Raw genomic sequence first — 72,089 nt, forward strand, 5'->3', positions numbered from 1 at the left:
CACCAAAGCACCATATACTACCCCCCACTGCGACCTATATGCTCTCGTTGGCTGGCCCTCACTACATATTCGTCGCCAAACCCACTGGCTCTAGGTCATCTATAAGTCTTTGCTAGATAAAGCCCTGCCTTATCTCAGTTCACTGGTCACCATGGCAACAGCCACACGTAGCACGTGCTCCAGCACTGGTCATCCCCAAAGCCAACACTTCCTTTGGCTGCCTTTCCTTCCAGGTCTTTGCTGCCAATGACTGGAACGAATTTCTAAAATCACTGAAGCTGGAGTCTTATACAGTGGGGGAAAAAAGTATTTGATCCCCTGCTGATTTTGTACGTTTGCCCACTGATAAAGAAAGGATCAGTCTATAATTTTAATGGTAGGATTATTTGAACAGTGAGAGACAGAATAACAACAAAAATATCCAGAAAAACGCATGTCAAAAATGTTAGAAATTGATTTGCATTTTAATGAGGGAAATAAGTATTTGACCCCCTCTCAATCAGAAAGATTTCTGGCTCCCAGGTGTCTTTTATACAGGTAACGAGCTGAGATTAGGAGCACACTCTTACCTATATAAAAGACACCTGTCCACAGAAGCAATCAATCAATCAGATTCCAAACTCTCCACCATGGCCAAGACCAAAGAGCTCTCCAAGGATGTCAGGGACAAGATTGTAGACCTACACAAGGCTGGAATGGGCTACAAGACCATCACCAAGCAGCTTGGTGAGAAGGTGACAACATTTGGTGCGATTATTCGCAAATGGAAGAAACACAAAAGAACTGTCAATATCTCTCGGCCTGGGGCTCCATGCAAGATCTGACCTCGTGGGGTTGCAATGATCATGAGAACGGTGAGGAATCAGCCCAGAACTACACGGGAGGATCTTGTCAATGATCTCAAGGCAGCTGGGACCATTGTCACCAAGAAAACAATTGGTAACACACTACGCCGTGAAGGACTGAAATCCTGCAGCGCCCGCAAGGTCCCCCTGCTCAAGAATACATATACATGCCCGTCTGAAGTTTGCCAATGAACATCTGGATGATTCAGAGGACAACTGGTGAAAGTGTTGTGGTAAGATGAGACCAAAATGGAGCTCTTTGGCATCAACTCAACTCACCGTGTTTGGAGGAGGAGGAATGCTGCCTATGACCCCAAGAACACCATCTCCACCATTAAACATGGAGGTGGAAACATTATGCTTTGGGGGTGTTTTTCTGCAAAGGGGACAGGACAACTTCACCGCATCAAAGGGACGATGGACGGGGCCATGTACCGTCAAATCTCGGGTGAGAACATCCTTCCCTCAGCCAGGGCATTGAAAATGGGTTGTGGATGGGTATCCCAGCCTGACAATGACCCAAAACACACGGCCAAGGCAACAAAGGAGTGGCTCAAGAAGAAGCACATTAAGGTCCTGGAGTGGCCTAGCCAGTCTCCAGACCTTAATCCCATAGAAAATCTGTAGAGGGAGCTGAAGGTTCGAGTTGCCAAACGTCAGCCTCGAAAACGTAATGACTTAGAGAAGATCTGCAAAGAGAAGTGGGGCAAAATCCCTCCTGAGATGTGTGCAAACCTGGAGGCCAACTACAAGAAACATCTGACCTCTGATTGCCAACAAGGGTTTTGCCACCAAGTACTAAGTCATGTTTTGTAGAGGGGTCAAATACTTATTTCCCTCATTAAAATGCAAATCATTTTAGAACATTTTTGACATATTTTTCTGGATTTTTTGTTGTTGTTATTCTGTCTCTCACTGTTCAAATAAATCTACCATTAAAATTATAGACTGATCATTTCTTTGTAAGTGGGCAAACGTACAAAATCAGCAGGGGATCAAATACTTTTCCCCCCCACTGTATCTCCCTCTCTAACTTTAAGCATCAGCTGTCAGAGCAACTTACCTATCACTGTACACAGCCAATCTGTAAATAGCACACCCAACTACCTCATCCCCATATTATTACTTACCCTCTTGCACCCAGTATCTCTACTTGCACATCATCATCTGCACATCTATCGCTCCATTGTTAATGCTAAATTGTAATTATTTTGCCTCTATGGCCTATTTATTGCCTACCTCTCTACTCTTCTACATTTGCACACACTGGTCATAGATTCTTCTGTTTTGTTTTTTCTATTGTGTTATTGACTGTACGCTTGTTTATGTGTAACTCTGTTGTTTTTGTCGCACTGCTTTGCTTTATCTTGGCCAGGTCGCAGTTGTAAATGAGAACTTGTTCTCAACTGGCCTATCTGGTTAAATAAAGGTGAAATAAATAAAATAAATATTACAGTGAATGTGAGCACTGCGCCTGACATTTATTGCAGTGATTGGGTACACTGAGAAATATTCAATCAAAGAGTTGCCATTGAGTCCTGTTATGATACCTCCACACTGCAAATTGCTTCAGAAATACCGGTTAAGTCTTTAAGAGAACAGATGATGGCAATGTATGAAATGTTTGGTGTACTCAGCATACACAAGCAGGAGTTAAGGATGTTTGCTTGAGGTTGCGTAATGCTGTGGGGAGCTATGTTAAGTGAGACGGCGCTGCAGCAGAAGTCAAGGTAGTCTGTGAGAGGAGATGAATTCTCCCCATGGAGAGAGACAGACTTAGGGCCAGCAGATGCCAGGAAACTGCCTAAATAAACACAGATAATGATAGCCATTTATAACAGTGGAAAGGAAGGAAAACAACTACTACCATTTACCGCTCAGTGTCGATTGAAGAGGCACATTGAATTCCAGAGCTCAGACAGCATCAGTGTGGCTGAAAAGCTTTAGTTTCAGTAACAAATCTCACAATGGTTTAGTTGTACTTCCCTACACTGACACTTAACCTCTGAAAGTCTAACACTGCGTGCACACAGGTTATTGCCGTACAGTACATTTTACGTAGTCTTCACAATCCATGTGCCGCATCACAACAAAAACTGTCACACTACACATTAGAAACTTCTTCGGGGGTTTTCTACTGGTACCGCACGGTGCAGCAAGTTGAAAATATCCAATGCATGCGACACACTGCACGCAGTGCCACTCTCCACAAACTAGTCCTACAGATGAGTCGCAGCAGCACGATTTGCCTCCCAATTAAATTAATGGACTTCTGCCGGAACGCATACAGCTTGACGCAACCGGTGTGCACGAGGGAGGGGAGGGGTGTTCTACTAAGCTAACATATGGAAATGTTTAAAGATGGTTACATGGATCATACACAATTATTTGATAAAATATAGAATTTGGCCTTTACTACTATAACCAATAGAAACACTGAAAAACACATTAATTAACGGCAAAAAAGACAGTCAACAAATATATCATAAGGAATAAGGTTTTGAAGTGTCTGTCCTATATCTAGGAGATATAAGAAAGCTCGGGAAATTATTTTATATATTTTAGTTTCTTTGGACACATATTTAACCCCTTATTTTTGTTGCCAAAAAACTAAGCCAAACCTTTAGGACACAGAGGTTGTTGTCTCCCACATGCCTTTTGGCTAACACCAAACATGTTAGCTTATTTTTTTCTTTAGGTAAAGGCTTTTTTTCTGGCCACTCTTCCATAAAGCCCAGCTCTGTGGAGTGTACAGCTATGGACAGACACGCCAATCTCCACTTCAGGGTTATTTATTTTAATTAGGCGTCAATTAAGAACAAATTCTTATTTACAACGATGGCCTAGGAACAGTGGGTTAACTCCCTTGTTCAGGGGCAGAACAACAGATTTTTACCTTCTCAGCTGGGGGATTTGATCTTGCAACCTTTCGGTTACTGGCCCAATGCTCTAACCACTAGGCTCCCCGCCACCCCAATATCTTTGGTCTCTTTGTTGCCTATCTGATTAATGCCCTCCTTGCCTAGTCCGTCAGTTTTGGTGGGCAGCCCTCTCTTGGCAGGTTTGTTGTGCTGCCATATTCTTTCCATTTTTAATAAGGGATTTAATGGTGCTCCGTGGGATGTTCAAAGTGTTGGATATTTTTTTATAACCCAACCCTGATCTGTACTTCTCCACAACTTTGTCCCTGGCCTGTTTGGAATGCTCCTTGGTCTTCATGCCGCTTGCTTGGTGGTACACCTTGCTTAGTGGGGGTGCAGACTCTGGGGCCTTTCAGAAGACGTGTATATATACTGAGATCATGTAACAGATCATCTGACACTTAGATTGCACACAGGTGGACTTTATTTAACTAATTATGTGACTTCTGAAGGTAATTGGTTGCACCAGATCTTATTTAGGGGCTAGTTAGCAAAGGGGGTGAATACATACACACCCACCACTTTTTTTTTTAATGAAATATATTTTTTTAATATAATTTTTTGAAACAAGTTATTTTTTTACATTTCACTTCACCAATTCAGACTATTTTGTGTATGTCCGTTACATGAAATCCAAATAAAAATCCATTTAAATGACAGGTTGTAATGCAACAAAATAGGAAAAAGACCAAGGGGGAATGAATACTTTTGCAAGGCACTGTAGCTCAGCCACCTTCCACCACAGATGCGGGAGGCCAACATAGGCGGATGCAGTGGAATGAGACACATCTCATGCTGAAAAGTATCTCTACTTTAAACTGATAGATTAAGGGGGATTTTTTTTATTATGTTCATTAGATTGACACACGGGTGTGTTAAGCGGAGCGACACCGGGGAACCCAAGAGCAGACTCAGATGAGGAAACAGGGATAAATTAACCAAAATGTTTATTGTTACACAGAGCGATATGGAGTGCAGATCCGGGGAAGCTCGGATGAGTTGCAGAAAAACCAGATGTGGAGACAGAGGTTGGAGTTGGCTGAGTAGAACAGGGTAAACAGATCCTGAGGGGAATCCAAAGTAGTGATGGTGAGTAAAATCCAGAGCAAGGTAGTTGGGCGGTGAGATGTGGAACAGGAGACAGGAGCAAGAGACAGGGCAGTAACTGCAATGAGAGGATAAACGGTGTCAGGCAGGGAAACAGGCACAACAGAGTAACAGGATCTTGCGTAATCATAAATGGCTAGAATAATAACTGACTGAGCAGAGATTACAATCTGGCAGAGTGGAAGTGGCAGGACTGAGTATTTGTAGAGGTCTTGATTATGGAACGAGTTGCAGCTGGAAGGAATTTGCTCTGACTCCAGCACACCTGTCTCCAACCACACAATCACACAGAGAGGGAGAGAGTGTACTGGAGTAACTGCAGGTAAAGAAGACACCGGATGAACACCAGAGGGCGTAGCAGGAGCAAACGTGACAGTGGGTCCATTAGGCTCTTATGGATTGGTCCCTAATAGAAGTCGACGTATCTCATAAAAGAAAACAAGTTTCAAGTTGAGCCTTATGTAATACATAGAACATGACAGGCAGAGAAACAGTCCGGTACCTTGTTTTTATCTTGTACGACGACAACCTTAACATTTGACTAATCAATGACTGCACCTTGATGGATAGAAAAAAGTTACTAGCCAACTACAGTAAATACCAACCATCATCATAACAACATGCTAATCAATGTGTTATAAAGATAATTATGCAATCATTCCAGAAGGCTAGTGTCTACGTGCTGGTCCATACTCCAAAGAACCTTGACGACAGCTTCCAGACAACTGACTTCAGACCAGGTAATTATTATTGGGTTTGAGAGAACATGAAAAGGTTTCATTAAACTGACCCACGTGGAGTGAGCACTAAGTGCCCTGGGGCCGGGCTTTATTCAGCCTGCCAGAGAGAGGGGCCATCACAACAACTCGGAAAACATCAGGAACTTGACTGATATTCAGACGCTATTCTCTTCCAGTGAGGTATACTTAGTTGCGTCAACAAATGTTGGACTATATATACCACCATGGCCAGGCCAGACTAGAAAACAAGGTAATACTGTAACTTATTATCAATAACTCATCCTAAGTGAGTAATGGTAGTGACAAATTTCAAGGTCCTTCCTACATTGTACAGTCTGTGTTGACATAGTCTGAAGTGAAACAGAGAGGGTGACTCTGTAACAGTTGTGAAACGTTTGCCATCCCTTTAGGTCTAGTGGGAGCAGTCTTTTTTTGATAACTAAACCCCTTTTTCAACAGGTTCCCATTGGGCAAAAACTGGGTAAATCAACATTGTTTCCACGTCATTTCAACCCAAAAATGCAAATGTGATGATGTTGAATCAATGTGGAAAACTGATAAGATTTGAAAATCAATGTAAGGGAATTTCATCTTTTTTCACCAAACTTAACCTTTTTGTTGATTTCACGTTAAATTCACGTTTAGTTGACAACTCAACCAATGTAAATCAAAACTAGATGTTGAACTAACATTTGTGCCCAGTGGGTTGTGACTAAGAGGGCCAGCTATGTGCCTCTGTTGACAGCTCCAGGGAGAAGGAAATGGGCCCTTGTTTTTCCGTCCGGTGTCTCACCAGGACACACTCTAGTCCTTGAATGAATCCCCCAGATGTGTGACGAGGGATGGGTCGTCTAATCCCCGACTTGGCCTTCCGTGTGGAAATTGATGTCATTCCCAGCCGGCACCGGGCACATCACAGGAGATTGCCCGGGTACCGGACTGAGAAGCTATCATTAGGTTAGCTGTGGAGGGGGAGAAAAGTTTCCTCCAAAGGCAGTGACTGGGCCTGTAAACTCGGGAATGACGCAGCAAACCAAGTAATCAACGAAGGGGAAGTGTGGGTCATGTAAAACTATTGGCTGCTGTGGCTGACAGCTTGGGTCCTGAATCAAGGAAACATTCTCCCAAAACCACTCATTCCTTTAAATTCATAGTGTTAAATAACACTGAGAATAATATTTTTGGTGAACAAATGTTTCATTTTGGTATTATAATAAGGTTGGTAGCAATGGGGGGGGGGGGGGGAATGTGGAAATCTGTTGCAGCTCAAGTCAACTACAGATGCAATTCTCTCTTTATTGGCTGGCTGGCTAGCTAGCAAACGTAGCTGGTTACAATAATACCAAAGACAATATTAGCATGTAAAGTAGCTAGTTAGCTGTAAAATCACCTAAACAAACTGCACTATCAATTTAGGAGTCTTTAATCTCACCATGTTCAACCTGCAGATCGATGTGCCTGTCATTCGCAACGGTTAAATGACCACAAAATCAAGTCTGTACTTAAACCCCATTGAAAACATGTGGTTTGAATTGAAGAGGTCAGTCCATAAGCGCAGACGAAGGATATCAAGGATCTGGAAAGATGCTGTATGGAGGAATGGTCTAAGAAACCTCCCAGTGTGTTCTCCATTCTCATAAAACATTTTAGAAAAAGGCTCAGTGACATTACCCTCACAAGGTGAGGTTTTGAAAGGTATTGAAAACAGACGTGGAAATCATTTTGACCCCTATCTTTAAAAAAAAAAAGTATATTACTCTTTCTCTGGGCAAATGTATTTGAATAACATAATACATTCGTCACATTTTTTTCACATACAATATAGCTCATTATTTGTCATATTTATTTTAGTATTTTTTGTTCATCTTTATCAGGAGTGCCAATAATTTTGGACCTAACTGTAAGTGGCAAGGTTATTGGTACACTCACCAATTCATTTTTGACCCCAAAATATCTTCAGGAAAAGGATCTGGTTGCTCGGTTTGACACTAAAACTCCTTGGATGATGATATGACGTAAATTAAATGATTTAATAACACAAATTACCCAGTGTGTTGTGTTGGTGTGTACTCCAACACATATCAGTCCCAAAAACACTGCAAGTCACTGTTGGCAACATGCCATCAGACCATGTGGACCAGGTTTTGGCCATCCTCCTTCCACAGACATGTTCTGACATGCTTGCATCCACTTTGGGGGAGGGATAAAGGAAACAGCATGCCATCTGGTGGATGATTGTGTTGGTGTTTATAAAAATGTTTAAAAAACTGCCATCCAACGTGCTGTTCCCTTCCCTGAACATTGTTTTCCACCCCCACACAGCCCAAGTCTATTTGTTTGCATGTCAAACACAAACTAAATGTGAAATAACTGATATTTTACCCCATGAATATTTCTGCACAAGTGTGTGTGCAAAGGCTTTAAGATACCTGAAGCAGACCTGATCCTGAGCAGTATAAACCTGTGATATAGGTCAGGTTATACAAGGACTATACTACCTGCCACTCCAATCTGATAAGTAGCAAACCCGGGCAGCCTGTTCTGCCCATCTCCCAGCCACAGGGACAGAATTGAGTGGTCCTGTTTGGCGTGGTGGTAGGTGAAGCCATGAGCAGAGGCAGCTGCGGCACAACGGCTGAAAGAGATAGGCACATGAAGCCATACTGCCACCTGGCCCTCTGTCCTCCACTGAGCCAAAGAGTTTGAAAAACAAACAAAACATCACACAGTCAAAGGAACATGTCTGAGTAGATTCATCATTCAGTATCTGAGTAGATGTATACTCAACAAAAATATAAACGCAACATGCAACAATTTCAAAGATTTTAATGAGTTACAGATCATAAGGAAATTATATATGTATAGTCAATTTAAATAAATTCATTAGACCCTAATCTGTAGATTTCACATGACTGGGAATACATATATTCTTAAGGTATCTGTTGGTCACAGACATAATAGGCCTCACAATGGGCCTCAGTATCTTGTCAATATATCGCTGTTCATTCCAATTGCCATCAATAAAATAAAATAATGTTAATTGTCCGTCGCTTATGCCTGCCCATACCATAACCCCACCAGCACCATTGGGCACTCTGTTCACAACGTTGACATCAGCAACAGTTGTGAGGCCAGTTGGACGCACTGCCAAATTCTCTAAAACGACGTTGGATGCTTATGGTGGAGAAATGAGCATTCAATTATCTAGCAACAGATTTAGTCATTTGCTGATTATTTTGGCAAAGGAGAAAGGCTCACTAATAGGGATGTCAACAAATTTGTGCACAAAATTTATGAGAAATACGATTTGTGTGCGTATGTAAAAAACGCCACTCATGCTCAGTCATGTGGAATCCGTAGATTAGGGCCTAATACATTTATTTCAATTGACTGATTTCATTATATGAACTGTAACTCAGTAAAATCGTTGCATTTATATTTTTGTTCAGCATATATTCGTTTTCCACCACTGGTGAGCGTGGCCAAAGATCTATATTTTCATGTCACCCAATATATAGCGGATGGTTTGAGTAAAAACAAATATATACACTGAGCATATAGAAACATTAGGAACACGTCTTTCCATGACAGACTGACCAGGTGTTCTTAATGTTTTGTACACTCAGTGTGTGTATGTTTGACACCCAGGTCTACATACCTCGTAGTAAATGACTAAATACTCATTCGCTGATATCTGCCGAATCTGTGCACTTTCCCAGACAAAACATTTACATTCCTCCCCTGCTCGTTCTGTAGTTGTAAACGGCTTGCTGAGCATGTGAATTCTCGACCAATTCTCGACCCTCGACGACCCTATAGTATCCGTAAGGCGAAGCGTTTTATTTGAAGCGCATTTCTTACTATATGTAGTAGTTTGCAAGTAAGAGTTAACATGTTATAAAAGCCTTGAAATATATTTTCATGAAAAAGCGTCCCTGAAATATGACTTACTCGCGGGTTACATAAATACATCAAGTTAACGCTGAAGTTGCATACATACCGTTATATACTACTTCACATTTATGTGGACATCTTTGCTACATTATGTTGTGTTTTTGTAAGCTGCTAGCAAGTAAAATAATATCATACAAAGCTATATTATGTATTTTTTTGTAAATATATATATATATATAAATATATATATATTTATATATATATATATTTACAAAAAAAATACATAATATAGCTTTGTATGATATTATTTTACTGATGCATCATCCGTTTTCGCACCAAAATAGAAAAACAGAGTAGCAAAGCAGAATTACTACGGCATTTACGGTAAAAGTGGCGGTACTGAACTTTAACCAGGAAGTTTATCTCAGTTGATTCACCCATGCTGGTGTTAAAACTTCTGCTTCACATGCACACTGTTGATAAATTAAAGACAAAGAAAGAAAAACAAAAGCAAAGTTAGGAGAGTCAATGATGGTGACAACTCAAGGGAACTGAGAGATGGCTCTAGTGACTTAAATAGCTTGCAAAACTCGGGGCACGAGGCAGCAATCACAACAACAACTAACTTAATTTACAGGTATTGACTCAGTTGAGAAAAGTATCTAGTTAACGTTAATTAGCTAGTTATGTTGCTCTTAAATAATATCATGCCTGAATACAATGTACATTTCATGTACCATATATTTTCGTCATTTAGCAGACGAAGTTATCCAGAGCGACTAACAGGACTAATTCGGGTTAAGTGCCATGCTCAAGGGCACATCAATAGATTTTTAATCTGCTCGGGGATACCGGTTACTGGGCCAACGCTCTTTTAACCGCCAGGCTACGTGCCGCCCCAAAAAAGATGTCACAAACCTACCAAGAGAGGGCTGCCCACCAAAACTGACGGACAAGGCAAGGAGGGCATTAATCAGATAGGCAACAAAGATAACGCGGGGTGGCAGGTAGCCTAGTGGTTAGAGCATTAGGCCAGTAGGTTGCAAGATCGAATCCCCAAGTTGACAGGGTAAAATTATTTCGTTCTGCCCCTGAACAAGTTCCTAGGCTGTCATTGAAAATAAGAATGTGTTCTTAACTGACTTGCCTAGTTAAATAAAGGTAAAATAAATATACACACCAATTAACATGGAGGCATGCACTTACCTGCTGATGATGGATGAAAGTTGCAATGAGTACATACATTGCCTTGCATGTAACCTCCAGCATGTAACCTCCACAAGAAAGCCCCCTCCCTGCAGGGATGTGTGGTATGCCAGTGATTTCACTCTTGACAAAACATTCTCTTTTGCAGTTTAGAAAATCCTAACATTCTATTTAAACATTTGTGTACAGCAGATTATAAACTTCCCAAAATATTCAGGACATCAGCAGGGCTGAGTGTAAAAGCTGGATGACCAGTCCTATTGTCGAGGCATACTGGGCAACAGGAGGTATGTCAACAATGTTTATCAACGTAATGGAATATTGTATATGTGCATGTGCTTATTGACAATGAATTGCACTGTGGGGAGACAATATCAACAATTGACACAGACACAGTTGATATGGTGAATAATATTAGACTGGCACAAAGGCTGTCAGTTTATTTCCAGGCCAAGTTTCTATGCTGTGTTTGTTTTTTCAAGGTGTCTGGCCTGGCCGGCATCATCTTTCCCCGGGAGTAAAGTAGGCCTACAGAAAAGTACTCAGAACAGCCTGAAAGTGAAGCCTGGGGATGGAGTGACTCTTCACCCCCTGATAGGGCCTGTGTTACAGGCAGAAGATGTGCATCTCTCCACCAGGTAAACTAGTAGGTTTAAAGGCGTCTGCATGCTTCCTATCCAAAACAATTCAGAACAGTTTGTGCATATATTATGATGACGTTTTTGTTCGTTTTGGTCTTCGGCAAGGGTTTTTTCGGGTGTTTGTGCAAATTTTTTTTTCTCTCTGTCCATCTTTCTCTCTCTGTCCATCTCTCTCTCTCTCTCCTCTGTGTCCATCTTTCTCTCTCTCTGTGTCCATCTTTCTCTCTCTCAGACAGAGAGACAGACAGACTGTCCATCTCTCTCTCTGTCCATCTCTCTCTCTGTCCATCTTTCTCTCTCTCTGTCCATCTTTCTCTCCTTGGCAAAAATGACATTTCTTGAGCTGTCTTAGATACAGTCTGACTAGTTTGAGGAAGTACACTGGCTACGGCATCTTAAGATGGACAAACAGTACTATTGCTGCTTTTTCAAGTGAAGGTATTTTAAGGGACTATTCGAGGAACACTCGTTTGGAGTTTAGCCGAGTTTGGCTAGGTGCCAGCCCGAACTGAAGCATTGGAAGCCTTAAGACTAACCTCACTTTACTTGTAAGTCCCCCCTATCTCCGCTCACTGGTCACCATAGCAGCACCCACCTGTAGCACGCGCTCCAGTATATCTCTCTGGTCACCCCCAAAGCCAATTCCTCCTTTGGCCGTCTCTCCTTCCAGTTCTCTGCTGCCAATGACTGGAACGAACTACAAAAATCTCTGAAACAGGAAACACTTATCTCCCTCACTAGCTTTAAGCACCAGCTGTCAGAGCAGCTCACAGATCACTGCACCTGTACATAGCCCATCTATAATTTAGCCCAAACAACTACCTCTTCCCCTACTGTATTTATTTATTTTATTTTGCTCCTTTGCACCCCATTATTTATTTTCTACTTTGCACTTTCTTCTACTACAACTACAAATCTACCATTCCAGTGTTTTACTTGCTATATTGTATTTACTTTGCCACCATGGCCTTTTTTGCCTTTACCTCCCTTATCTCACCTCATTTGCTCACATTGTATATAGACTTATTTTTCTACTGTATTATTGACTATGTTTGTTTTACTCCATGTGTAACTCTGTGTTGTTGTATGTTGTCGAACTGCTTTGCTTTATCTTGGCCAGGTTGCAATTGTAAATGAGAACTTGTTCTCAACTTGCCTACCTGGTTAAATAAAGGTGAAATAAAAAATAAAAAAATTAAAGTATAGCCATACGCCATAAAATGTTTTATACTTATAGATAAATGTCGCCATCTGCTGGTGAGACACCTGCAACAACAGTTTGACAGTCAGTTGAGTGATGACTCAGAAATGCCATCACAGTTATGTTAATTGCATGATGAATGATAAATGCACTCTTTTGCTTTTTATTTCTAAATGCAGACAGAAGGATGATGAACAAATTCTTATTTAAAATGACGTCCTACCGGGGAACAGTGGGTTAACTGCCTTGTTTAGGAGCAGAACGACATATTTTTACCTTTTCAGCTCTGGGATTCGATCCAGCAACCTTTCGGTTACTTGCCCAACGATCTAACCACTAGGCTACCAGCCGCGCCAAATATGTATTGCAACACTTTTCAATGTAACACTTTGCATTACATTACCATACACTCATATTTCAGATGGAAAGATCCAACTCTCTGGAAACTCACTCTCCCTGATGTATTTTGGCAGAGCGTGTCGACGGCGTCTTCCTGCAGAGACCCCTGCCTACCCCGGGACTGGAGCCTGATACAGAGGAGGCCTCTGACGAGCTCAGCGCTAGGCTCCACCTCCACCCTGGGCTCCACCTCCGCCCTGGGCTCCACCTCCATGGACCTGAGGTGCAGGCCAGGGATCCGGGGCAGCCTGATCCTGCATCCAGTATCCCCTGCCCTGTGTCCCTCCAACTCTCCCCTGCAACCCCCAGACTCCCGCTGAGTCTGAGCAGGGCAGTCTCAGTCTAGAGGTGGAGCATTAGGTGAAGTTCAGAGACGGGCACAAAGAGGCTCAAGAGGAGGAGGATACGGCAGCCCTGAGGTCAAAAGTCATATACAGTATGATCCCGAAAGAGACTTCGCCAACTACGGTACACAAATATATGGATTTCCTTTGAATTGGAAAATTCTTCATCAAAAACAATATGCTATATCTCAAATTCATGGAAACTCAACTCTGATTTTATGCATTTCATTCAATTTTTGTGCTAATGCGATGTTGATTTTGTTATTTTTGCTTACAGGAATCACACCTCATAGGGGGGTTTTCCTTTATGGCCCCCCGGGAACAGGAAAGACTATGATTGGATGAGCCATAGACAATGAGGTCGGGGCACACATGACCGTAATCAACCGTCCAGAAATCATGAGCAAGTATGGTCATATTATTCCTACCTAATGAAATGTGGTTGGATACCAAGTACAAGATCATGTATTGAGGGTTAGTGATGCTCGTACATCCATATCAAGTGACCTTTGTTTATTTTGTTGTCATGTTCGACCTGTCTTTACAGATTTTATGGTGAAACAGAGGTCAGATTGAGGCAGATATTCACAGGAGCCTCTCAAAGGTAAATATTGAGAGAAAAAATACATATCAACCTTAGAAATGCAGACTGACATCCAAAATATCCCCCTCTTTCCTGGACATCCTTCAGACATTCTCCCTCTGTCTGCTGAGTGCCTGCTGAATCTTGATTTTTGTTCTGTCAGCGAATCAGTCTAATGAGAAAAAGAGAGCGCAGGCCCATGATCAGAGATGGCTCGACAGCCGCCCTCCGCCCCTTTAGAGAACACAGGGAGCCTGGGAAACCCATCACCGCTGGTCGCCATCATGTGCCAAATTGGCATCACGTTATGGCCAAGTATATCTTCATCTCCCCAGCCCAGCTCCTTGGTGCAGATGGTGCACTGAAGTAGCTGCTCTCCCTCCTGCTATCTGTTTTCCATACCGATGCTAAGGCTTGTTGTATAATCCAAGGTCACCAACCACCAAGGGCCTGCTGCTGTGGAATGTGGCGAAAGCACTTCCTGCTCCCAGAATTCTTCTCCCTCCACTCTCACTGTAATTTATTTGTGTTTTGGTCCCTCTGCTGGGCCTGTGGTATAGGGGGAGGTGGAAATAGCATTATTTCTCAGCCAGACCACCCATTTTAGAACATAGTACAAGGAGCTCTGTTTATAGTATTAATATTGTATTGCCAGATAATGCCTGATAGTTTCAGAAGATGTAAAACAGTAATTTATTAAGCCTTCAGACACATTTATGGTCTGGAAATGTCCTTTATGTTTGAGCTTTTAGTGTCTGGGTCATTGGTTAGGGCTAAGATTATTGATTAATAATTTATTACACCTACATGCTCAAATTCAAGCACAGTCATGCTGCCTTAAAAGCATACTTGCTTCATCCTACTCCAATTGCTCTCTTACATTCAAACCCCTCATTTACTGATTTAATGCTTGTTTTACCAGGGAAGTTGACTGAAACTTGAGTGCACATTCTTATACCATGGTAACATTCCTAACTGTCCTGGTTGGTCTCTTCCTCCAGGAGGGCCACTCAGGCCAGCTGCTGGTCCTTGTGGCACCAACCGGCCCCACGCCCTGGACCCAGCTCTCTAAATCAAATTTTATTCGTCACATGCGCCGAATACAACAGGTGTAGACCTTAAGTGAAATGCTTACTTACAAGCCCTTAACCAACAATGCAGTTCAAGAAAGAGTAAAGAAAATATTTCCTAAGTAAACTAAAGTAACAAAAATTATAAAAAGTATCACAATAATATAACAATAACGGGGCTATATACAGGGGGTAACGGTGCCAAGTCAATGTTCGGGGGTACAGGTTAGTCGGAGGTAATTTGTACATGTAGGTATGGGTAAAGTGACTATGCATAGATAATAGACAGCGCTTAGCAGCAGTGAAAAAACAAATGGGGGGGGGGTCAATGTAAATAGTTTGGGTGGCCATTTAGTTCAGGTAGGCTGTTGATTATGTGTTCAGCAGTCTCATGGCTTGGGGATAGAAGCTGTTAAGGAGCCTTTTGGTCCTAGACTTGGCGCTCCAGTACCGCTTTCCGCTCTGGTACCGATTGCTAAACTTCCTCTGACACTGCCTAGTATAAAGGTCCTGGATGGCAGGAAGCTTGGCCCCAGTGATATACTGGGCCGTACGCACTACCCTCTGTAGCGCCTTACGGTCAGATGCCGAGTAGTTTCCATGCCAGGCGGTGATGCAACCAGTCAGGATGCTTTCGATGGTGCAGCTGTAGAACTTTTTGAGGATTTGGGGACCCATGCCAAATCTTTTCAGTCTCCTGAGGGGGAAAAGGTGTTGTTGTGCCCTCTTCACGATTGTCTTGGTGTGTTTGGACCATGATAGCTCGTTGGTGATGTGGACACCAAGGAACTTGAAACTCTCGACCCGCTCCACTTCAGACCCGACAATGTCAATGGGGGCCTGTTCAGCCCTCCTTTTCCTATAGTCCATGATCAGCTCATTTATCTTGCTCACATTGAGGTAGAGGTTGCTGTCCTGGCACCACACTGCCAGGTCTGATCGTTGTCGGTGATCACGCCTACCACTGTTGTGTCGTCAGAAAACGTAATGATGGTTTTGGAGTCGTGTTTGGCCATGCAGTCGTGGGTGAGCAGGGAGTACAGGAGGGGACTAAGCACGCGCCCCTGAGGGGCCCCAGTGTTGAGGATCAGCGTGGCAGATGTGTTGTTGCCTACCCTTACCACCTGGGGGTGGCCCATCAGGAAGTTCAGGACCCAGTTGCAGAGGGAGGTGTTTAGTCCCAGGGTCCTGATCTTTCACGTTATAAAAATAAAGAAAAACCCTTGAATGAGTAGGTGTGTCCAAACTTTTGACTGGTAGTATATATGAAAAAGCCATGTTTCTCACCACTCCCATGTTGTGGTTTATTTAGAGCTGGATTACTGCGAGGCCTACGAGACAGAGTGGCTCACCACACCAACCCTCTGAGACTCTCCTGACCTAAGGAAGTGGGCTTGTACTTTGGCTTGTGGATCCCATTGAGAAAAACCTTCTTTAAAGTAAAACCCAAACCATTTACTTGTTGTGAAATTCCTCATGGCCCATACAGCCTTAACCCTGCAACCCAATCCCCCTAACCGGGAAAACAGTGTCAGGAAACCAGGATGTTGGGGTGTTTCTGTGGTGGTCAGTTGTGTGTGTGTGTGCTCTACGCTGAGAGCCTCCTGGGTGGTCCTGGGGATGTGGCATATTGTATTTCCAGAGGAGGCTACTACCTCGGCTCGCAGAAGTGCTGTGGCAAAAATCATGATTTACCGTCCGTAGAGGCCAGACGTGACTGGCAGTGTTTTCAGAGAAAACCTCTGGAGGGAAGAGATTCCCCCTCTGTCCGATCCCGAAACACTAAGCACAAGACAAACACAGAACCTCACGTGCGCCACAGGAAAAACGAACAGTCTCCAGAGAAGATTGGAGCTCTTTGCCGTGTCGAACCATGTCATGGCTCAGTTAATAGGTCCATACTTACCAGTAATGCTATTTCATACAAGTTTTCAATTGATCCCATTACAACCCACTCAGATTTTCCCTCTTCTGTCCTATAAAAGGGTTAACACTACTGTATTGTACTAAGGGGGGGGACAACTGTAGGATGTTTGTGTTTCAGCACGTACAATGTAATAACAACATCATGCAGTGGAGATGGCCATACACAACCTTGTGGTCTTTGTTGAGTTGAGGGATAGACCACTAGCAGACCCTGTTCATCCATCACCATGTTGATGTGTTTTTTCCTCTGCTGCCATCATGAAAACATCTCAAGGAACCCCAGTTGTTTCCCCCAATTCCCTGTCCTCTTCTGGTAACAATGACCTGCAAGGGGGAACGTGCCTCGCTGCAGCCCCTCTTCCTGTAAAGATGGTGGGAGCAGTGAGGTTGTGTCCCCCCCCCCACACACACACATCCAGTACAATGGTTCCCTGCCAGACCCGGCTGCATAAGGCTATTTGTAGCTTCTCCTCTTCAGCTCACTCTCCCTCTGTCTCGCTCTCTCTCTCAACTCACTCACCCAGGACCTCTGCCTTGCTACCACACTTGTCTGCTCTCCTGAAGCGTCTTAGGCTATGTAATAACTCAGTGCTGTGATATCATAGAATAAAAGTGGTATTGGAAGTCAACACAAGCTGTTATGCACCATATTCACTGTGAGACAATGCTAAATTGCAAGATAGGTCAGCCTTCAATAGCAGCCTATGAGTAGAATTCATTAGACCAAGTATATTCTGACTTGCTCAATAGAAACCTCTAGTGGAGAACATTAGAACATAATACTTAGTTGAACTGCTAGGAAGTTTTAGTGCAGTGTTCCCCAAATGGTGGCCCAAGGGCCAAATTTTGCCCGCAGTTGAATTGTCAGACATGAAAGACTGTAAAAACACCAGCAAATCAGCTCCAAGTGATTTTAATTTTGGAAATCTGCTCCAAAGAATTCCAACGCAGTGGAGAGAGATGTGATCGTATACAAATGTAAGCAAGGTTTAAAATGATTGTTTCAGTCAAATATTATGTCTGTTTGGTTTCTGGCAGTCAATCTTTCAGTCAACAAATAATTTCTAATTATGTTCTGTCCCCCTGACCATCCCTTCAAGAAAGCGTCAGCCCACGGCTGAATCTAGTTGATGGGCGACATGTCTTAGGGAGTAGTTACAATATTCCTAAAATCCTACAGTAGTCTTTTTCCCTCTCTCTGTCTTGGGCCGTAATTACATTTCACAATTAATAACATATAAATGGAGAAATCAATGATGGTGAAGAGTTGGTTATATAAACCTCATGAAGAACAATTGAAAGGTGGCCTATTGTAGGCCTATTGATTTGAACAGACGTTTTGGTAAATCAATCTCTATTGTAGCCATCCATGATTATCCCTAGGTATTTTTCCACTGTTTTGAGTGGAGATCAGTCAGCTTTTCTGTCATGCTGTCTCTCCCAGGGTTTTGGGCATCTTTGTTGTCGTTGTGTTGGTGAACTGATCGTAGTTGTGGCAGATGAGTCATTTCTTCAGTCTAAACAGTGTCAGTTGTTGTGTGCCACATCTGGACCCACTACAAAGCCTTCTAAACAGGGAACCCCTTTGGTAGGAGAATAGGAGCAATGTACTGTGCTTAGACTATTGGTGGTTAAGTATAACTTATTTTTAAAAAAATACACATTTCCATGTTTAAACTATATGTGTTTGTTTGTCCAAAAAGTACTTGAATTACATTTTGTGTTAGGGTTCATGTATGCCTAGCTAGCTTAGTTGATATATAGATTTGATGTGTTACAAGTATTGTTTTTTAACTCTAGGCCTTCAGATCGAAACGTTGGAATTTATTATTTGAAGATTATTCATTGTAACCAGACAGTGACCTTACTGAGGAGTTCTGGAAATCCGTTTTTGGAATGGCGATTACTTTATTGCGTAGGTATGAGGGGGAAAAAATGGCAGGGAGAAATGAGGTGAGTATTGTGTTTGACATAACTTTTGCGGCAAAGACATGAATGAGATAAACAGTGCTAAATGCTAGATGTGTGTTTACAGAGGCAGCCTTCCATATAAAGCACTTTTCCTGACTCCCCTGTCCTTTTAAAGACACTTTTGGAATTTCAGGACAGGCTACATAAATATTGCCGGGTCAGTATGTGAAGTTTATTTTGGGGCTCTGTTTATAAAATCCGGAAATGTTCGCCGTGTACTCTTTAACCTTGGTCCTTACCTTCACCTAATGGCAGCATTCTCGCTCGTTCTCTCTCGCTCTTTTTTCAAGGGGGCTTTATTGGCATGGGAAACATATGTTAACATTGCCAAAACAAGTGAAGTAGATAATATACAAAAGTGAAATAAACAATAAAAATGAACAGTAAACATTACTCACAGAAGTTCCAAAAGAACGAAGACATTACAAATCTCATTATGTGTGTGTATATATACGGTGTTGTAACGATGTGCAAATGGTTAAAGTACAAAAGGGAAAATAAATAAACATAAATATGGGTTGTATTTACAATGGTGTTTGTTCACTGGTTGCCCTTGTGGCACAGGTCACAAATATTGCTGCTGTGATGGCACACTGGTATTTCACCCAGCAGATATGGGAGTTTATCAAAAATCGGGTTTGTTTTCGAATTCTTTGGGTATCTGTGTAATCTGAGGGAAATATGTGTCTCTAATATGGTCATACATTGGGCAGGTGGTTAGGAAGCTTCCACCTCATTTTGTGGGCAGTGTGCACATAGCCTGTCTTGAGAGCCAGGTCTGCCTACGGCAGCCATTCTCAATAGTAAGGCTATGCTCACTGAGTCTGTACATAGTCAAAGCTTTCCTTAAGTTTGGGTCAATCACAGTGGTCAGTTATTCTGCCGCTGTGTATTCTCTGTTTAGGGCCAAATAGCATTCTAGTTTGCTCTGTTTTTTTGTTTATTACTTGAACGTTGGAAATAATTATCTTTTTGTTTTCCCATGATTTGGTTGGGTCTAATTGTGTTGCTGTCCTGGGGCTCTGTGGGGTGTGTTTGTGTTTGTGAACAGAGCCCAAGGACCAGCTTGCTTAGGGGACTCTTCTCCAGGTTGTTCTCTTTGTAGGTGATGGCTTTATTATGGAAGGTTTAGGAATCGCTTCCTTTTAGGTGGTTGTAGAATTTAACGGCTCTTTTCTGGATTTTGATAATTAGCCGGGTATCGGCCTAATTCTGCTCTGCATGCATTATTTGGTGTTCTACATTGTACACAGAGGATATTTCTTCAGAGTTCTGCATGCAGTCTCAATTTGGTGTTTGTCCCATTTTGTGAATTCTTGGTTGGTGAGCGGACCCCAGACCTCAACCATAAATGGCAATGGGTTCTATAACTGATTCAAGTATTTTTAGCCAGATCCTAATTGCTATGTTGAATTTTATGTTTTTTTTGATGGCATAGAATGCCCTTCTTGCCTTGTCTCTCAGATCGTTCACAGCTTTGTGGAAGTTACCTGTGGCGCTGATGTTTAGGCCAAGGTATGTATAGTTTTTCTGTGTGCTCTAGGGCAACAGTGTCTAGATGGAATTTGTATTTGTGGTCCTAGCGACTGGACCTTTTTTGGAACATCATTATTTTGGTCTTACTGAGATTTACTGTTAGCACCCAGGTCTGGCAGAATCTGTGCAGAATATCTAGGTGCTGCTGTAGGCCCTCCTTGGTTGGTGACAGAAGCACCAGATCATCAGCAAACAGTAGACATTTGACTTCAGATTCTAGTAGGGTGAGGCCGGGTGCTGCAGACTTTTCTAGTGCCCTCACCAATTCGTTGATATATATGTTGAAGAGGGTGGGGCTTAAGCTGCATCCCTGTCTCACCAAATGGCCCTGTGGGAAGAAATCATCTGTGTGTTTTTTGCCTATTTTAACCACACACTTGTTGTTTGTGTACATGGATTTTATAATGTCGTATGTTTTTCCCCCAACACCACTTTCTATCAATTTGTTTAGCATACCCTCATGCCAAATTGAGTCAAAGGCTTTTTTGAAATCAACAAAGCATGAGAAGACTTTGCCTTTGTTTTGGTTTGTTTGTCAATTATGGTGTGCAGGGTGAATACGTGGTCTGTTTTACGGTAATTTGGTAAAAAGCCAATTTTACATTTGCTCAGTACATTGTTTTCACTGAGGAAATGTACGAGTCTGCTGTTAATGATAATACAGAGGATTTTCCAAAGGTTGCTGTTGACGCATATCCCGCAGTAGTTATTGGGATCAAATTTGTCTCCACTGTCTATCAATTCAATTCAAGGGGCTTTATTGGCATGGGAAACGTGTTAACATTGCCAAAGCAAGTGAGCTCTGACTATCTTTCTCTCTCTCTCTCTGACTGTCTGACTGTCTATCTCTCTCTCTCTCTCTCTCTCTGTCTCTCTCTCTGTCTCTCTCTCTGTCTATCTTTCTCTCTCTGTCTATCTTTCTCAGACAGACAGAGAGACAGACAATCTCTGTCTGTCATCTTTCTCTCTCTGTCTGTCTTTCTCACTCTGTCTCTCTCTCTGTCTGTCTTTCTCTCTCCCTGTCCCTCTCTCTGTCTGTCTGTCTATCTATCTCTCTCTGTCTAGCTTTCTCTCTCTCCCTCTCTGTCTAGCTTTCTCTCAAATTCAAGCTGCTTTATTGGCATGGAAAACATTGTGCCAATATTGCCAAAGCAATAATGTATACTATATGCATTGTAATAAAATTATAAAGAATAAAGAATAGTAATATAAAATGGTAATAAATAATAAGACAAAAATTAAATACAAAAATAATAACAATATAATGGTAACAGTCAATAGCAGAAATGTAATAAATATAAAAATCTAAATGTGGAAAATGACTATAACTAACTTATAACTAAAAACGGTCATCTTAACCATTACATCAGTACTTCAACATCCATCACCATCATTAAACTGCTATCATTACCATTACCACCCATTCCACTACTATTTGGAATGATAAACAACAACAATAATAGTAATAACAATAATAGTAATAACAATAATAGTAATAATTGGTAAGTTACTGCTTACTATGCAGATGTTATTATTCAGTGTCCCTCAGGCTATGGCAGGCAAATACATATTTGGCTGCAAGAGGAGCCATTGCTCCTTCGCACATGAATATTTTTAGTTTTTCCTCTGGGTTTAATAAGTAAAAATGTGGAATAAATGTAGTCATTTCTGTGAATGAATCTATTTGTGAGGAATATTTATCACAGTAAAGGAGAAAGTGCATCTCTGTCTCTACCTCCCCTGTCGTGCAGTGACCACATACACGCTCCTCTTTGGGTAGCCATGTCTTTTGATGTCTGCCGGTTTCTGTTGCCAATCGGTGGTCACTCAGCCTGTACTTGGTAAGGATCTGTCTCTGCTTCGTATCTCTGACAGAGTAGAGATAATCAGCCAGTTCATATTCTCTGTTTAGGGTCAGATAGCAATTTAGTCGGCTTTGGGATTTTGTTTCGTTTTTCCAATGTTGTAAATATGAGTCCTTTGATTGGTTCAAGATTTTGTTTATTGGAATTCTTTCTTTTGAAGCAGTGCTGGTGTCAGCTTGGTTGTTTAGGTCCAACACCAGCTGACTGAAAGGGCTTGTTTCTGGGCTCGGCTCTTGGGTTTGAAGTGCTTTAAATTGCAGACTTGAATTTGGACTTGAATTTAGCCAAATTTTTTATGATCTTTTCTGTATTTTCATTATTACTGGAAAGCGGCCCAATTCTGCCCTACATGCATTAGTTGTTGTATTTCTCTGGACTTGTAGGATTTTCCAACAGAATTCTGCATGTAGGGCTTCAATTGGATGTTTGTCCCACATATTAAAGTCCAGTTTATTGAGTGGCCCCCAAACCTCCCTTCCGTAAAGAGCTATTGGTAGGATTACACTGTCAAATATTTTGGTCCAAATTCTAATTGGGATGTTGATTTTGAATGATTTCATTTTTTATTGCCTACAATGCTCTGCTGGCTTGTTCTTTGAGTGCATTCACTGACATATTAAAGTTTCCCGATGCAGATATGGTCAGACCAAGGTAGGTGTCATTTTTTGTGTGTTCAATTATGGTGTTGTTCAGGGTGAATTTATATTTGTGTTTCTGACATCTGTTTTTTTGTTGGAAAAGCATGATTTTCATTTTTTGGAAATGTACTGTCAGGGCCCAATTATGGCAATATTGCTCTAGAATGTTAAGGTTCTGTTGAAGACCTTCTTTGGTTGGTGATAGAAGTACCAAGTCATCAGCATATAGCAGGTATTTTACCTCTGTGTCAAATAGTATGAGTCCTGGGGCTGGAGAATGGTCCAACATGTCTGCTAATTCATTGATATAAATGTTGAAAAGATTTGGACTCAAACTGCAGCCTTGTCTCACACCTCGACGTTGTGAAAATAATTCTGTTCTTTGGTTTTTGATTTTTATTGCACACTTGTTTTCTGTGTACATACATTTTATTAAGTCATACACCTTACCACCAAGCCCACTTTGGAGAATTTTGTAGAATAGCCCTTCGTGCCAAATCGAATCAAATGCTTTTTTAAAGTCAATAAAGCAAGCAAAGATTTTGCCCTCTTTTTTTTGGTGGACGTGTTTATTAATTAGTGTGTGTCAGTAGTGCGATGGTTAGGGAGAAATCCAATTTGACATTTACTTATTACATTTTTTTCTTGAATAAAGGTTTGAATTCTTGTATACAAAAGGCTACAGAAAACCTTTCCCAAGTTGCTGTTTACGCAAATTCCCCTGTAATTATTGGGGTCGGATTTGTCTCCACTTTTGTGGATAGGGGAGATGAGCCCCTGGTTCCAGACATCAGGGAAGCAGCCAGAAGTTAAAACCATGTTGAACAATTTAAGCACAGCATTTTGCAACTCAGGTGTATTGTTTTTCAGCATTTCATTTCTGATGTTATCTAGACCTCTCTCTGTCTAGCTTTCTCTGTCTAGCTTCCTCTGTCTAGCTTTCTCTGTTTAGCTTTCTCTCTCTGTCTAGCTTTCTCTCTCTCTCTCTGTCTAGCTTTCTCTCTCTCTGTCTAGCTTTCTCTGTCTCTAGCTCTCTTCTCTCTCTCTCTCTCTCTCTCTCTCTCTCTCTGTCTAGCTTTCTCTCTCTGTCTAGCTTTCTCTGTCTAGCTTTCTCTCTCTGTGTGTGTCTAGCTTTCTCTCTTGTCTAGCTTCTGTCTCTCTCTCTGTCTATATTTTTCTCCCTCTCTCTCTGTCTTTCTCGCTTCGGAGTTTCAAAGTATTCATATTGTAGCTCTGGGTTGTTTGTCACTCTCTCTCTCTAGCTTTCTCTCTCTCTCTCTCTAGCTTTCTCTCTCTCTCTGTCTAGTTTTCTCTCTCTCTCTGCATGCTGGGAGTGTTTGGTGCATGCTGGGAATTGTGTGAGTGAGTGCGAGTGTTGTGTAGAGTTAGATATCTTGGGTTTTCTTTTACGTTTCCTTTTCTTGGTGCTATCTTTTTTTCTTCCTATGCATGATTAAGGTTATCATTATTTTTATTTAGTTGTTGTGGTAGAATTAAGTATATTGTTTTTCGTGACGAAATTACCCTGGTTTTGGCGGGGATGGCGACCCACATGGGGACGCCGTCCCTGTCACTTCGACACTGTTGAAGCTACGGTCACTGTGGAGGAGTTTCTGGTCGCGGTAGGAGAGAATGTTGCTTATGCGTCACGGATGAATAAAGCGGTTGTGGTTTTTCTTAATGAGGGAAATAAGTATTTGACCCCCTCTCAATCAGAAAGATTTCTGGCTTCCAGGTGTCTTTTATACAGGTAATGAGCTGAGATTAGGAGCACACTCTTAAAGGGAGTGCTCCTAACCACAGCTTGTTACCTGTAAAAAAAACACCTGTCCACAGAAGCAATCAATCAATCAGATTCCAAACTCTCCACCATGGCCAAGACCAAAGAGCTCTCCAAGGATGTCAGGGACAAGATTGTAGACCTACACAAGGCTGGAATGGGCTACAAGACCATCGCCAAGCAGCTTGGTGAGAAGGTGACAACATTTGGTGCGATTATTCGCAAATGGAAGAAACACAAAAGAACTGTCAATATCCCTCGGCCTGGGGCTCCATGCAAGATCTCACCTCGTGGAGTTGCAATGATCATGAGAACGGTGAGGAATCAGGCCAGAACTACACGGGAGGATCTTGTCAATGATCTCAAGGCAGCTGGGACCATTGTCACCAAGAAAACAATTGGTAACATACTACGCCGTGAAGGACTGAAATCCTGCAGCACCCGCAAGGTCCCCCTGCTCAAGAAAGCGCATATACATGCCCGTCTGAAGTTTGCCAATGAACATCTGAATGACTCAGAGGACAACTGGTGAAAGTGTTGTGGTCAGATGAGACCAAAATGGAGCTCTTTGACATCAACTCAACTCGCCGTGTTTGGAGGAGAATGAATGCTGCCTATGACCCCAAGAACACCATCTCCACCGTCAAACATGGAGGTGGAAACATGCTTTGGGATGTTTTTCTGCTAAGAGGACAGGACAACTTCACCGCATCAAAGGGACGATGGACAGGGCCATGTACCGTCAAATCTTGGGTGAGAACCTCCTTCCCTCAGCCAGGGCATTGAAAATGGGTCGTGGATGGGTATTCCAGCATGACAATGACCCAAAACACACGGCCAAGGCAACAAAGGAGTGGCTCAAGAAGAAGCAGATTAAGGTCCTGGAGTGGCCTAGCCAGTCTCCAGACCTTAATCCCATAGAAAATCTGTGGAGGGAGCTGAAGGTTCGAGTTGCCAAACGTCAGCCTCGAAACCTTAATGACTTGGAGAAGATCTGCAAAGAGGAGTGGGACAAAATCCCTCCTGAGATGTGTGCAAACCTGGTGGCCAACAACAAGAAACGTCTGACCTCTGTGATTGCCTACAATGGTTTTGCCACCAAGTACTAAGTCATGTTTTGCAGAGGGGTCAAATACTTATTTCCCTCATTAAAATGCAAATAATTTTATAAAATTTTTGACAAGCGTTTTTCTGGATTTTTTGTTATTCTGTCTCTCACTGTTCAAATTAACCTACTATTAAAATTATAGACTGATCATTTCTTTTAAGTGGGCAAACGTACAAAATCAGCAGGGGATCAAATACTTTTCCCCCCCACTTTATGTGGTGGGAGGGCAGCATATACTCAGTCATGGTACTAATTTCAGTGCTGGGGTGGAAATGTTGTTTTCCTCAGGCTTAGGGGTGACTGTGGTATCTACAACAGAGATTGTCAAGGGATGGGTTTTATTGGTCAATGTGGATGTTATGGGTTTTGAATGTTTATGCTCCTAATGAGGGTACAGAGTGTATTGCTGTATTTGATCAAATAAAGGAAACCTTAAGACAGTGTGACCAAGAGGGGTGTATGGTTTTATGGGGGGACTGGAATTGTACAGTAGATTGTACTGTTGACCACACTGCTGAAGAACCTCGCCTGCGGTCAGCCACTTGCCTGTCTGGTCAATTAACTGAGTTTGAGCTTTCTGATGTGTGGAGAGTAAGGAATGCAAAAGTTAGGCTGTACCCATGGCTAAAAGTTAATGAAGGTTGTGTCAGTGCAGCAAGGTTAGACAGGTTGTATGTATCTGAGCACTACTGTAGTAGGGTTGGAAGGTGTGACATTACTCTTGTGGGTTTCTCTGATCGCCATATTGTTACTGTTGATATTTGCTTGTCCTGTCCACGAAGGTCATCACCTTACTGGTATTTTAATGTTAAGTTGTTACATAATGTCATGTTTTGGGAGGGTGTAGTGGAGAAAGTGTGTGCCAGACTGTCAAGGTGGAAATGGGTGCTACCCTAGCTGTCTTATAGGGGAAGGGTACTGGTAGCTAATAATCTTGCTGCCTCTACCCTGTGGCATAGACTAATGATGTTACAGCCACCGGGGAGTCTGATACAAGAGCTTCAGAGGAACCTTGTCAATTTATTCTGGTCTGGACAACACTGGATTAAAGCTGCAGCCCTGTACCTGCCACTGCACGAGGATGGGCAAGACCTGGTGGATATTTCTTCCAGGATCATGGCTTTCCGGCTTCAAGCAGCCCAGAGACTGTTGTACAGTGACGGTTCTAGCTGAGTCGACACAGCCTACACAGTGATGAGGAGAGCAGGCTGTTTGGGCTTAGACAAGCACTTTTTCCTCTTAAAGTTAGAGGGGGTGATATGCCTGGCCTGACTCCGTTTTATGAATCTGTTATGCAGGCTTGGAGAGTTCTTGTCAAGTCCCGTAAGGCCGGCACGCCACCAGGGATGTGGCTTTTTGAAGAGCCTCTTTTTCACAAACTGCCTATTGAAAAGAGGACAGCTGACTTCCAATGGAGGATAATACATGGAGCTATAGCCACCAATATACATCTGGTACACCTGGATCCGACAGTTGGGGAAGGGTGTCCATTCTGTGCTGAGTCTGAAACTCTGGCACATCTGTTCTTACAGTGTCCCAGGTTGGTCGGGATGATTGACCTGATCACTTCTTGGTTCTCAGCTTTGTGAGAGGTTTTCTCTTCCCAACTGTTTATATTTGGGCTAAAGTACAGGTTTAGTCGAAGGGGTGTAGTTATTTTGCTTAATTTTGTGTTAGGGGCAGCTAAATTAGCAATATGGAAGACTGGAAAGAACAGTATTTGGGAGACAGCCTATTAGAAACTGGTTAACAATATTGATCTGTTTATGAGTATATGGGGTATTCAGAGTCAGTTGTGTTTAGTTACTGTGGAGGAGGATTTGGTGTTCTGTTTTTAATTGATGTGGAACTATGGTTTTGTATGAATTTTTATTGTGTTGTGGGTTCCCAGACCCAATAAAGATTATTTAAAACTCAAACTCCCTCTCTAGCATTCTCTCTCTCTCTGTCTGTCCATCTCGCTCTCTGTTTGTCTATCTTTCTCTCTCTCTGTCCATCTCTCTCTCTCTCTCTGTCCATCTCTCTCTCTGTCCATTTCTCTCTCTCTCTGTCCATCTCTCTCTCTTTCTCTGTCCATCTCTCTCTCTCTTTATCTGTCCATCTTTCTCTCTTTCTCTCTCTCTGTCCATCTCTCTCTCTCTCTCTCGCTCTCTGTCCATCTCTTTCTCTGTCCATTTCTCAATTCAATTCAATTCAATTCGCTTTATTGGCATGACGTAACAATGTACATATTGCCAAAGCTTACTTTGGATATTTACAATATAAAAATAAATAAAAATGAGAATCAAAAATTGTCAACGGGACAACAGTAACAACAATAACCAACGGTCAATATAACCATACATTCAACAATAACAATAATCATACAGTTGAGGACATGTGCAGGTTTATTGGTCTGTCAGACACTGTCCCTCAACTTATGGCAGGCAGCAATGTAGTGCGCTGCCAACCCACAGCTCTCTGCGTCCTCCCCCAACAGGATGGGTAGCCTATCCTCATCAGAGAGGTCTTTGAAACCTTGAATAAGGGTTTCAAATTTGGGGAAATGACACTCTCTAATTGTTTTATATTTTTGACATTTTGTCAGGAAATGCAGCTCCATCTCAGGTTCTGCTGTTGTGCAGTGGTTGCACAGCCTTTCCTCTACAGGGAGCCAGGTTTTCCTGTGTCTACCCTTCTCAATGGCAAGGCTGTGCTCACTGAGCCTGTACTTTGTCAAGGTTTTTCTAAGGTTTTGATCAGTAACCATGGTCAAATATTTAGCCATAGTGTACTGTCGATTTAGGGCCAGATAGCACTGCATTTTGCTTTGTGTTTGTGCTTGTGTTTCCCAATAAGCAATGTAGTTTTGTTTTGACTGTGTTGTAATTTGGTTTATTCTGATTGATTGGATGTTCTGGTCCTGAGGCTTCAGTGTGTTAGTAGAACAGGTTTGTGAACTCAGCCCCAGGACCAGCTGGATGAGGGGGCTCTTTTCTTTGCTCAGCTCTTGGCATTGCAGGGCTTGGTAATGATATTTCTCTCTCTCTGTCCATCTCTCTCTCTTTCTCTGTCCATCTCTCTCTCTCTTTCTCTGTCCATCTTTCTCTCTCTCTCTCTCTCTCTGTACATCTTTCTCTCTGTCTATATTTCTCCCTGCCCATCTTTCTCTCTCTCTCTCTGTCCATCTTTCTCTCTGTCTATATTTCTCTCTGTCCATCTTTTTCTCTGTCCACCTTTCTCTCTCTCGATGTCCATCTCTCTCTCTCTCTCTGTCCATCTCTCTCTTCCTCTGTCCATCTCTCTCTCTGTCCATCTCTCTCTCTGTCCCTCTCTCTGTCCATCTTTCTCTCTCTCTGTCCATCTCTCTCTCTCTGTCCATCTCTCTCTGTCCATCTCGCTCTCGCTCTCTCTCTCTGTCCATCTTTCTCTATGTCCATCTTTCTCTCTCTCTCTGTCCATCTCTCTCTCTCTGTCCATTTCTCTCTCTCTCTCTTTGTCCGTCTTTCACTCTCTCTCTGTCCACATCTCTCTCTGTGTCCATCTTTCTCTCTGTGTCCATCTTTCTCTCGCTATCTGTCCATCATTCTCTCTCTGTCCATCTCTCTCTCTGTCCGTCTCTCTCGCTCTCTCTCTCTTTGTCCATCTTTCTCTGTCAATCTCTCTCTCGCTCTCTCTCTCTGGCCATCTTTCTCTCTCTGTACATCTTTCTCTCTGTCTATATTTCTCCCTGTCCATCTTTCTCTCTCTCTGTCCATCTTTCTCTTTCTCTGTCCATCTTTCTCTCTCTGTCCATCTTTCTCTCTCTCTGTCCATCTTTCTCTCTCTGTCCATCTCTCTGTCTGTCTTTCTCTCTCTGTCCATCTTTCTCTCTGTCCTTCTCTCTCTCTTTCTCTCTGTCTATATTTCTCCCTGTCCATCTTTCTCTCTCTTTGTCCATCTTTCTCTTTCTCTCTCTGTCCATCTTTCTCTCTCTCTGTCCATCTTTCTGTCCATCTCTGTCCGTCTTTCTCTCTCTGTCCGTCTCTCTCTCTCTCTCTCTCTCTCTCTCTCTCTCTCTCTCTCTTTGTCCATCTTTCTCTCTCTCTCTCTGTCCATCTTTCTCTCTCTCTCTGTCCATCTTTCTCTCTCTCTGTCCATTTTTCTCTCTCTCTCTCTCTGTCCATCTTTCTCTCTCTCTGTCTGTCCATCTTTCTCTCTCTCTGTCTGTCCATCTTTCTGTCTCTCTCTCTCTGTGTCCATCTTTCTCTCTCTCAGACAGAGCGACAGTCCATCTCTCTCTCTGTCTATATTTCTCTGTCTATATTTATCCCTGTCCATATTTCTCTCTCTGTCCATCTTTCTCTCTGTCTGTCTTTCTCTCTCTCTTTGTCCATCTTTCTCTCTCTCTCTCTGTCCATTTTTCTCTCTCTCTCTCTCTGTCCATCTTTCTCTCTCTCTCTGTCTGTCCATCTTTCTGTCTCTCTCTCTCTGTGTCCATATTTCTCTCTCTCAGACAGAGAGACAGTCCATCTCTCTCTGTCTATATTTCTCTGTCTATATTTATCCCTGTCCATATTTCTCTCTGTCCATCTTTCTCTCTGTCCGTCTTTCTCTCTCTCTCTCTCTGTCCATCTTTCTCTCTCTCTCTGTCCATCTTTCTCTCTCTCTCTCTCTCTCTCTCTCTGTCCATCTTTCTCTCTCTCTCTCTCTGTCCATCTTTCTCACTCTCTCTCTGTTCATCTTTCTCTCTCTCTGTCCATCTTTCTCTCTCTCTCTCTCTGTCCATCGTTCTCTCTCTCTCTCTCTCTGTCCATCTTTCTCTCTCTCTCTCTGTCCATCTTTCTCTCTCTCTCTCTCTGTCCATCTTTCTCTCTCCCTCTGTCCATCTTTCTCTCTCTCTCTCTCTGTCCATCTTTCTCTCTCTCTCTCTCTGTCCATCTTTCTGTCTCTCTCTCTGTGTCCATCTTTCTCTCTCTGTCCATCTTTCTCTCTGTCCATCTTTCTCTCTCTCTGTCCATCTTTCTCTCTTTCTTTCTCTCTCTGTCCATTTCTCTCTCTCTCTCTCTCTCCATCTCTCTGTACATCTTTCTCTCTCTCCTCTGTGTACATCTTTCTCTCTCAGACAGAGAGACAGACAGACTGTCCATCTCTCTCTCTGTCCATCTCTCTCGTGCTCTGTCCATCTTTCTCGTGCTCTGTCCATCTTTCTCTCTCTCTGTCTATATTTCTCCCTGTCCATCTTTCTCTCTCTGTCCATCTTTCTCTCTCTTTCTCTGTCCATCTTTCTCTCTGTCTATATTTCTCCCTGTCCATATTTCTCTCTCTCTGTCCATCTTTCTCTCTTTCTCTCGCTCTCTGTCCATCTTTCTCTCTCTCTGTCCATCTTTCTTTCTCTCTGTCCATCTTTCTTTCTCTCTGTCCATCTTTCTCTATCTCTCTGTCCATCTCTCTCTCTGTCTATATTTCTCCCTGTCCATCTTTCTCTCTCTCTGTCCATCTCTCTCTCTCTGTCCATCTTTCTCTCTCTTTCTCTCTCTTTCTCTCGCTTTCTGTCCATATTTGTCTCTCTTGCTCTCTGTCCATCTTTCTCTCTTTCTGTCTATATTTCTCTGTCTAGCTTTCTCTCTCTCTCTCTCTATTTCTCTCTATCTATTTCTCCCTCTCTTTTTCTCTCTCTTTCTTTCTCTCTGTCTATCTCTCGCGCTCTGTCTGTGAATAAGAAAATATCTCTCTGTCTTTGTCTGTCTCTGTGTCTTTCTCTCTCTGTCTATCTCTCGCGCTTTCTCCTTGGTGTCAGTCTTATCTTTCACTCTCTCTCAATTTAATTTAAGGGCTTTATTGCCATGGGAAATATATGTAACATTGCCATAGCAAGTGAAGTAGATAATATACAAAAATGAAATAAACAATAAAACCTCTCGTTCTCGCTGTCTCTCTGTCTATCTTGCTCACTGTCTATCTCTTTTTGTCTGTCTAACTTTCTGTCTGTGTGTTTTAAGAGCACATGTTATTGCAGTTTTTCAGAGTTGGAACAGATGTTGGGTATTGTAAATACAGTTGCAAAGAGTGTTCCGGAAGACCCTCGGAGTAATGAAAATGTTCCTGTTTTTTAATGGTGTAATGCCAAAATTATTTCACAATTCATTTGAGGACAATGTCGCTTGAGACCCACACAGCTCTGCTGACAAGTGCCTGGGGATGGGGGAGTGGTGTTAAGTAGGCTACTTCTGGAGGGTGTTTCCTGTCCAAAGGAAGTGTGGAACGTGTTGTAGGAGTGCAGATGGACACTTACATCTCTAGTTACATAAATGACTTACTGTTGTTGTTGTTATCCTATCAAGACAATAATGGTCTAAAAGACGCCCTTGAGGTCAGCAGGGGGAACCTTACTTCACGTCTACTAGACTTCTGTCAGTTTACTCTGCCTGTCTGAAAACGGTAGGCTTTAACTGCCCAAATTCATCCAAGGTAGTATTTTTTTAATGGTGTTAGTTGTAGTAGAATGCACCAGTGTCTTCGATATATTTACCTTGTGGACTTGGCTCACGTTCTATCGGAGGATAATGTTGTTTTTACTCAAGGGGTTGTTTCTTTTTAATACTCAGGTCCAGGGTGAGACCAGGGTTGCTGGAGTTGACTCCTAATAAAAGGCCTTGAGTCAGGGAGGGTGTGTTTTGGGGCGAGATAATTCTTCTTACCAGGCCACAGCCCTCATGTTCACTTTGTCTGCTCTTCCTCCCCAAGCCAATATTAGCAATGATAAAAAGTAATTGCCGTCCCATACCTATTTTGGGTCCAGTTGCATTTTTTGCAAATGTGCATTCTTGGAAGTGGCGGAGCCCCCATTCTCGATTTCCCGCAGGTTGCTGGTGAATTTGAAGCATTCAGCAAAGAACAAGTGGGGAAAAAAGAGAGTCCACATAAGGTTAAAATTAAACACTGTTGTGTTGCTTCTTTTTTCACTCCTAACAGTGCATCGTATGTTTTCCTAACTAAACCAAATGTGTGCTGGGATCGAGCCAAGCCTAGCCAGAGGATAGAATCCCTGAAACGAAAATGCTTGATGCACATTGTTGAATTACATTTATTTAGCCTTTTGGCTATCCAGAGTCAAGGCTGGATACCTCATTAATCAGGCTCATGAATATACTTGCTAACTAGGCATTTGCTAGGGATGTGTTTGACTGACTTTCCTTCGGTGTATTTGTTCAGTAGGTTATACCTCAACCACTGTAGCACGTTGTGTCCAGCGATTGGTGAGAGAAATATCATTAGCTGGACGAAACGTTTGTCAATCCAGGAAGATTGAGCCTTATGAGCGCAGACTTTTCTTTCTCATGCTGTCGACAATTTTGTGTTGAAGAACCACAGACAATCTTAGTTTTTTTGTACTATGCACTTGAACACATCTGACAGTGAACAGTAAGGTGAGAGGGTGCGAATGCTTTCATGGTCACCCCACTGTGAAGTGGGCTTCTTTTTCAAAGGCAAATAGATGTGGCCTGATGAACCAAGGCCTAAACTCCATTACCCTTTGACCATCCCTCTATCCCTGATGAGGAGGCTGAGCAGTGGAGGAGAAGACGATGAGGGGAGTTACGGGGGAAGAGTCGGCTGGGTAGCAGATGTGGTAGGCCACATTCCCCCCTCTCCCCAGAAAATGTGCTTGCCTCCCCTCCTTTCTACCCTGTGCATGGTCCCAGGCTGAGGCAGATGTTTTTGTGCTGCTATTCGAGGATTCCTGGAGCTTTTAACGGAGAAGAGAAGAGACGTCCATGTCATCGGGCAGGGCCAGGTCAGGCTAAGTTGATGTGGGGGGACTCAGGGGAGAGGAGACTGTACACAGCAAGGACAGGGCCCGGGACCTGGAACACACTGACCTTGGCTGACTCCTCTCACGTACCCTCTCTCTCTGTCGCTCCGTCTCTCTCCGCATTAATTGTGTTTTTCTTTTTTCCTCCGTCCCTTTTTTCAGTCCTCGTATCCTGGAAAATATAAACAGGATGCAGTCTTGTCTGATCGTAAATCCTCTCTCGTCTGCCCTGGCCCCCAGTCCCCCTCGGTCCCTTGCCCCAGCCTCCAGGCTGAGTTGGAGCTAGGGCCATCTTAACTGGAGCTTGGACTGGGCGGGAAGGAGGAGAAGGGTGGTGATGGGTAGAGGGCTGAATTTTTTCCTGAGAAGAAATCATTGTTTGTGGGTTCAGTGCGTCAGTTGTAATCATGCCTTCAGCCACCATGTAATTTGTTCATCAAATGCCTGCTATCCTACCTGCATGTCTTGGAATCTATACAACAAATGGTTATGAGTGGAGGCTACTCTAGTCGAGTGAAGGTTTTTCTGTAATGTTATGGGGTAGGGTTCTTTAAATGTCAGGCTGATTTACTCCTAGCAGCAGCTTTTCATTAAGCATTTTCACATTCATATTTGTAAAAACAATCTATTGCACAAAGAGTTCCACCAGCCTTATTCAGAATGTGTTTTGCCCTTGATCCTTGCACATCATTTCACTTATCTCATATTGGCTGGACTCGTGACATGTTTATCTAGTTTAGTCTTAAACATAGACTGTTTAAGACAAATTACCTACAACCAACAGGAAGAACCCTTTCTCCTTTGTGTTAAACACGCACTGTGAGGATCTTAGAGATTTCCCGAAATCTTAAAGAAAAGCCAATCCAGAATTCAAATCCCACAGTATTCCATGAGACACTTGGAAAACAAGGCATTCTCCCTGTTCTAATCATGACCTGTCAATGACACTAATGTAGCCTAGGTGATTGTCAAGCCCTATTCTCGCTCCCTTCCTCCTTCGAGCCTGTTCCCTATCTTCGTCGCCAGTGCCAATATGGCCTATTCATAAGCTATCATCACCCTGGCCCCTTGGAATGCTGACTGACTGTACAAGGGCCTACTCTTATCTGTGGTTCATCGTTTTGTGACCCTACTCTGCAATGCCCAACACGAACTCAACATCCTCCGCTGATATTGATGCACAGATGAATTTATTTGTACCGTTGTCCTTTTGTGTCCTTTTTCTACTCAGCAGGTAACGGAGTTGCCTCGAGTCAAGAGAGAGTTAATCTCAAACATAAAGCGTCAATTAAAGTTCCTCTCCAGCTTTTCTTCTTGGCTATGCGTGTCCAATGTTCCCTGTTGAATTGAAAGAGTGAAGGAAAATAGCGTTCATTTAGAGATTAGGCATTCGTCGGGGATTCGTCATCACGACATGTCGGAGCCTGAGAGGTGAGGTGAAAGTTCTACTGTGTGAAATTAAGTGTGTGTTTGGAGACGTGGAGCGGCTGCCAGGGACTTATGTGGGAAACTGTCCGTCACTGAAAGGCTTGTTGTTAGAAAAAGGAGGAAAGGGAGGCTTAGCCTATTGTTGACATTTTAACAATGTCTTGTCTCTGAAGACTAGCCTAGAGAAAGGTGGCATTGCTGAACAACAGTCTTGATGTTCCCCTCAGGCCATAACTTTCAATGTTTCAAACATGACTTACTGCAGCTAGGGCATCTTTCCTCCAAGTAACTGTACACATCATCACAACATCTTAGACTTGCCAAATATCCATCTCTAACAAAATCATGTTCTTTATCAGAATTGTCTCTCTTATTACCCACCATGCACTATTCTCTTTATACCACCCCAAACCTAGAGATTCGGAAATCTCGGTACATCAACAAATATGTTGGTATCATGCTGGTCTTTTTACAGGGCTGAATGCATTGAGGAGTGCTCTCGGCAGTGGCTCCCAGCCATCGGACCTCCAATTAATGGGGACAGTGACGGTCACTTTCCAGGACCTTCAGTGGGCCATGTCGGAGGTCAAACCAGGTGCCATGAGGCAGGTCGCCATCGATGTCCCCAAGGTATGTCTGGATTATGGCCCTTTGGTTTTCTTTTTAGTTTAGAAACCCATTTAGTCTTTTGAAGGTCGGCATTAAAATTTCGGCACAACGGAAAGTGTCTTCTAGTCTCATGTTCAGAAACGTCAACAAACTTCCTCAGGGATCGAAAGATATCATTTTTTTTTTTACCTTTTATTTAACTAGGCAAGTCAGTTAAGAACAAATTCTTATTTTCAATGACGGCCTAGGAACAGTGGGTTAACTGCCTTGTTGAGGGGCAGAACGAACTTGTCAGCTCAGGGATTCAATCTTGCAACCTTTCGGTTACTAGTCCAACGCTCTAACCACTAGGCTACCTGCCACCCCGCATCATCTCTCAGCAGCGAAAATTGCTTAATTACGCATTGGACTACCAGTCAATTTATTATGCCAATAGTACAGTGAGGCATTAAGTAATTTGTGCATTAGACAAGATGCTTTCAGATCCCCAATGACTTTAGTTTACGTGCGGGGTTTAAACCGAGGAAACGTCGGATGGAAATGACCCACAGGCCATACTGCTGCCCTCCCTGAAACGGAGATGAATCACACACTCGGGGGAGGTAGGGGGACAGCCATCCATGATGTTTTGGACTTTGCATGTGCAAGACATAACGGACAGGAAGAGGCTATCATCATCTCCAGTACTAATTGAAAGCAGATCGGGTCGATGTCGGTTCCTGCCAGAGAGTGAGAGAGAAAAAAAGGCCCTTCTCCTTCCTCCTAATGCTCCTCTGCACTGAGATCACCCCGAGACGTTCAGTTCTTGCGGCCAGTTCCTGGAAACAAAATAAGGACTTTAGTTTTTTCCTTCCCCCAGTGCACTGCAGCTGAAGGGTCGGCCGCAGAGCTCCGACTTGATTATATCCACATGAGTGCAAACATTTGTTTCTAATCCATTTATATAAGAAACTTCCAGTGGATCCCGGGTGAGGCGAAAGCAAGAGCAGAGCACGCCTCTCTCTCAGGCCAACCGGACCTTTAATATTTTGATCTGGTCGAGAGATCCGTTCCGTTGTTCTTCTTCCTCATCTTTCTCTCCTCTCCAAGTTCTTGTCGGGAGAAGTACCCACCACAACTCCTCCTCCCACCCTCCTTCTCTCCCACCTCCCCAGCAACCCCATCAAAGCCCGGACCCTGAGAGGCTCCTTGTAAACTTCAGACAACAACAGTAAAAGATAATAACTGGGTCTTGGAGAGAGAGAAAGAGGCAGGGGGAATGAAATCAACACAGCAAGGTGTGACTCAAACGGCGCCCTCTAATTCCACATCCGCCATGTTCGTGACAAAAGCACCTTGGAATTAATGGTGCCTTTTTGTTACGCCAGCTCTATGTTCTTTGTCTGCAGACAACCTGAACAGAAACAAAACTAAATAGGGGGGAGGGGGAGAAAAGGTGTATAAATCTTTACTGTGCACATCTGCTGCTAGCCTGGCACCTGAAGCTGCCTGATTTGATTTACACCCCATAGACTCTGGCAGAAGGAGGCTGTCTCTCTCTCGCTCTCTCTCTCCTTCCATGCTCTCTCCCATGCTCTCTCTTCCCATCTCCCTCACCATCTTTATCATCTCTCTCTCCTCTCTCTCTCCATAAATTGTTCAGCATGTGGTATTTACAGTATGTGGCCGGATGCCAGGTTTCCATTAGGTGCTCCGTTCCCGGGAGACGGCGCCGGTTGCCTGGGATGTGTTACCACAGAGGAAGGGAGGAACGGAGGGGGGGGGGGGGGGGGGGGAGACAGAGGAAAAGTCATGCTGATGAAGGGGGGGGACTTATTGCTCTGGCCAACCCCTGCTTTCCTTATCTGTTTTATCTCCTGTAGTCGTACGCCTCGGCCCGTCATCTGTCAAAGGGACAGCTGCTGGCTCTGTTCAATGTCTGCTGATTCACCCTCAGCCCAGATCAGGCCCAATACTTTTCCTGACGTATACTACATTTTCATTTTCTTGTACTGTATGCCTATTATTCCAAATAATTCGCACAGGGCAAAAATACAAACAGTATTTCAGTGATTTATTTGATTGGTTAATTGATTTATTACAGCTGTAGAGAGAAATAAACACTGGACAAACTGAACCCACAAACTTTCTTGCCCCACGGTAAGGATATTATTTTTGAATTGAAAAAACGTTGATCATGGAAAAGGTGGGTTTTCTTGAATAGGTTTTTAAAGAAGCTTTCATAACACTGCTGGACACCATGCTCCAATAAAACTGCCACCCTATACAGCCCATTGGGGACGTCTCTCTTTCCATTGTGTTGAAACCTCTGTATTCTTCTCTGTTTCCAGCTGTGTCCGATTGGTTTGTCTGTTTCCCTTGCAGGTGCGCTGGTCGGATGTGGGAGGCAAGGAGCAGTTGAAGCCGAAACTTAAGCAGGCGGTGGAGTGGCCTCTCAGGCACCTCGAGACCTTCACCCGCATGGGCATCCAGCCCCCTAAAGGAGTACTCCTCTATGGACCCCAGGCTGCTTCATGATCACCAAGGCTCTGGCCAACGAGAACAGACTCAACTTCCTTGCCTTTAAGGTGATGATCATTCAAAGTTTGATTGTTGCCTGCATTCTCCACCAGATGGTCAATGTACAGGCAGGGAAGAGTCCTTTTTAGTCCTTTCTACACCTGCAGGGTTCCCTAAATCCCACCCCTATAATGCATACTTTTGTAATGCATCAGTTTTGCAGTTGCATATTGTGCATTGCCTTCAAGCACAGTTCCTTTTCTTATGGCTGACATAGCATGGACCTTTGACGTTTCCACAACTAGGGAGATTCTACAACTATAGATAGTAAAACTAGTACGGCTTCTTTCCGTTTTCCAAAACATACTGTACTTAGCTATGGCCAGTGATTTACCACCGGCAGCCATTGGCTTGGCTTTACCCCAGTTAAAAAACAGGGATGTGTCCCTGATTATCTCAAGGACCTCAGAATATTTTGCTTCCTTGGAGGCAGACCTACAGGCCTCCTCACTTGACCCCTCCGACCCCATGTTTGTCCTTTTCATTCATCACCGCATCCCGTCTTTTCCCTTCTCTCCCTCCACACCAATTCACAACTATCCCCTACACCGTCCTCATCCCACCCCTCACCCTGCTCTGTCCAGGCCCCTTGATGGAGATTGATTGATCACTTCACTGATTGTTAATTGCCGATTATTTTGGAAGCTGTTGCCGGGCGCGATGGGGCTGTGACAGAAACTGTCAGCCAGCCTGATTAGATTGGGTCAGTGGTAAAAGATCGTGGACAGGCTGTAATATAACAAAGAAAGACTTACCTTTAAAGACTGCTTACAGTGTAAAATTCTCTTAATTAAAGGTTTTTCTCATAGATGCTATTTGTGAATAACGTCCAACCCAAATTGTTCGTATTATGTTACACTTGATGTTTAAGCAAAATAAATAGTAAGAAGTTGGCTAATACTTTTTCAATGACAAAATCAGAATGTATTTTTCCCCAATGTGTTAGCTTTGCCTCCGACACATTACCCTTGCTTCACTATATTTTTAGATGCGTGCTACTTGCGTCGTGTACAGTAAAACCCTAACACCCTATCAAAATGTTTTCACACACCAATATGACTGTTTCTCTAGCCAAATAGAAATGTACCTACATAGAATATAACCCTCCCAGTGAGTAGCTGGCTAGAGAAATAAACAGATTAATCCACAACGTTGTCGTGTTCTGAGGAGACAAAAGGTGTCGTCTCCATGCGAGCCCAGAGGTGTTGAAGAGGGGGGATTGAAGAGGGGGGATTGCAGGGGGAGGAAGTGCGTCCTGACGGGCTGAGTGGATGTTTATCCGCCTCGGAGGGAGGGAGAGTGCAGAGTGGCCCCATCAGCCTTACTTACCCTACCTCCTTTGTCCTCTCTGCCTTCCTTCTTAATGATCATTTTTCCCTCTCTTCCCCTCTTCCTCTTAAATAACTATCCCTTTAATCTCTGAGAGATTTCTTGGCGGGTTGTCAAAAAGTTCTCAGTGGTTTGTTCATTGAGGTGTGTTCCTGTCAGATATTAAATAGTGGTCTAGTTAGCTTGTGGTTAGCTAGGTTAAATGTTATAGAGCGTGTATTACTAGTGTTATAATGATATGAATGAATAGTTATAGCCTACTGTATAACTAGGGTCCTCGTACGGAAATCTCTTGGTCCTATAATGAATCACTGGACAGGAGAACCAACTTTCCTCTGAAACTTTCAGAGCCTAGAGTCACTGAGTAAATATGTAGGGGAGTCTGAGAGGCCTGTCAGAGAGGTGAGTACCAGGCCAACTTTCATTGTCTATCGTATACCCATTACACTAGGAACATAAGGACTACTTCTGCTTAGAGGAAATTGCTTTAATATTCTACACTCTAATGTATATGCAATTACTGTATATTAATACCTTGCATATGTCGATACCAGGTCAGAGCTGTCACCCCCTCCATTGTGTTCTTTGATGAGGTTGACGCTCTTACTGGAGAAAGAGGAAGGTAGGTATTTCGTCTCAGAAATGAAGTTCAAAACTTTTTCTACCTGATAAACGTAATACTGCAGACTTGATGACCCCGACACGGCAACTGCTTGCAAGCACTTATCTTATTCTGGAAACTGGAAGCACGTATCAAGCCTAAATGAATGGGAAAGATAGGCACCATTTAATCATCAGCCTAGTTCAATACACTGAATGGCATGTATTATCCCCAATTACTCGTTGAATGACTGAATGTCTACATTACCACAATAATTACATTATCAGTGTAATTATTGTACAGTGTAAAGCCGGCTGTGCTGTTCCCATGGAGTCAGTCCACTAGTGCTTTGATATCAACGCACGCGCGCACGCACGCATGCACACACACACACACACTGACACACAGACGAACCAGTCTGTCCGGAGGCGCTTCAATGGGATGGCACTGGGAACATCTGTGGCTTCAGGAAGAAGACAAAACGGCCAGAGAGAGGACACAGGCCGCGACAAACAAGCGCTTCATTGTGTACGCCACAGCAGATGGGGGAAGCCAAATATGAGGCGTACTTCCCGGTAAACCCCCACGAAAGTCAATGGTGAAGGAACAGACAAAAGACCCCGCCAGATATGGTTGAAACGTGGCGTTCCCTCAAGCCTAATTGGCCAGGGACTGGGATGGGTCACAGTGTCCTTTCTTAACAAAACCATTTTGCCATTAGTGCATGTAGGGTGACATTTTGTATCTTTTTACTAGGACTGGGAATTGCCAGGGACCTCACGATGCGAGATTATAACGATACTTAGGTGCCGATATGTATTGTGTTTCTCACGATTCTATATGAATTGCGATTTGAGACCGTGATTTTATTCTGAGTTGATGTTACAAACATATTGCTTACTCTATGTCTGCTGCAGAGAGACGAGACAGCATGAGAGACTACAGGGGTCAACTTAAGTCAACTCAGGAATGGACTGAATATGGTGTTCGACTTGACAAAATGCCCCACTTACAGTAGCGATTTTCTCATCTGAATTCCATGTCTGATATCACTGAATTGACTGGATTTGAAGCAGTTATTTGGCCACGACTCTGCAGTTGCCTTTCAAAATGACTTGATGCAGGGGAGTCAGTCAGTTCACTGCAGCAGAGCTCATATCTCCAGGCCACTGGCCATTTAAAAAATGCACTTAGCAGTGATCTATAAAGTGTATTGGTCTTAACTTCCTGCATTTAATCAATGAAGTGGCTTCATTGCTCATGAGCTGGAATTTAACTGTTGACACTGCCTGGGCTAGAGATGGAAGAGTGATATTTTGTGTTTTCCTTTCTTGACGTGACACACCAGTAAATTTTCAAGCCTACCTGCCATAACTGCCCAAATCTGTTGGAATGAGTTATCTGATAGTGTGAGAGAGAAAGACAGAGAGCGAGACAGTAGAGAGTCTGAGACAGAGAGACCGACAGAGCGAGAGACAGACAGATTAAGGGGAGAGAGGAAATGACGGAGGCATTGGGTCCAGAGAGAAAGCATGAGAGCGAGAGAATGAAAGATCGAGAGGGCAAGAGAAAGAAACCAGGCCTTGGATGAGAGGCAGAAGCAGCCATGGCAGATTTCTCCCTTTGTCATGAGGCCTTTTCCCTATTCCTCCCAGGACCATAACTCACTGACAGGCCTCTTTTGTGTTCCTCTGTGGCCTTCTCTGTGGTAATGACGTGGATTTTGAATGGGAATCAATTGTTTGGTCCTCACAAGGATAAACCAAATGTGTGTGTCCGACAGTGATGGGGAGCACAAGAGGGAGGGAGAGACACTGCACTGTGCTATGGAAAATAAACACCTTACTATTTCTCAGTGCAGGGGGCTGGGATCTGACAACTTGAACAGATACATTTTTGGTTAAAACACATATCTCTCCTCCTCTATCACCCCCCCTTATTCTGTACTCTCTCCCCTTCCTCTTGCCCTCTCCTCTTTGCTCTCTCAGTTTGTTGGGGTCTGCTGGCGTTGGGGACCGAGTCCTGGCCCAGCTCCTGACAGAAAGCTGTGGGACGTCACCGTCCTGGCCGCAACCAACCAGACTGATATGAGAGATAAGTTAGAACGAGCAGAGTTCCTGCTCTCCCTTTCTCTCTCTCTCTCTCTATCTTTCTGCTTCCCATCCTTCTCTTCCTTGTCCTCCCTCTATCTCCTAATGAAACTTCCTGAGTGCTGATCAAAGACAGAGCCTGGGCCTTGTCAAAACACACTCAGGAAAAAATGGCCTGTCGCTTTAATTTAAGGGTTTTCATTCTCTGTATCCTTCCTTCTTTTAATTCTCTCTGTATTCTTCCCTCATTTCATTCTCTCTCTGTATTCTTCCCTCATTTCATTCTCTCTTTGTATCCTTCCCTCTTAATTCTCTCTGTATCCTTCCCTCTTAATTCTCTCTGTATCCTTCCCTCATCTCCCTCTTTTCTGCCTTTCTCTCTCCCGATCTATGTACTAACTCTATGTGAACATACTCTGCTTTCTACAACGTAATCTTATGTCTGCTCTTATCGGAACGTGGAGTGATTAGGAGGGGGAAAACTTAAAACTGCTGTTATAGTAGACATTTTGACTCCTCCAAAATCTGACAGGTGGCTACAGAGCCCCCATGGTGGGAAAGACCCTCACAGTGCTCCCTTATGGACAGTTGAACAGCTGGAGGTCCCCTCCAGGGCCACTGTTGGAGAATTGACACTTCCCTGGCCTTCCTAGCAACTGAAGACCATTTCCTTCCTTCCTCCTCCCCTGCTACTGCCTGGCCTGCCACTCCAAGCTCTGTTAGCAGTGGGGGGTCGAGCCGCTGGGGGTGGTGGGGGGGCATGAGAAACCCCAGGCATCTCCAGCAGCCCCACCAAGCCAACCCTGCTGCTGCTGTCAGGAAGCAGGGGTCATAGGCAGCTGAGAAATCAGAGTGGGGTGGCGCTATTTGAATGTGAATCACATTAGCCGTGATTGGAAATGCAAGCCGCCAAATGTAGTTGCAATTTTTAGGGACCCCCCTCCCTTGTACTGGCACCCCGCTTCCACTCCCGAACCACCCACTGTTCCACAAACTGTCAACACACAGGAGAAGGTGGCCCTTTCCATGAGAATGGCATGATATGATGAGACAAATGAAGATTAATTGGATGTTTGTGTGTCAATGAGGCATATTGTCGGCAGATTGATGGAGCACAGGGACTTCTGGGTCCTTGTTGGTTTGATGGACATAGTGGTAGAGGAAATGAGGGAGGGAATGACATGGAGAGACAGGGAGTCTGCGTGTACTTATAGCATAGTTTGGGGGTCTGCTGTTGGTCTCTCAGCCACTAGCTGAGTCAAGTGTCTGCTTCCTACTTATCTACCTCCTTAGCCAGCTTTTAGAACTGGCTCTGCTGTGCAAAGGAAGCTCTCCATTTGATCTATGTGGCATTTGTTAGGATATTAATTAAATTGCTGCAAATCTCTTGTGATAGCATGGAATTATTGACATCAATGTTTGATTTTGATTTTCACCAATAAAATGCATGAAGTTTTTCCCTCAAATAATTTATACAGCTTAGACTATTTACACAACCTGTTTGTATTAAACTACTGTTACTTTCATACCGGAATTTAATCATACAAGTTACTTCATTCATTCCCCTTTGTCTGGTGCTTTATGCCCCCAAAATGTCCACAGTTCAACAGGCCTTTGTATTGCACCAATCATCCTGTCCCACCTTTGACCCATTTTGAGTCTCCTGTGATGATTGATGAGTGGCACCAGGATATTTACCCAGCCTGCTTTGCTTTGGGGAAGACCCCCCCCCTAGCCTTGTCTCACACACACACACACACACACACACACACACACACACACACACACACACACACACACACACACACACACACACCTCATGTTTCACCTCGACATAGTGAAGAAAGTTACTTCATTAACATTTTGGGCACCCACCCTAATTGAAGTTGTATGCAAAATGTTTACATAGCATATCCATAGGCCACTTGTTCATTTTAAAAATGTAATTATGTTATTTAACCTTTATTTAACTAGGCAAGTAAGTTAAGAACAAATTCTTATTTACAATTACGGCCTACCCCGGCCAAACCCGGACGACGCTGGGCCAATTGTGCGCCGCCCTATGGGACTCCAAATCACGGCCGGATGTGATACAGCCTGGATTCGAACCAGGGACTGTAGGGACGCCTCTTGCACTGAGATACAGTGCCTTAGACCGCTGCGGCACTCTGGAGCATTGAGGAAGGATAATGTTGGTTTGTTATTCTACTGAATAGCCTGTTTGTTTACCTTAATATGTGTTGAGCTCCCTCCGTTCTGTCAGGAGAAAGTTACAGTATATGTGATTACTGCCAGATGGAGGTTTTTTTGCAACCAGAAGTTACAAAATGGGCTCTTATCAGATCTGTGGAAAACAGATGTGTGGTGTGGCATGCACTTTTACTTTTTATTTTTTTTTAAATAATCCCCTCCCTACACTCTAAATATGGCTTATGTAGTTTCTCTTGTGAGCAGGAGATGGCGCCACATCGGATACTGTTCTGCCGTTACAATTGTGTGGGTATTACTCTTGTAGACTTTTGCTTTACATACTTGATTCCAAACATGTTAATGTTTTGCTGGCTCCATTGGCTATTAGGTTGTTCTACACAATGACATTTAGCATTCTATGAGGGCAAGAGTGTAGGCTAAGTGTGCACAAATAAAGGCACACATACAGGAGATTTCAAAGTTATTCTAGAGGTTGGAACCCTAGCACATACTGCCCTTTAGTTATCTCTGAAAATAATTTTACACAGTCTACATGTCACCATTGGTAATTGGTATGCCTCCATTGCGTATCTTGACCAAATCAATGGTCCTTTTCAGCGTTTTAATCATCAGCCTAATAATTGCACCTTCCCAAAGAGCCATTTAAACCTCCAAAATGTACCAAAATACCTCCCCCAGTAATTTTTTAATTTCCACACATGATCGCAAAGTTACGGAATCTGACCCCCCCCTGACCTGTTCTTCTCAGAACCATAGGGTGAAAAAAAAGAGAGGGAAAAGGGTTTCTAACTCATTGCATACCTCCTCGTACCTTTAAGGGGGAAGGAAAACACATCCAAGTAAAAGCAAAGGTTTAACTAAGTTTAAAACTCCACCACCGTATCACAACGTTAGTCATGCCTTGTGTTTGCATACGCTGTAGATAAACTGGACTTTAGCTGTATATGCAAACAAACATAGGTCACTGAACATCTGTCAGTATCTTTCAAGCCAACGGTTAACGTTGGACATTTCTAATTGTAATCACAGTGTAATTGTCCTAGACTATAATTTGTGGGCCAGTTTGTAAATATCTGAATACCAGTCTACTGTAGCCTTATAGCTTCAGGTTACAAAGAATGTGCCTTGACCTTTTGTAAAGTTCGGTGTAGTCTTTGGTGTATTTGTGAAATGTATTGTATCACAGCGTTGCCTGATGATGTCAATGTTGTTTTGCCTAATAGACCTGACCACAGCCAATCACCATTCATCTAGCCGGCATTCCCAGACATCCATTATAGACTTTTCTTTTAAGTGCCATTGTTTTTGGTGACAGCGGTGCATTTAGTCTGTTTTAAAAGGTGTCTTCAACTCTCCATTGACCTTTAACCAGACGTAAACATTGTCATGTTTTTTAAATCTCTTTTGGCTCTTCACCCCAGCATGGGGAACTATCAACTATCCACCTAGCAGACACTGGTCATGGGTGACTCTCACAGTTTGAATGACACACACCTCCTGTGTTGCCGCTCATCCAACAGAAGGAATACCTGGGCCCAACCTTGACCTGGCAGGAAATGAATCTTCTCTAAAAGAGTGTGGTAATAAGCCCACCAGTCAAAACAGGTCATGTTTATTGTGTTGGTTCTCATATCCCAGCTTTTCTCTCTTTCTCTTTTTCATTATCTGTCTTGTTCTATATCTCTTTCTATCTCTTTGTGCTGTTTTTAAAGGATTAGAGTTCATTCACTGTTTTCCTGACTGTACACTTCTCAACAGGGTGGTGGTGCACAGCACAGGATGTCTCTCTGAAAGCTTGGCTGGCAGTGTTATCTCAAGGTATTAGTATCTCTGTTTACTGGTAAATGATACAGCAGTTTACCCCAGTTCTCACTCCTTCGCCTCGTTTCGCCCGTCGAAATCAGTTACGTAAAAAGACACTAAGCTCTAAGTATTCGTGCATTCATGCAGTATGTGTCTGAAGTAGTTTTATACAGTTGTACTCCGAGAAACCAAGATGATTTGGCTTTGTGGATTAGAAAAACCACAGTGGCAAACGAAAACAAATGGTGGAGTTAATTCCCAAGACTTTGTGTGTGTTTGTGTGCCCTGGTAATGGGATACCAGCGGGGGGGGGGGGGGGGGGGGGATGGGCTCTGGGAGGGGGGTGTGTGTGTTCGAGGGTGGGGGTTTAGGATCCCCAGGCAGGTATCAAACTTCAAGGGCTGTATTAGTGTCAAATAACACGAGTGCTCCCCCCCAATTGATCAGGATATCAAAAACTCTGATCACACCATGCACACACTGGTTTTAAATAAATACTTAAGATGACAGTTTATTTTTGAAATATCATATTTTTGTTGTTTTTCAAACAGTGGCTGTGTATTATCGCCCCCACATGTATAGTATAGTATATGCATTTATTAAAGCTCAGTGTTAAATTAAAATCTACCTACCATCAAATCTAAGCCAACATGACACCAGTGTCGATGAAAATTAGCAAATCAACTTGATTGAAGGTACACAACACACTCCCGCCTCTCGTTATGAGTCGTCTGGCCGTTACCGAGAACCACTTACCGAATTAGCATTAGGAGAAGAAAAAAATAAATCTTGCCCCGACCTAGTTCAATATCTAGGCGTCAGATAAGAACGAGACTACAGGTCCATGAAGTCATTATTAGACTTTGCACATTTCCGACTGAATACGTTTTTAGGGGCAACAGCTTTGATTGCATTTATAATTTATCGCTCTCACATGCTCATTTCTGTCCATTAAGAACGAACGATGTGCTACCTTTTTGTAGAATTTCTGACAATGCTAACATCTTTTCAGCCAAATCTCAGCGTTCTAACAGGTAGCGGACCAAAGCACCAGTCAGATGCTAACACCAGTCGGATGAGAAGCAAGCTAGAAGCAAAGGAAGCTAGCTAAGGATGGTCTTTCTCATGGCTGAAGTCATCTATGTATACTTGGCCTTGACACTTGTGTGTAATCAGAGCACAAACAAATAAGCACAAATAAAATTGCAAACGTCCTTGGCTGCTATTGCCAATTAGTTAGCCAACTAACGTAAGCCAGTCACATTAGCTAGCTAGCTACAAGGCTGTAGCATTAACTGTATGGACAGATCGCAATGCACCGGCACAACTCAATGTTGACAATATCTCCCACATTCTTCCACAAAGCACAGCTAGCTAGCTAAGAAAAGTTCATAGTCAACACCAAACTTTGGGAAACTGCCAGGCTGCTAATGTAACATGGTACTAAGCTAACATATGGAATTATTTTAAGATAGTGGCTCATTTAGTTAATTGATTTAGAATTTTAGAACCCCTTTAGAAAATGTTTTGGTAAAATATAGAGTTTGGCCTCTACTATTATAGCCCATAGTAACGCATTGTAATTACACATTCATAAATGACATATCTAGGACATCTAAGAAAGGTCTTAACTAAGACAAAAATAATTCATAATTTACTTTTTTTTGCTCAACATTATTGTATGGGACACTTTCAAATGTACTTTTAGAGGCCATTCAATGCAATACTCATCATTAAATCAAAAGCAGTTTAGGTCAAAAGAGATTAGACTAATAAAGGAAATAGAGGAAGTAACAGTGCAGGTAGATGGTAACAGAAACTGTACTATAGAGGCACAAAATAGGTTAGAGGAAAAACAAAAAGAAATGGAGGTACTTATTCAAGAACCATCAAATGTAATGTATTAAAATAATAAAGTGAATTGGATGGAAAATGTTTCTTGCATCTTCAACATAGAAATTCTACCAAAAAGAATTTACAGCAATTTGTTACAAATGACGGAGTTATCCATGATTCACCAAATGAAATTTTGAAAGAGGAAGCTAAATTATTTTAAGGATATGTTTTCTTTTCAGTCTCCTCCTTTCCAACATGTTAACTAAGGATTTCTTTCCTAATAATAATAATGTAAAATTAACACATTTACAGAAAGACCTGTGTGAAGGCCAACTTAGAAAAGAGGAACTTTTTGAGGCAATAAAATATCTAACACTTGTTGTGATGTGAAAATCCTGGCAAAAATGCATAGCACATAGAATAAAAAAGGTTTTACCAGATATTGTTCATCCTGATCAGACAGTTTTTTTTAAAATGAATGATATATTGGAGATAATATACAACAATTACTTGAAACAATTGAAAATTATGAAACATTGAAGATACCAGGCCTGGTCTTCATAGCAGATTTTGAAAAGGCGTTTGATAAAGTATGACTACAATTTATATTTAAATGCCTGGATTACTTTAATTTTGGTGAATCTCTTATACAATGGGCTAAAGCAACCCTAGAGGTAAAATAGTAAATAATGGTTACTTCTCAGAAAGTATTGAGCTTTTAAGAGGAGTAAAACAAGGCTGTTCTTTGTCTCCATACACTTGTCGGAAATTCACATACACCTTAGCCAAATACATTTAAACTCAGTTTTTCACAATTCCTGACATTTAATCCAAGTAGAAATTCCATGTCTTAGGTCCGTTAGGTTCACCACTTTATTTTAAGAATGTGAAATGTCAGAATAATAGTAGAGAGAATTATTTATTTCAGCTTTTATTTCTTTCATCACATTCCCAGTGGGTCAGAAGTTTACATACACTCAATTAGTATTTGGAAGTATTGCCTTTAAATTGTTTAACTTGGGTCAAACGTTTCGGGTAGCCTTCCACAAGCTTCCCACAATAAGTTGGGTAAATTTTGGCCCATTCCTCCCGACAGAGCTGGTGTAACTGAGTCAGGTTTGTAGGCCTCCTTGCTCGCACACGCTTTTTCAGTTCTGCCCACAAATTTTCTATGGGGTTGAGGTCAGGGCTTTGTGATGGCCACTCCAATACCTTGATTTGTTGTCCTTAAGCCATTTTGCCACAACTTTGGAAGTATGCGTGGGGTCAATGTCCATTTGGAAGACCCATTTGTGACCAAGCTTTAACTTCCTGACTGTTGTCTTGAGATTTTCTGGAATTTGCCAAGCTGTTTAAAGGCACAGTCAACTTAGTGTATGTAAACTTCTGACCCACTGGAATTGTGATACAGTGAATTATAAGTGACAATCTGTCCATAAACAATTGTTGGAAAAATGACTTATGTCATGCACAAAGTAGATGTCCTAATCGACTTCCCAAAACTATAGTTTGTTAACAAGAAACTTATGGAGTGGTTGAAAAACGAGTTTTATTGACTCCAACCTAAGTGTATGTAAACTTCCGACTTCAACTGTATCTATTTATTATGGCCATTGAAATGCTAGCTATTAAAATTAAATCCAACAAGAACATTAATGGGTTAGAAATTCTAGGCATAAAATCAAAAGTGTCAATGTATGCCGATGACTAGTTTTTTCTGAAGTCAGCAATCTGGATCCCTGCACAGTCTCATTGAAGATCTTGATACATTTTCTAGCCTCTCTGGATTAAAACCTAATTATGACAAGTGTTACATATTACGTATCGGGTTGTTAAAAAATAGTGTTTACACTACCTTGTAGTTTACCAATAAAATGGGCGGATGGTGAAGTAGACATACTTGATATTCACATCTCTAAAAATATAAATGAACTTACCACAATTAATTTCAATAGAAAGTTTGCAAAAATATTTGAGTCTGCAACAATGGAGAGGTAAATACTTGTCTATACAAAGCTGGTTACAATTTCAGTTTTATCCTCCAGAAAAGATAGAACAAATATTACAACAAATGCCATGGTTAAATTCAAATATACTGATTTAATTAAAACATTCTTTATGGAAAAAATGTTTAAAAATTGTATTATATTTGTTAATGATTTTATGAATAGAAACGGAGGAGTTATGTCACATATGCAGTTATTGAAAATATATGGGAATATCTGCTCAATCCAAACTTACAACCAACTGATTGCAGCACTACAACAAAAATGGAGGAGGCAAGTGGAAAAGGGAGAAGATAAGGAACTTGTTTGCCTGCCATATATTAAAGATACAAATTGGCTGAAAGGAACTGGCATAAATAGAAAAATATACCAGTTTTATTTGAGGACAAAAATGTTGACAACTGCACCATACAGGTTGCAAAATAAATGGGAAGAGATTTCCGATGTACCATATCTGTGGCATATGGTTTACTGGTACAAAAAACAACACTTGATTCAACACTTAAGAGTTTTTCAATTTAAATTATTATATAAAATTCTTACCACCAACAGAATGCTATATATAGGGGGCATACATCAATCTCAGCTCTGTAGATTTTGCTGTGAAGAGACAGAATTAATAGATAATTTATTCTGTTATTGCCCATATGTAGCTTGTTTCTGGTCACAGGTTCAAAAATGCTAAAAATAAAAATCACAACATGCACTTAAAATGAACCTTACAAATAGCAGTGTTGGGCGATTTGGAAAGCCATAGTCTGTCAATAAATAATATAATAATACTCGTAGGAAAGGTTTTCATCTTTAGCTCACAATCTGTGGATACTATATGATTCGAAAGGTAAAAAATTATGTAAAACATCACAGCACAATTGAAAAATATATGGCACATGGAAACCAAACGAGGGTGGTCTATGGTGATAGGTGTGATAGGCTGAGGGGTGGGATTAAAGAGCTGACATTTGGTAATGTATTATTGTTATGTGACTGCTTTATATAAAAGTACCATGTATCTAACATGTGTATGTAAAATGTATATATAAAATGCATGTATATGTAGCAAAAAAGCTGTAAAAAAAACAAAGATATTTGTCCTTTGAAGAAGGGGGTGCTGGTGGGGTAATGTATATATATATATATATATTTTTTTTTAAAAACCTCCGGATTTTTTGTTGTTGTTGACACGTATGTCCCCTTGTTTTTGTTGGCACAAAACTACCTCCATTTGTTTGTATGGGTTACTTGTGCAGGTTGTAGGACAAAATGGAGAGTTCATAGCTCAAACGGTTCGGACGCTACAGACTGAAGTTGGCACATCAGCGTTACCGACTTCAGATGAGTCCCGTGACACTTGTTGGGGTTGTAGAGCAAAACGGAGAACACCATCGTGTTCATGAGAGTCCCTTTCCAAAGAGTGATCATAATAGTTTGTAGGCCAAACCGTTCGAATGCTACAGATGTTTTTGTGAGAAGGCCGATTTTCAGGATGTCTCATGGTCTGACCGATGTAGCTCCGCCACTTTCCACTGCAGATGTGGAGGGCTGCCACAGGCGAATGTGGTGCATTGAGACGCAGCCCATAGGCGGATGTGGTGGATTGAGACGCAGCCCATGAAAAAAAAAAATAGCTTCAACTCACAGATTTTGATGTGGATTTTTTTATTATGTTCATGCCTTGCTCCCCAAGCCACTTAATGTGACAGTCAATAATATATGTAAATAGTTAATGGATAGGCTACATGTTGATTATTTGTGTATTATACACGAGCTTGCTCAATTGTCTTGTTAAAAGATATCAGTGAAATGTGTTCTATTTTGTTCCACATTGGCTTAAAAAGGTTTCTGTTTTTTTGCTTCCCTCTGGAAAATCAGTTAATATTAAATAAATACTAATAACTACATAATTTCTGTTGCCATTTGTCATTATTTTGTATTTGTACTTGACTTGTATGGCTATGTCATGCTTTATTATAATGTTGTATAATAATGTTGCATAATCACCTTCTGGTGTAAAATCCATGGAAATTAAAAACACAAAACTATGTTTTCAGTGAGAAGTAGGCATTGGTCTGAAGCTGAAAAAGAAAGGAAATTCACATGAGCCCCACAATGCCTACGCCCCCCATGCTGTACCAAGGATTTCCAGCACCTTGTTTTGTGCACTTAGTGTATATCATTAGGCTGCATGTATTTTTAGATATAGGCCTATTGTAAATGTGTATTATTGTAGGGTCATTTTTATTGCAAGAATATATACAAATAGACAACTTTAAGCTACATATTCATTTGACAGAGGTAAAAAACTGCCCATTGATCAGCACAGCAACTGATAGAACAGGACCATGTTTGCAAAACAAGTGTTGATGAGCTTATGTCAATATTACACAGGTAAGCTAACGATTACAGAAATCAAGAATGCAGACAGGCTCTATAGACCTCTATATATCAGTGACTGTGTCCAACACATCTGATGTTAGGTTGGGCACCTACTGACCAAGAAAATATTTTATGAAATGTATTTCTAAATTAAAAGGTTTAAGGAAGTTCAGGCAGGCACCACATTACTACAAGACAAAACAGCTAGCTCAATCAAGCATGAATGTCTTGTAAATATAAAAGCAAAAGCTTATTTTCATATAACAAAAAAAAAAGCTTGGAAAGGTAGTGGAATGGGATTAGTGTAGTGTGTGAAGAATCCAATACTTTAACTTGTATGCTGTACAAATCACATTATTGTGGGAGCACCTCTAAGAGTATGGATTAGGCTGTTTGAGAAGGGTTATATCCTAAGTAACCTGCATACACATTGTTTGAAGTACAATAGACCAACATAGCTACTGTAGTAGGTCAAAGCTGTGTGCTGGAAAACCTTGGTAGAGCATGGGTGGAATAGGCATTGTGCTCAGGAATTTCCTTTCATTTTTTAGATTCAGACCAATGCCTACTTCTCACTTAAAACATTTGTTTTTAATTAGACATAGTCCTGGTTGTGGCATGCTTCCTTTCAACTTGAAAGGCCGTTGACAATGGGCTCCACATTGGGATTAGCAGAGCAGACGTAGATAATACAAAAGCCAAAAACGACGGTGAACCAATACACACAATCCACTTCCATCGGCTGCTCCTCTGTTTTGGTGAGCGAGAGAGAGGGAGGGTGAGAGAAAGAGCGAGAAAAGAGGCAGGAAATGAAGGCTCTTTGTGCACTGATACCTGGCAGACCTCTCCAGCATGTGTCGTCTTGCCTCTTGGCGAGCAGAGACCACCAGGGCCTTGGAATGCTTTCAGTTCAGGAAATCTCATTTATTCTCATAAATGCTGTGCCTAAACCCCTCCACAATCCCACTGGAGAGCTGCTCTTCTCTTCCCCTCTCTCTCGTTGGGGCTTAGTTGTGCCTCTAGACCTAGGAATGCCATTCTTGGTAATATTAACAGGTCTAATGGTAAATGTATGAATAATTGTACACATTGAGGTGTGTGTTATTATGTCTCATGTGCATATACCATTGTACATGTTGATGTGTAGATGTACTTATTTTGGTGTAATGTCTTGAGTAGTCCCATGTAGCTCAGTTGGTAGAGCAAATGAAAATATGAAAATGTATGCACTCACTTTACTGTAAGTCGCTCTGGATAAGAGCGCCTGCTAAATTACGTCAATGTAATGGTAAAATATGACGAGTGGAGAGCACGGTAGGATGGTGTAGTATTTAGTGCTAGGACTGTGGTAACATTAAGCTAACCTTTCCTTGCATTCGCTATATTTGTGCATAGACGAGAAATCGGTTTGTTGTCCCATTAATTCACTTCAGCTTAAGCCTCAGTATTGCAGTGGAAGTTTGGCCTTTCAAAGGGGGGCTTGATATGTTCAAGAGCTCAGGGACCCTATTTGACTGCACATGTGATAAGATGTGCTCAGACAAAACACCTACATGACCCACTCTTCCCTACTTCAGTGTTCCCCACACAATAACAGCCAGGGACCTGGATGAGTCTTCAGTCCTCACCTGCAGCATACAGCCATACAGCCAGGCCCACAGGAGCCCAACAGGGGATCTGGGAGGGGTCACCTAATAATACCCCCTTTGTGTTGTTCCCAAAGCCCCCCGGAGGAGAGCACCCTGACCGGGGGATCCTGACACCACATTAAGATGATCTTACAAGTGGATTATGTGTACATTTGGGGGGATTTAAATGGGAGAAGGGTATAGTAACATGCGACGGAGTGTATGGCTGTCCAGTCATAAACAGGACAGGGTTTTTTGAATCAACAAGGTCCAGTGCTGTTTGGGCAGCTAACAAATGAGCTATTATCTGAGCGATGATTCGGAGGTGCTGCCGGACCGACGGTAATGGTATCCCAATGTATATCCTCAATCAGCCCAGTTATCTTCATCAAGATTTAAGTTACCCATTGTAAGTGAAATGCAATCAATCCTAGCACCTTCTGCGAGGCCCATTTGGCTGTCAGAGCGGGAGTAATGTTTCCATGTTCTAGACGTGTATACACTGAGGTGGTGGTGATGGTTATGGTTATGAGGGTTGTGGTTATAATGGTTATGACACAGGAATATAACACTTATCAACACTGGTATCTCCTATATCAAAGTGTATTTGTCTGCTTGCACAGGATAGAACAGGTGTAAGTGGTACAGCAAAATGCTTACTTAGAAGCTCTTCCTCAACAATGCAGTGTTCAAAGGTAAGAAATAGAAAATACAGAATCTTAAAAGAACTGAATCAATACTTGATCAGACAAATAAAAATAAAAACAACACATAAAAACAACTTACCTTGTCTTGTGGGTGTGGCTTCTCTGCCGTCCAAACCTGAAGCAGGGGAACATGGGTCTTCAGTCGCTTCCTGAAAAACAGTAGATCAGTGACACCGTGATCGTCTCATCACTATTGAGTGCAGTTGACAAAGTACTCATTCATTTAAATTGCATTACATTATGCACAGTTCCTCAAACAAGGAAATAGTCAGAGACACTACTGTAAGTCTCTCTGGATAAGAGTGTCTGCTAAATGACTAAAATGTAAAGACATGGAAATACTGTACTGCAAATAACGACGCAGTACAACGGTGCGCAGAACGGCATCTCGGAACGCACAACTCGTTGGTCCTTGTCACGGATGGGCTACGACTTGGTCTTTTTGTAAATATATTGTTTTCTGGAACTACTGCATGTACCCATCTCATTGTTATTAAGTTATTAGAGATACACAAATAGTTTTTGCACCCACCATTCGTCATGTCCGCAATGGTCATGTGAGGTGAAATGTGTATATTTTGGGATATGAGCACTCAGTTTGTTTGTTTGACCTGACGAAGATCCGTTTTGGATCGAAATGTTGTCAATAAAGCGGTGAATTGGTAGCTTTAACAGTGTGCAGGCTTTCTTGTTCTTCACTATTGCAGCAGACGACCACACCTGGTTCCACTCCTATCAGCTAAAAACAACAAGAAGAAGCAGCTCCAGTGGGCACGCGATCACCAACACTGGACAATTGAGGAGAGAAAAACATTGCCTGGTCCGACGAATCCCAGTTCCTGTTGCATCATGCTGATTGCAGAGTCAGGATTTGGCGTAAGCAGCATGAGTCCATGGCCCCATCCTGCCTGCTGTCAACAGTACAGGCTGGTGGTGCAATGATGTGGGGAATGTTTTCCTGGCACAGTTTAGGTCCCATGATACCAATTGAGCAACGTTTCCATGCCCAGGAGAATTCAGACTGTTCTGTAAGAAAAAGGGGGGTCCAACCTGGTACTAGATGGGTGGGTGTACCTAATCAACTGGCCAATGAGTGTATATCTCACTGCTGGTTATTAGTGTGTTTAAGCAACTTCTATTGGGGTTCTATGTGTTTTAACTTGATTGAGAGGAAATGGGGACAGTTTTCAGGCTTTTCTGAACTGAAAGTGAGGTTAAATCCATGTTCTGACATGGGTTGTTACTTTTTCAGGGGGGGTTGCAATTTGACATCAATTTGAGATTGTGAGCTGTGGTCATAGATTGTTTACTGGTAGTTTTAATATTCTGGTTAATGCTCTGCAAGTCAAGAAAGAAACACATTCCTTGAATTGCTTTCTTACAATTAAATGCAAGGTGTTTATGAAGCTTATTTCCTTGAATGTTAAAACAAGACTATCCGAGGGTGTGCCACTTCAGTTAAGTAACCACTTTCTTTGAAAGAAACATTTCTTTCCATGAAATGTCTCAGTTCGGTGCTATTCCTATCTGGCAGTGGCTTGCGAAATGTAATCATCCTTAAAACCTTCAAACTGGGAACCCTGGGGTCAGGCCTGGCAAGGGCCGGTAGTGGGAACCCTGGGGTCAGGCATGGCAAGGGCCGGTAGTGGGAACCCTGGGGTCAGGCAAGGCAAGGGCCGGTAGTGGGAACCCTGGGGTCAGGCCTGGCAAGGGCCGGTAATGGGAACCCTGGGGTCAGGCAAGGCAAGGGCCGGTAGTGGGAACCCTGGGGTCAGGCCTGGCAAGGGCCGGTAGTGGGAACCCTGGGGTCAGGCCTGGCAAGGGCCGGTCGTGGGAACCCTGGGGTCAGGCATGTCAAGGGCCGGTAGTTGGAACCCTGGGGTCAGGCATGTCAAGGGCCGGTAGTGGGAACCCTGGGGTCAGGCCTGGCAAGGGCCGGTAGTGGGAACCCTGGGGTCAGGCAAGGCAAGGGCCGGTAGTGGGAACCCTGGGGTCAGACAAGGCAAGGGCCGGTAGTGGGAACCCTGGGATCAGGCATGTCAAGGGCCGGTAGTGGGAACCCTGGGGTCAGGCCTGGCAAGGGCCGGTAGTGGGAACCCTGGGGTCAGGCCTGGCAAGGGCCGGTAGTGGGAACCCTGGGGTCAGGCAAGGCAAGGGCCGGTAGTGGGAACCCTGGGGTCAGGCAAGGCAAGGGCCGGTAGTGGGAACCCTGGGGTCAGGCAAGGCAAGGGCCGGTAGTGGGAACCCTGGGGTCAGGCCTGGCAAGTGCCGGTAGTGGGAACCCTGGGGTCAGGCAAGGCAAGGGCCGGTAGTGGGAACCCTGGGGTCAGGCAAGGCAAGGGCCAGTACTGGGAACCCTGGGGTCAGGCAAGGCAAGGGCCGGTAGTGGGAACCCTGGGGTCAGGCCTGGCAAGGGCCAGTAGTGGAAACCCTGGGGTCAGGCCTGGCAAGGGCCAGTAGTGGAAACCCTGGGTTCAGGCCTGGCAAGGGCCAGTAGTGGAAACCCTGGGGTCAGGCCTGGCAAGGGCCAGTAGTGGAAACCCTGGGGTCAGGCCTGGCAAGGGCCAGTAGTGGAAACCCTGGGGTCAGGCCTGGCAAGGGCCAGTAGTGGAAACCCTGGGGTCAGGCATGGCAAGGGCCGGTAGTGGGAAGCGTGGGATAAACCACGGAACAAACATCTTTCCCAAATCCTGTTGCTGGGACTTGGCAGCCACACTGGAAAGAGGACAACGACATGTCAACGCATTTCCTCTCTTAACTTGATAAATGATCCTGTGAAATATGCCTGGGTCTTAAGTATAAGACTTTGTGTGTGTGTGTGTGTGTGTGTGTGTGTGTGTGTGTGTGTGTGTGTGTGTGTGTGTGTGTGTGTGTGTGTGTGTGTGTGTGTGTGTTCACGTGCGTGTATGTGTGTTTTTGTCCCAAAGCTATTTGACTGTTTCATGTCTCTGTGGAAGCATTGGTTTGTTACTTTTCTCAGTAGTTGTATGGGCACCAGTTGGTTTAGTTTGGCCCCAACAGCTTATTTCTCAAAGAGGTTTAATCTAAACTGTTGCAGGTTTTGCCTAGCTGTCACAAACAGGCTGTGTCAGACTTCGGGACAAGATGGCTAACAGTTTAGTTTGAGAAGCTCCTTCAGTCAGTACTGAAATGTTAATCATTTTTTTCACACAAATCTGCAACGACGGCGTGTGCACACGTGTTCATGTCGACTGGGTGAGGATAGAGTTCTTTCCAAAACACATGTCACCTCTGAGTCAAAGTAATTTACTCTTGACAGGAACCACCAGAAGCGCTCTCATGCACCAAGCCCCCGACTTGGACTGCGCCCCGCAAAATATTCTCATGTATTTATCGGCTTTAAAGGGCACGGGGTCCCATCCTAAATCCTGTTGCCTGAGAAATGGACGCATTTCAGATGTTCCCCAGTCCACTGTCCTCCGGGCCAGACCCAGAACTAATCTCTTTCATCTCCGGTTGCTGGAGGGGAGAAAGTGGAGAGCGCACTCCCCTCCTCCAGGATCTCTCCTCTGTTAAAGAGATCACCTCGGGGGGATGCAGCTGAGCCAGCCCTCCTCCCTCTTACCCTCCATTTCCCTCCCTCCCTGGGCCTCTGAGCTGGGCTGCCTTCCCTTTGGCTTTCCCCTTTTCCTTCCTTCCTCAATTCCTCCACTAATAGCTCCCTTGTTCCTGAGGAGTCAGGGCTGCCAGTTAAGCGGTCATTCGTGGAAGATTCATTCGTGGAGCAGTAATTGTAAACAGACTAAGAGGAGAGGCACGTTCACGTTGGCGTTCACGCCCAGGGCAAAGTGGTCGCAGACAGCAGGCGCAAGGAGGAACACAGAGAGCCTCTATCTTTCCTCCGTCTCTCTTTCTGTATTTATCTCATTTTTTTCTGTCTCTCCCTCTTCCCTCATTTTCTTTTACCCCCTCTTATTTTCTGGTTTAATAATTCATCCCTCTCTTATGACGATTTCTGTCATGTTTTATTGATAAATGTAAATTACGCTATGCGGTCAAATCTTTAATTCAGTTCTGCTATATGGTGATGTTACTGAATTTTTAGGTAAAGGTTTCAAATTGCCTGTGTAAAGTTTCTCGCTCTCTTAGGAAAGTAAAAAACGACACAAAAAACCCTATATGCCCCCCACCCTTCCTTGTAGCTGCAGGGATCACACACACATGAATAGAATCCAGAGCTTCAATGGTGGACAAAAGACACTCCCTCTAGAGTTACTAAGCCAGTGCTGACATCACAGGACCCTTACCGCAGTGGAGAACCCTCGGATGTACCTTGAGGCTAATGGCTAAAGCTAGACATATCATTATAGGCATGCTAATTGGGTCTGATTTCTGTTTGAAGCATCCCCACAGTATTTGCTGCAGCTTTGCTTTGGTACACACACGTATGCGTTATAAGTTTTACTTTCCTGAAATGGTACAATGCCACAGATGCGCTTGTACCCTCTTAGATTTGCTGTTAGCTCTGTGTACATTTGCATAGTAGTAGCATATCACTTTGTTGAATGTATTCTCAAATGAATTTAACGAACTTGTATAAATATGCTTAGATTGCTTAAGTTGAACAGTCATCGTTGCGTTTAACGTCAAGCAACTGATAACACGTATTGGTGGTTAATAGAATTTAAAGGTTTGTTTTTGTCATTTGATCTGTTGTCTTTGCGCACATTTATCGAAAGTTGCCCAGGCAACTGGAAAATGTGGCGTTGATTAGGAGTTACAGCAAACATGGTGGGCGGGGAGGGATATCACAGGGGAGACGCGGGAGAGGGGAGATGGGGGTGTCACGTTGCAGTGTTACCCAGCGGCACTGGGCAACCAGACCTGTCTCTGACCTCAAAGGATTGTGCCTTTTATGATGGTCACAAACCAGGCTGCAGTCAAGACAAACCCTCACTACAAAGGCATGCTATCTCGCTTCCTTGAGATCCTCTCTCTTTCCTCCTCTCTCGTGACAGTTTGACAGCACCCTGTTGTCAAAATAGATGCCATCTCTTCAAATACTCAAAGTGACAAAATATAGTATTTATAATCTAAAATGGATGAAATATTTATTTTACGGGCTCCCGAGTGGGGGGGCTTTACTCGGCTCATCGCACTCTAGCGACTCCTTGTGGTGGGCTGGGCACCTGCAAGTTGACCTCGGACATCAGGTGAACGGTGTTTCCTCCGACACATTGGTGCGGCTGGCTTCCGGTGTTAACCTGTCTGGGAACGTGGGACGCTTGCGTCCCCCCTAGTCAACAGCCAATGGAATCGCGTCTTGCGAAATACAAATACCTCTATATGCTATAACTTCAATTTCTCAAACATATGACTATTTTACACCATTTTATAGATACACCTCTCCTGAATCGAACCACGTTGTCCGATTTCAAAAAGGCTTTACAGCAAAAGCAAAACATTAGATTATGTTAGGACAGTACCCTGCCAAAAAAAATCACACTGCCATTTTCAAAGCAACTAGCATGCATCACAAATTCCCAAAACACAGCTAAATGCAGCACTAACCTTTGACAATCTTTATCAGATAACACTCCTAGGACATCATGTTACACAATACATGCATTTTTTGTTCGCTAAAGGTCGTATTTATATATAAAAACAGCATTTTACATCGGCGCGTGACGTTCAGAAAATATTTTCCCTCAAATGCTTCCGGTGAATCAGCGCTACAATTTACAAAATTACTATTCGAAAACATTGTTAAAATGTAATATTGTCATTCAAAGAATTATAGATTAACATCTCGTGAATGCAACCGCATTGCCAGATTTAAAAATAACTTTACTGGGAAATCACACTTTGCAATAAACGAGCGGACTATGCTCAGAAAAATAGGCTAGGTGATACATGTTAGCGCCATCTTGGAACCATCTAAAATCAAATATACTATTGTAAATATTCCCTTACCTTTGATTATCTTCATCAGAAGGCACTTCCAGGAATCCCAGGTCCACAACAAATGTAGTTTTGTTCGAAAAAGTTAATAATTTATGTCCCAATAGTTCCTTCTTGTTAGCGCGTTCCGAAGGCTACTCATAATATACTGAAGCGCGCGGGACTTGTCGTCACGAATGTGCAAAAAATATATATTTACGTTCGTTCAAACATTGTATAACATAAATCTTTAGGGCCTTTTTCAACCAGAGCTTCAATAATATTCAAGGCGGACGATTGCATTGTCTTACTAAACATTTCGGAACAAAAGGGTTCCCATGGGCGCCCGCGTCATAGTAGGTATGGCCCTCCCCCTGTGACCAACTTCCCAAGCCTCTCTTTGGGTCAGTTTCTACCATAGAAGACTCAAACCACTTTGTAAAGACTGTTGACATCTAGTGGAAGCCTTAGGAAGTGCTAAATGATTAATAAGTCCCTGTGTGTTTCAATGGCAAAGGCTTGAAAGTGATTCCACAAATCAGATTTCCACTTCCTGCATGGAATCTTCTCAGGTTTTTGCCTGCCATATGAGTTCTGTTATACTCACAGACACCATTCAAACAGTTTTAGAAACTTTAGAGTGTTTTCTATCCATATGCATATTCTAGTTACTGGGCAGGAGTAGTAACCAGATTAAATCGGGTACGTTTTTTATCCGGCCGTGCAAATACTGCCCCCTATCCCCAACAGGTTACGAAGCGCGGTTTGGTAGGTCATGTTTCGGAGGGCGCATGACTCGACCTTCGCCTCCTGAGCTCATTGGGGAGTTGCAGCAATGAGACAAGATCGAAATTGGGGAGAAAAGGGGGTCAAGTTATCAAAGTTATCAAAAAATAAATAAAAAATGATCATCAATCTACACACGACAAAGCAAAAACAGGATTTGACATTTTTGCAAATGTATATATAGAAAATATATATGAAATATCACATTTACATAAGTATTTAGACCCTTCACTCAGTACTTTGTAGAAGCAGCTTTGGCAGCGATTACAGCCTTGATTCTTCTTGGGTATGAATCTACAAGCTTGGCACACCTGTATTTCGGGGGTTTCTCACATTCTTCTCTGCAGATCTTCTCAAGCTCTGTCAGGTTGGATGGGAAGCGTCGCTACACAGCTATTTTCAGGTCTCTCCAGAGATGTTCGATCAGGTTCAAGTCCGGGCTCTGACTTGGCCACTCAAGGACATTCAGAGACTTGTTCGAAAAGCTACTCCTGCGTTGGCTGTGTGCTTAGGGTTGTTATCCTGAGCGCTCTGGAGCAGGCATTCATCAAGGATCTCTCTGTGCTTTGCACTGTTCATCTTTCCCTCAATCCTGACTAGTCTCCCAGTCCCTGATGCTGAAAACCTCCCCACAGCATGATGCTGCCACCACCACGCTTCTTAGGGATGGGATGGTGCCAGGTTTCCCTCAGATGTGACGCTTGGCATTCAGGCCAAAGAGTTCAATCTTGGTTTCATCAGACCAGAGAATCTGGTTTCTCATGGTCTGAGAGTCTTTAGGTGCCTTTTGGCAAACTCCAAGCAGGCTGTCATGTGCCTTTTACTGAGGAGTGGCCTTCAATGGGGACCTTCAATGATGCAGAAATGTTTTGGTACCCTTCCACAGATCTGTGCATTGACACAATCCTGTCTCGGAGCTCTACAGACAATTCCTTCGACCTCATGGCTTGGTTTTTTCTCTGACATGCACTGTCAACTGTGGGACCTTATATAGACAGGTGTCTTTCCAAATCATGTCCAATCAATTGAATTTATCACAGGTGGACTCCAATCAAGGTGTAGAAACATCTCAAGGATGATCAATGGAAACAGGATGTACCTGAGCTCAATTTCGAGTCTCGTAGCAAAGGGTCTGAATACTTATGTAAATGTAATATACCTGTTTTTTTGTTTTTATAAATTTGCAAAAATTTCTAAAAACCTGTTTTCACTTTGTCAATAAGGGGTATTGTGTGTAGATTGATGAGGGGACAAATTAACTTAATCCCTTTTAGAATAAAGCTGTAACATAACAATATGTGGAAAAAGTCAAGGGGTCTGAATACTTTCTGAATGCACTGTATATATCTGCCACTTAATTTATTTATTCAACCTTCATGTGCAATAACACTTTCGTTCATTCTCTCTCCTTTTATCTCCCTCTTCCTCCCTCCCTGTTCAGCTTTCCTCCTCCGTATCTGTTTCTGTCTCTTACTTTTGCTTTCCCATAATGTTTGGTGCAGAGAGCTCTGGACTCTCTGGACGTTGTTTAGAAACAGATTTGATTGGAGTTATCAACTGGCCATGTCCACAACCAATGGTGTATCTCCCCTTGTCAGCATCAATAAGGCGGGGGAGATGAGTTCCGGGTCTGTTTTTATTTCCTCAGCTAGGGAACACAAATAATAGTAGTGGGAAAGAGCTGGAGAAGTATACCATTAGTTTGCTCACATCCTGTGTAATTGAGAAACAGCAGTGCCAACTGAACAGGAACATGGGAGTGTTTACTTGCGGAGTTTCCGATGAGAAAAACCACTAAAGACGTTGTACATGCAGTTATAAACATGTCGTAGTGAGCTTTAGCCTAATGCCATCCTGTGTTTTCATTTGTTTGTTAAGATTGTTGTATGCAAAGAACATGGCTGAGTTGTAAGGTGGACTGTAAACATTAAATACACCCATCAGCTTTGAATGAAGTGTATTTTATCAGTTACATTTCCTACAGCATAAAAGTGGATTTTAAAACAGAGGTGCTGTAGGCAAACTGTTCTCCATCAGGAGACCTTGAGACTGCACAGTCTGGGCTAAATCATTGGCATTCTTAGGCACTTTGAACAACCAAACGACATCAAACAACAATAAATCCGCGCACCACAAGGCTATTTCTCTGAGCAACCTCACATTTGTATCCCTTACAAATTTAGCTACTTTTTCCTCTCGGCGAAACAAAAAAAAATACTTTGACTGAAGTTGTCTGTGCTTCCACAGATTGCTTTTTTTGCCCTATAAACTTTCATTTCGGGCCTTGATTACGGTGTACGGTTTCTCTTAAGACAAACAAAGCCCACTAAGTACGACACGGCCAATTGGTCGGATCCTGAATTAGGGCGGGGGAAATGGAGAGAAACCAATTAGGAGGCGGAAGCCACTAATTAAAAGCTTCATGGTCTACAGATTGCATCAGTTTTATTTATTTCGAGACGGCAAGGGCCATAATTTCAGAGCTTGGGTTGTACACCAATGGACATTCCAAGACAGCTACTGCCTCTGTGTTTGGAAAGTTTTTCAGCGCTACTGAAAAAGTCTCTAACAGCATACCAGCACTACTAAAACAAGTCTCTCCTTGTACAGAATCAACAATTTTATGAATCTCAGAGAACATCGACGAGAGACCATATATCCAAATTCTCGTTGTACAGAAGTATTTCGTCCTCCTACTTGGATATGTGTTGTGGACAGCTGCCAATAGGTTGGGAGTGTGATGAATAGAGATTGCATTATGCTCAAGTGGTTAGGTGGTTAACCAAAACAGTTGCTTCGGAGAGCTCACAGGGTAGGCTGAGCCACAGGTTTCCGGGCCAACTCGAGGATCGGGGCCTTTTTTATGGTCCAATTTCCTGATCAAGCTTGTTGTTCTTTGCCTCACAGGTGGTTACCTAACCTCTTGACAACACACAAATAACCTTTTGCGTCAAGCTGTCATACAGTCAGACTCTGGGTCACCGGCCAAAACAGTTTAGTACAGGATGAATGTCATCATCCAGTAATGTGTGACTGACAATCAATCAAGGGGTAGCAAAATCCTGGATCATTTTTATTCTAACTTCCTTTCGGAAAAGCTGACCACGACACCATTTTGTTGCTCCCAGCCTATAGACTGAAACTAAAACAGGAAGCTCCCGCCCTCAGGTCTGTTCAACGCTGGTCAGACCAATCGGATTCCACGCTTCAAGATTGCTTCGATCACGTGGACTGGGATATGTTCCGCATTGCGTCGAACAACAACATTGACGAATACGCTGATTCGGTGTGCGAGTTCATTAAGAAGTGCATCGGTGATGTTGTACCTACAGCGTCTATTAAAACATTCCCCAACCAGAAACCGTGGATTGATGGCAGCATTCGCGCAAAACTGAATGCGTGAACCACTGCCTTTAATCAGGGCAAGGTGACCGGAAACATGACTGAATACAAACCAGTGTTGCTATTCCCTCCGCAAGGCAATCAAACAAGCTAAGCATCAGTATAAAGACAAAGTGGAGTCGCAATTCAACGGCTCAGACACGAGAGGTATGTGGCAGGGTCTACAGCCAATCACGGACTACAAAAGAAAAACCAGCCCCGTCACGGATCACGATGCCTTGCTCCCAGACAGACTGAACAACTTTTTTTCTCGCTTTGAGGACAATACAGTGCCACTGACACGGGCCGCTACCAAAACCTGCGGGCTCTCCTTCACTCTAGCCAACGTGAGTAAAACATTTAAACGTGTTAACCCTCACAAGGCTGCATCCCCGGCCGTGTCCTCAGAGCATGCGCAGACCAGCTGGCTGGTGTGTTTACAGACATATTCAATCAATCCTTATCCCAGTCTGCTGTCCCCACATGCTTCAAGAGGGCCACCATTGTTCCTGTTCCCAAGAAAGCTAAGGTAACTGAGCTAAATGACTACCGCCCTGTAGCACTCACTTCCGTCATCATGAAGTGCTTTGAGAGACTAGTCAAGGACCATATCACCTCCACCCTACCTGACACCCTAGACCCACTCCAATTTGCTTACCGCCACAATAGGTCCACAGACGACGCTATCGCCATCCCACTGCACACTGCCCTAACCCATCTGGACAAGAGGAATACCTATGTAAGAATGCTGTTCATTGATTACAGCTCAGCATTTAACACCATAGTACCCTCCAAACTCGTCATTAAGCTCTAGACCCTGGGTCTCAACCCCGCCCTGTGCAACTGGGTCCTGGACTTCCTGACGGCCCGCCCCCAGGTGGTGAGGGTAGGTAACAACATCTCCAACCCGCTGATCCTCAACACTGGGTCCCCACAAGAGTGCGTTCTCAGCCCTCTACTGTACTCCCTGTTCACCCATGACTGCGTAGCCATGCACGCCTCCAACTCAATCATCAAGTTTGCAGACGACACTACAGTGGTAGGCTTGATTACCAACAACGACGAGACGGCCTACAGGGTGGAGGTGAGGGCCCTCGGAGTGTGGTGTCAGGAAAATAACCTCACACTCAATGTCAACAAAACAAAGGAGATGATCGTGGACTTCAGGAAACAGCAGAGGGAGCAGCCCCCTATCTACATTGACAGGACAGTAGTGGAGAAGGTGGAGAGTTTTAAGTTCCTCGGCGTACACATCACGGACAAACTGAAATGGTCCACCCACACAGACAGCGTGGTGAAGAAGGCGCTGCCGTACCAGGCGCTTCAGGAGGCTGAAGAAATTCGGCTTGTCACCAAAAACACTCACAAACTTTTACAGATGCACAATCGAGAGCATCCTGTCGGGCTGTATCACCGCCTGGTACGGCAGCTGCTCCGCCCATAACCGGAAGGCCCTCCAGAGGGTAGTGAGGTCTGCACAACGCATCACCGGGTGCAAACTACCTGCCCTCCAGGACACCTACACCACACGATGTCACAGGAGGGCCAAAAAGATCATCAAGGACAACAACCACCCGAGCCACTGCCTGTTCACCCCGCTATCATCCAGAAGGCGAGGTCAGTACAGCTGCATCAAAGCGGGGACCGAGAGACTGAAAAACAGCTTCTATCTCAAGGCCATCAGACTGTTAAACAGCCATCACTAACATTGAGTGGCTGCTGCCAACATACTGACTCAACTTCAACCACTTTATTAATGGTAAAATTGATGTAATCAATTTATCACTAGCCACTTTATATTACATAATGTTTACTTACCCTACATTACTCATCTCTTATGTATATACTGTATGCTATACCGTCTACTGCATCTTGCCATCTGATGTAATTAAATGTATCACTAGCCACTTTAAACAATGTCACTTCATATAATGTTTTCATACCCTGCATTGCTCATTGCTCATCTCATATGTATATACTGTACTCTATACCATCTACTGCATCTTGCCTATGCTGTTCGGCCATCACTCATTTATATATTTTTATGTACATATTCATACTCATTCCTTTATACTTGTGTGTATAAGGTAGTTGTTGTGAAATTGTTAGATTACTTGTTAGATGCATGGTCGGAACTAGAAGCACAAGCATTTCGCTACACTTGCATTAACACCTGCTAACCATGTGTATGTGACAAATACATTTGATTTGATTTGACATTGCCATTTTTTGTTTTGTTGTAATGCAAGTCAAGGCACCCCTCAAGGGGTCTGATTCCTGCCATCACTGAAAGGTTGCCTGTGAACTAAAACCTCGTCTGTTGTGGATTAGTGTGTTTTATTTATTATTGGATTTACATATTTTCAATGAATGCTTAGGATGTTCAGTTTTCTTTTACTGTTTTGACAACATCGTGTTGTTTGCATGTTATCGCTCAAGCAATGAAATCAAGTTTTTATGAAGAGTAGTTATGGGACACACACACACACACACAGAGAGAGAGACACACAGATACACACACAAGATGGTGCAGTACTTTATGGCTGCAGTCTTGCTCTGACCAAACTTTGCTTCATTCATTCTTTCTTTTCTTTTTTCTTCTCCTCTATATTATTACTTGTTCATTTTTTTCTTCTTCTCTTTTCTCCTCTATATTATTACTTTATTCTGCATTCTCAGGAAAGAGCTCACAAGTTAAGCTTTTCACCGTAATGTTTTACACCTGCTATGTCCTGTGCATGTGACAAAATGATTTCTTTGTAACTTTAAAACTAAAACACACACAGACACACATCCACCTCTGCTCTCTGGCCTTGGAGCCAGCTGCACATAGCCTTGCGTTCTTGCATGGCACACCAGTGTGTCCTCAACCCTTGTCATTGCTTCAGGAATGGTAGTAGCCACGCTCCAAGGAAGAAAAATTGTGTTTTTACCCCGCAAATGATGGAGAGAAAAGAAAACGAGAGGAAATAACTTTGACCTTGTAACTTCCCTTTCATTTCACCTAATGTTTTTTCCAGAATGGGAGTGCTGAAGGCCATCCATCCCACTCTTGCTGGATTTTTCCTGTCCCGTACACCTTGGGTTTCAGGAAATGTACAAAACAGGATAGCACAGCATGATATATTTCTTGAGGCTGTTCTTTTTTCTTTTTTTTCCTGTCTAAGAAAATATTGTAATTTTTGAAGCACCTGGAGGGACCAGGACGCACCGATAATCCAGCGAATTTGTCCGTTTAGTGAAGAATTGTGATTTCCCCTCATCTTCTCTGTTTAAATGTCTGTGTGATCACTTGTTGATTTGTTTGTTACTGTATGTATGAGTCTATGACTTAAAATATAAGCAGACATACTTTAACTAACTTGCCACCTTTTAATGTGAAGTGCATGCAGAAAAGGCCCACTCACAACTGCAGCCTAGGATTTGTTTGCTTCACAGGCCAGACACATTGTTGTGGAAGAGAACCATGGAAGCCGGAGACTGAGGTGACTCTGTTCCTGTCTCAGTCACGGGCGCCTATTGAGCGTCTGCTCAGTCTGAGTTCAATGTTCTCCATTGTCCATCCTGCCAAATTTTGTTTGCATACCTTTTTTTGACTTGGTCTTAATTATGTTTTCTTCTCTCTTTTTCCCCTGGTTGAAAGAGCCCATTTTTGGAAATCATACAGTTGCAAAACCAAGGCCAGCAGTTAAGAGCAAATCACATTTTTATTTGTTAATTTTTGCACTTGCAAGATTAAGATGCAGTGAGTTGTGGTCTATTCAGGACTGTACTTGTCATGTGTGAGGAGGAGACTACATTTCATATTTAAGTTGTTGGACAATACATATAATACAGCCCATTTAATGTTTCTATGGCGACGAAGTGCCTTCAGAAAGTATTCACACCCCTTGCTTCTTTCTACATGTTGTGTTACAGCCTGAATTTAAAATGGATTCAATTGAGATTTTGTGTCACTGATCTACACACAATACCCCATAATGTCAAAGTGGATTTATGTTTTTAGAAATGTTTATAAATGTATTAAACATTGAAAGTTAAATGTCAATAAGTATTCAACCCCTTTGTTATGGCAAGCCTAAATAAGTTCAGGAGTAGAAATGCCCTTAACAAGTCACAAAATAAGTTGCATGGACTCACTCTATGTGCAAGAATAGTGTTTAACATGATTTTTAAATGACTACCCCATCTCTCTACCCCACAAGTAAGGCTCAGTCGAGCAGTGAATATCCCTTTGAGCATGGTGAAATTAATAATTACACTTTGGATGGTGTATCAATACACTTAGTCACTACAGGCGTCCTTCCTAACTCAGTTGCCGGAGAGGAAAGAAACCGCTCAGGGATTACAACATGAAGCCAATGGTGATTTTTAAAACAGTTACAAAGTTGAATGGTTGTGATATGAGAAAACCGAGGAAGGATTAACAACATTGTATTTACTCCACAATACTAACCTAAATGACACTGAAAAAAGGAAGCCCATGCAGAATAAAAAATATTCCTAAACATGCATCCTGTTTGCAACAAGGCACTGAAGTAATGCTGCAAAAATGTGGCAAAGAAATTCACTTTTACAAAGTGTTTGGGGCAAATCCAATACAACACATTACTGAGGACCACTCTCCATATTTTCAAGCATGGTGGTGGCAGCATCATGTTATGGTTATGCTTATCATCGGCATGAACTAGGGAGTTTTTTGGGGGGGATAAAAAAAACGGAATAGAGCTAAGCACAGGCAAAGTCCTAGAGGAAAACCTGGTTCAGTCTGCTTTCCAACAGACACTGGGAGACAAATTTACCTTTCAGCAGGACAATAACCTAAAATACAAGGCCAAATATACACTGGAGTTACTTCCAAGGCGTCATTGAATGTTCCTGAGCGGCCAAGTTACATTTTGACTTAAATCCGCTTGAAAATCTATGGCAAGACATGACAATGGCTTTCTAGCAATGATCAACAACCAACTTGACAGAGATTGAAGAATTTGTTAAAGAATAATGGATAAATATTTTACAATCCAGGGGTGCAAAACATTTACACTTACCCAGAAAGACTCACAGCTGTAATCGCTGCCAATGGTGATCCTAACATGTATTGACTCGGGGTTGAATACTTATCTAATCAAGATATATTTGTATTTTATTTTCCACTTTGACATTACATAGTATTTTGTGTAGATCATTGACAAAAAAAGTACAATTAACGGAATCAAACCCACAACCGTTAAAAACCACAGATGATCATTCTAACCATAACACAGCTAACATACAGCATGTTTTACTCTCCCGGAGCACTGATTAGAAACCTGCTCTGAGTGGAGCTGCAGGCCCTGTCTCTTCTTCCATGGCCTCTATAAGGCCACTCATTCTTGTGGCATGTTCTGTGGCCATTGGACTGTGTGTATATATAGAGTCCAGGCACAAACTACACAGAGATTGGCTGTTCTCGGGTTAGGAAATGGAGAGACCACGCTATAAAATGTTCAATGTCTGAACGCAGTACTTTTGGGGATGTTGTATTGTGTACACATCTTACCATTGTACCATTAGAGTCCTATTAGTAAATCAAACTACATTCAGTACCAACATTTTTCTTCTGTGCAAGAATGTGCACCTGGATCCATCTAGTCAATAAAACATATTTTACAGTGTGAAACAAACACAGTCACAACATGCTGTCTTGCTGTGCCATAATGATATTGTTTTCGACTTATCTAAGGAACTGGTTTTGATTATGACCAGATCAGATCTAACTGGATCAGACGCTCTAACTAGCTAGAGATATTGATAGTATATCGATTGGCCTTTACCAATAATGAAGAAGTGGGAAGGAGAAAGTGGGACTGGAGTTAAGTGCTTCAAAGGCAGTGTTGTAATGACAGCACTAAGCTTGTTGCTCCCTGGTCCTTAGGGTCACTAGAGACAGCTGTCAGCTAACAACTACCTAACTACCAGCCCACGCCTGAGAAAGACGAGACACTCGACTCCGACATCACGCAAACAGGTCTTCCAGTCTTTGTGTGGAGTGGCTCCGACCCCAAAGCCTGGATCCACTGCAGCAGTCGCCTCTGGGCTATTCCCAACCCTAAATCCAGATTCCCACAACTCTCTTCCTGTCTTGGCTATTCCGGCCATCTTTGGGTTGGGAAACTGGATTTTTGACAATGTGTTTATTTTTGGAAGTTTGACATCGTTTTTTTGTTTTTGTGAACAACTGTGAGAAAAAACATTGTATGTTTCCCATACGGTGTACAAGGTCTGGACGAGGCTTTAACAAACAGACCAGATATGGTTCATTAAATTAAACATCCGTCATGCATTTTCCTTAACCGATAGGAGTTAACTCCGTAAATAAGGATGTTTACCACTAAAAGCTGTTCAGCACAGTTGATGGCTCTCATTTTCTCAGAGAATTCAGATATTTTCAATACCTGAAAATAACAGTTTTGTAACTGTTAAACCATGACACAGTAATTCTGGATCTGTGAAGGTAGAAGAAACATATTCTATTGTCTTTGCTTAATACACACACACAACCACCTCACTGGTCTTCCCAAGGCTAGCAGGCAGTGTGGGCGGGATTACACACATTCATAGTGAATCAGGAAAGTGTCTGGGTAGTATTCTATCACTCTCTAAAGCACTCTGCCAACGCAGCCAAGGAGACTACACTGAGGCTGTTCACTAGCTCCAGCCGAAGCTCATTCCTTGAGTCCTCCATAATCCTTGGCTTAGCCTCCATCTGGGCAGTGGATCCATACTAAAGCCTGGAGATGCGTAGCCCCTAATTCCTACACGCTGAAGTATTACCGTCCGTCCACCCCAGAGACAAGATGGTCACCAGGTGTCTTCCTGTCTTGAAAGTGTCGGCATCGTTAATCATGAGTGGCCCCCTTCCATTTTGCGTCGCCTCACATGTGTTTTATTTTCCTTGCCACCCCCCCTTCTTTATTTTTGAACAGTCTGTCACCCAGCTGCATTTCCTGCAGAGTTTATTTACAGTTTACCCCGATTAGAACCACATTGGCAACAGCGCGCCATCCTAATGAAGTCACTGTGATCCGGCCAGGTGGGTAATACGAGAAGCAGCCCCCGCAGGGCCAACGGACAGTAACCCCCCTAAACCCTTCACCCCGCCCTCCCCCAGACTCCACAGCTCTAATATGGCCACTTTTATTCCACCACTCCCCAACAGCTTCATCTTCATCTTTCATTTATCTTCGCTAATGGTAGTTATCACTGCTAGAGCCGTACAGCTGCTAGCCCTTAAACAGTTGAGAGGAGAA

General features: G+C 42.9%; 2 long non-coding RNA genes across 3 annotated transcripts; both read left to right on the forward strand.

Moving 5' to 3' along the window:
* The first annotated feature begins 9,840 nt into the window (after positions 1-9,840).
* On the forward strand, positions 9,841-43,691 carry LOC115171300 (uncharacterized). 2 transcript variants are annotated; one of them, XR_003871170.1, is made up of 10 exons: positions 9,841-10,144; positions 10,903-11,000; positions 11,196-11,351; positions 13,029-13,422; positions 13,576-13,705; positions 13,846-13,902; positions 35,453-35,607; positions 37,951-38,153; positions 40,029-40,096; positions 42,064-43,691. It is a non-coding gene; the product is annotated as an uncharacterized LOC115171300 (long non-coding RNA). The 2 variants fall into 2 exon arrangements; XR_003871171.1 differs by lacking the exons at positions 35,453-35,607; positions 37,951-38,153; positions 40,029-40,096; positions 42,064-43,691 and adding an exon at positions 14,045-15,093.
* A 577-nt stretch (positions 43,692-44,268) lies between these two features.
* On the forward strand, positions 44,269-51,925 carry LOC115171307 (uncharacterized). Its single transcript, XR_003871172.1, has 2 exons — positions 44,269-46,194; positions 51,272-51,925. It is a non-coding gene; the product is annotated as an uncharacterized LOC115171307 (long non-coding RNA).
* Positions 51,926-72,089: the final 20,164 nt, after the last annotated feature.

This window comes from Salmo trutta, chromosome 3 (genome assembly GCF_901001165.1).
Source record: "Salmo trutta chromosome 3, fSalTru1.1, whole genome shotgun sequence".
Classification (NCBI taxonomy): Eukaryota; Metazoa; Chordata; class Actinopteri; order Salmoniformes; family Salmonidae; genus Salmo; species Salmo trutta.